Source organism: Panthera onca, chromosome B1, assembly GCF_046562875.1.
Source record: "Panthera onca isolate mPanOnc1 chromosome B1, mPanOnc1 haplotype 2, whole genome shotgun sequence".
Taxonomy (NCBI): Eukaryota; Metazoa; Chordata; class Mammalia; order Carnivora; family Felidae; genus Panthera; species Panthera onca.
The window spans coordinates 167235387-167300768 of NC_138342.1; the positions used below are offsets into that span (position 1 = coordinate 167235387).

A 65382-nucleotide genomic window follows, 5' to 3' on the forward strand; every position below is an offset into this window, starting at 1 on the left:
TTGCCTAACTAACTTCGTGGTTATTTTTGCCTAAACTATCTTCCTTCTCTCTACAGGTCCAAATCGTCCAAATTCTACCCTTCTTCATAGTCAATCTTAAATAGCTCCTTCTTTTCCACAGTATTCCATGACTCAGTAGCTGGAGCTTCTCCCACTTTCAAACTTCCTGAATTCTGTGCCTTAATCCATGGTGCTAACTACATCTTATCTTGTAATAGAATGAATAGTTTTGGTATGATAATCATCTGTGCATACACACAAGGGTGGATTGAAATATTCAGAGATATTAAAACTAAACATATAATTCAAATTAAAGAGACAAACCTAAATCATAAAATACACATAAAGAAGTCCAATAAGCCCTTTGGCCCAAAAATTCCACCTCTAGAAATTTATTCTATAGATTACTTCCAATGTAATAAAATGTATATACATAAAGTTATTAATTGTAGCACTATTTATAATTGCAAAGTACTAGAAACTACCTAAATGTTCAAATCTATGAGATTGAATAAAATATGGTACATGCACAATGGCATTTCATACAGCCAGAAAAATAATAATTGAATTTTTTGCATATCTGTAACATTACCATCTAAGTCAAAATTATTGAAAAAGATATTAGAAAATAATTTCTCCTCTCACAACACTTTTGACACTGAATGTGGGAACTTTCACCAAGCAATTCTTCAGTTCTTTGTGGGCACCAATCGGTTGTCCTAGAATGTAATTCAATTCTGACACTAAGTACTTGGAGTTAGCACACACCCCACAGATTAACAACTTGGTCCCGCAAGACTGCCCCCACTTCAGATCCCAATTGCAAGTAGTGTGTTCCCATATTACCCACACTTCTGTCTGATGTGGCTATAAAATCAAGGTTTTTAGATCAAACTTTCCCACATTTTCTGTACTTACTTGTCTTTTATTCTATGTGGTTTAATATGAATTTCTCAGAGCCATCTTTGGCTTGGGGTCAGACAAATACCAACTCTGATATTTAATTTTTTTTTAACATTTATTTTTGAGACAGAGAGAGACAGAGCATGAACAGGGGAGGGTCATAGAGAGAGGGAGACACAGAATTGGAAGCAGGCTCCAGGCTCCGAGCTGTCAGCACAGAGCCCGACGCGGGGCTCGGACTCACGGACCGTGAGATCATGACCTGAGCCGAAGTCGGCCGCTTAACCGACTGAGCCACCCAGGCGCCCCCCAACTCTGATATTTAATCGTGATAGGATGATAGTGTGCAAAGATGCTCTTGGTGGAGAGATTGAACAGCATCTAAAGTCTTCTCTAGCTCTGAGGTGTTATAACCATGAATTCACAGGTCCCAATGTCATTCCCTCTTGTTCTGAGTTCATATATATAAATTCTGTAATGTTTCTTTAATTTTTCATAAGGTCCTTCCTCCATCTTTGTCCAACATCAAACCAGACTCCCTCACCATCCCCAACATTACCCTAAATATGGACCTATCTTGGAATCCAGATATAGTTCTCACTTTCCATCACTCCACTCTTCTTCACCTTTCTTCTTATGGTTTGACAGGGATGATCTAGGGGAGACTGGGTCTTAGCACTTAACCATTCTATATATCCCTTGGCAATGGAGCTTGGTGCCCTCTTACCTCAGGAGAGACTTTGGAAGGCTGTAGGATACACAGCTGGAGTGCTAAGAAAGAAAGAGGCAGAGAAAGAGACAGTTTAGTTTGTCCACTGATTATTTGGAAACTCCAGTAACAGCCATAATTCTATTGCTATTATCACCCTATCATGTAGAGATCTAACTCTCTGAATTTCTTCCTTCTTTCCAAGAATGGGGCAGTCCTTGATTTTTCAAGTATGTCAAGACTGACACCATAGCAGAGTACATTGCCAACCTGATTTAAGCTATCATCTGTCTGGTGATCTCTTATGGTGACTTACCTCCATTTAGTAGCGCCAGAAAGGCCAATATAAGGAAGGGTGAAGACCGCCCAACAAACACATACATCACACTTCCAAAAGGAGCTCCCACTGGAAAAGAAAAACAGATTTCAGAGGTAAGGGTCAATTCCTAGTTGGTGTGATTTGTCCACATATATCCAATGAGATTTACCAAAGCTCTACGAGGCACTGAGCTCCACATGAGGTTCTGGGGATTCAGAGATGAAGAAGACCTGGTTCCCAGGGGCTTACTTTCAAATAGAGAAAATGCATGTGATTGGGGTGGGGTGGGATGACCCAAATAATTAGAACATGGTGAAAAGTAAAGTTCAACAGGAAAGTTTCAATCTACAAAGTGCTGTGTAAACACAGTGCAGTGAGTTCAGGTGGCCACAAGGGCTTTGTCAAGTGGATAATACAGGTGGGGAAGAAGCATAAGTGAAGAACATTGAGGTGTCATAAAAGAGACTGTAGTTGGAGAAGAAATAGAATGAAGTCAGTTCAGTGTTCAGTCACTAGAATGTGAGTATTTGGGAGAGAAAGAGTAGAGGTGGGGAATGTTGATGCCAAATAGTCAAGTGCCCCGTATATCCAGATAAAGCATGTATTTGGCCTTGTGAGCTATGGAGAAACATGTTTTTTTAGCAGGGGAGAAATGCCACCAGCTCTGGGCATAGGACATTTTTTCTGGTGGCAACTTGGGGGAAGAAAGGAAGGTGAACGAGATCAGGCAGTAGGCTGGTTCCAACTGAGATGTGATGAGGAACCAACCTTGAGGAAGTAGCTATACAGAATATACTGGGCTTATCCATTTGAGAGTGAGAAGTGATAAAGGAGACCAAGATGAACCAAAATTTTAGCTTGGGTGGGAAAATGGATATTAACAAAGAACAGGGTTTTTGTTCCCTCTTCTCCCATGGTTGTGGTGGGAGGTGGGGTATGGACCAGGGAACAGACCTTTGGTGTTTTTCCCTCAATGAGATTGCAAGGAGGGGAGAAACCATGTGTGAGGCTTCTTACCCATATCCCCTCTGTCCTAACATTGTGCTTGGCATGAAATAAGTGCTCCGTAAAATATTTGACTTGTTGGACTAGTCAAATGAATCATATGAGAGATGAACCTCAAAGGAAGTATGTTACAGCTTGGGTTTTTAGGCCAGAAAATGTGAGTCTATATCCTGGCTCTGGCATTTTCTGTATGTGTAATCTTGGATGGTTGCTTAAACTTTTTAGTTCTCATCTGTATAATGAAGACAATAATTCCTCCTTTATAGTGGTGTGATGACTAAGAGAGATTATGTCTGCAATATATTTAGCACAAAATCTGTCAAGGAGCTCCTTTCATTTTGAGAGCACTAGCCATGTGTGGAAATTGAGGTGAGACAGTGGCTGCTAACATGGGTTTCTGGACCATTCCCAGGCCCTCATGGGCTATTAAGCTTCTTAAGGGGAAAGAGACTTTGCCTTTTTTGGGAAACATTTCAGAAGGACTCCACATGTAATTGGAAAGAAAAGGGAAAAAAAAATACTGTCTTCCTTGAACTTAGAAACACCTGCCTCCTGGATCCATCTTCAAAGAGTATGCACTACCCTACCCTCTGAACCTAGATTTGGGTCCAGGTTATGCTTACTCAGCACTCCCAAAGCCAGGCCCCCCAAGGCAATTCCCATGGCATGCCCTCTCTCATAGTCATCAGTGTAGACACTTGCCAGCATCCCAAGACCTGAAAGAAGAGTTACATAATGGAGTTAGCATACAGGAGCCCTCTGTCTGCCTCTTTCACTGAATTCTTGGTCTATTAGTTCTTAGTCTTCTATCCCTATTATATCTTCAGGGATCATCTTACCTAGAGTTCCAGTTTGAGGGTTTTTATAAAACTTAATGCATAGTACTTTATAAATACTGCCCTCACTGGTCCCCCAAACTCTCACATTGCTGTCTCCTTCTGCTCACAATATTGTTGGAAGTGTAAAAGTCTCTGGGAAGGGTAATACAGAATACCACTGTCCATTGATTCTGCATTTCATTGCATTTTATCATTCCCTATCTTATTTTCCTGAAGGAATGTATATGAGGTAGGTCAAAAAAGGAAAAAAATCTATAAACACAGAACACTATTCTATTCAATGGAGGTGCTAAAGGAAGACATAAACAGAGTATCTGGAAGACAGCATGGGTTGGGCTTTCATGTCAGTTGTTCATGTGAAAAATGGCATAAAATATCTACTTCATAGGATTACATTAAATGTTGTATTTGATGATACTTTTCAAAGTGTGATAGGGTTACTGGTAGTATTCACATTATTCTTCCTATAAAATGTTAAGAGGGGGACAGAGAAAAGACCATAGAGTAGCATTAAATACAAACCTGGCCTACTGCATGGTCTTACTGAACTTACTTGGACCTAAGATGGCTATATCCAAATATTATCAGAGGAAGTTGTGTCAGGCTTAAGTATTTATAACACTGCCAATAACTACAATTATATTGTTTTTGTTTATTCTTTTAATGTTTATTTATTTTATTTTTGAGAGGAGGGGGAGGTGGGGGGGGCGGGTTGGGAATAGAGAATCCCAAGAAGGCTCCACGTTGTCAGCATGGAACCTGATGCAGGGCTTGATACTACAACTGTGAGATCATGACCTGAGCCAGAATCAAGAGTTGGACACTTAACTAATTGAGTCACCCAGATGCCCCCAATTGTCTTGTTTTTGAATCATAATTTCTTCCTACTAGGATACTTTCTTATCTATTCATATAAATCTTATAGGGTCTGAAGATGGTAAGAGATGTATGGGTGTGTGTGTTGGGTGTGTGTGTGTGTGTGTGCATAAGATGTCAGTATTACCTGCAACAGAAGAAAATGAGGATCCAATGCCTTGAAGGGTTCGAGCCACAAAAAGTAGGGTATAGGTACCAGAAAAAGCAAACACTGAGTAAAGAGAACAGCAAGAATGCTCCAGTTAGCAAATTGTCTTTATCCCTGGCCACCAGAAAATATGCCCATGATATTATAGATATAAGCCACTAGATATATGTTTTAATAAAGCATGATCACTGCTTTCTGTTTTTGGATTTGTCTTTCTAATCTCCCATGCCTTATTTAGGATTTAATTTTCATTGACATGAAAACTGAGAAACCACAGAAACATAAACCAATTCACCACACAGTGGATGGAAGGCTGGATTTCCACATTTCCTGTCCAAAGCTCAACATCCTGTCCATTGGAATCATGGCTGCCCAAAAACTTTAATGCCTTTAGATCCTACTTCTCAATCCTTTATATTCAACACCCACATTTGACCTTTGCCATTGTTGGGCTCCATTGGGTCATCTAAAGTGAGAGGACAAAAGCTATGTGTAATTGAAGGACCATTGGCATTGGGTAGAAAATAATATCTTGTGATCCAATCAGGTATTTCCTCTTATTTTACCTGGAAGATCTTTTAACCAAATCAAATCAGTGAGTATGTGTTAAGTAATACCAAACACACAGCTATCATATACAGACTCTGTAGCAGATGTGAAATAAAGAAAACATCCAGTTCATGCCCTTTAAGAGGTTCAGCCTACTCAAGACTAGCATACAAAAAACTGAGTACCAAATAGAAATACATTATCAAAAACTAAATTACAGGGTGTTGGTAGTAAGCTTGGTAAATCTAGACATGTCTCACCTTCATTTCAGGACAATGTCCCTGAAAGAAAGAAGACTCTCTCCCAAAGTATTTGAATCAGCAGAATTTGAATCCATTTACCCTTTCATTACAGATGTGTTTGGTTGTTTGCTGTCTTATAATTTTCTCCCATTACTTCCTGACATGATCATAGTCTCTCAAACATGCATGGACTTGGTTTCTCTTTGCTGGCTTTCTAATGCCTTCTCCTAAGCTTTCTGATTTTCAGTCTGTTCAAGGTTGGCTATTCCTATTTTCTTTGAGAATGGAGTTACCAACTTGTTACAGTTTGCCAAAGACTTTGCATTCTGGAAGGCCCCTGAATCTCAGGCAAAATAGAATGGTTGATAACCCTATGTAGGAAAACCAAAACAATTTCTTTCTCACTTTGCCCCCAAACACGGTCTGCCATTTCACTCCTAATTACATTAAGCATAGGTCTCAGCTGGAGGCCCTTAAGGGTAATAATGGGCATCAGCAACCTCTTTTCAGTATTTAAAAAACCCTAAAGAGATGCCACATAAAATTCTGTAAAGAGCAAACATTTGCTAGAATTAGGCCAATTCAGTATAGCAACACTGGTTATAGCATGGAAACAATAATTATTATTTAATTGCAGAGAATCAAGCAAGGACCTTATACTAAAGAGTTTGGGATACTATAGCATTATCTTATTTTGCAGGGTGCTTGTTTTATCTCCCCAGACACACATCATAAACCTCTGGACTGGAACCATGTCATTTCATTCTTTAACTCCCCTCAATGGCTTTTGCCATCAAGACATAATATGTGTGCTCTACAAAGTTTTTTGGTGAGAATTATGGTCTCATTTGATAAAACAGAATCCTATTCATTTTTAATCTATTATGTGGCATGGACTGAGATTCTACAAGTTCAATAAACATTTCTAACTTGAATTTCCTCACTTTCTTTTATTTAGCTAGAATTTTCACAAGTAAGCTGCAGTTCTCAGAACTTCACACATCAAGCTTCTGCTCTTTGCAGCTTTCCAACCCTGAATGCAACAAATTCCTGTTAAGCATTGGTTGATAAGAGTTAAGCCCTATGCTGAAAGGGAAGAAAACTTGAAGAAAGGCAATAGAAAAAGCAGAAAAGTAACAAAAAGGTGATAAGAAAAACAGGAGAGAGAAGGAAATAATGTTACTGGAAGCAGAGTAAGCAGAGGCAAGCTACCTTCTCCTGTATTAACCTCCCACCCCCCTTCATTCCTTCTTATTTTAATTCTCAGGGTCAATTTCCAGACATAATTTGTTCACTTACTATTTTTATTCCATCTCTATTTTATTAGAACATTTATATTATACTGGATAGACTGTCTTTATTTTTCTTTTTTTTTAAACAAAATTATTTCTCTAAACTATAACCTTTAATGTCTTTACTTGAAGGCAGTAGACTCTTTGGTATTATCCAGTTGCTATTGTCCAATTTAGATTCTTTGCTGGTGGCCCTTTACCTTTGTGTATCAAAATAATACAAACTTTCTCCAAATATGGGAGGTTTGTACTAAACTCATTCAAGGGACTACTGATACACACACACACACACACACACACACACACACACACACACTATAGCCCACCTATTTAAAAAGTATTTACAATTTTCCCCAGCTGATGGAAGCAAAGTGTCTTTTCTTCTATAGCAGAATATACAAATTCCAAGTAGAATGATTTGCCACTACTGCTCTAGTCCCTATATCAAAAGCAGCAAAGTATTTAAATCAGTGTCAGGCTATTTAGATACTACCTAGCTAGCTTGACCCTACTCTCTTTATTGTAGTGGATGTGATAAAATCAAAGGTAATCAATGAATAAAATAAAAGATGAAGCAAATTACTTACTAACTGTGGAGAGAAACAGGATAACAAAGCCAACAAACATGGGGATGTGATATCCAATCCTAAAAGAGAATTAAAAAGAAAAAGATACAGTCCCAATAGGCATCCATATACTTGGACTATATATTTTTTTCTTATAATTGGGAATATAAATGCAGTTATTGAGTACATGGAAAACATGTCTCTGAATGCAAGTTTAGAGATGAATATGACATATGAATGTGTATAAGCAAATAAACAAATATGCAAATTTACCCAGAGACCAGGGCCAAAATCTTTTTTTCCAGGAAGGATGCCCTAGTCAGAGTATATATCCCTTTGAAACATCAGGGTAATCCCAAACACTTCTAACAAACCAGTGTTCTAGATTGCAGTAGTCCTGCCTTTGAGATATGTTCCAGAGCACTGAAATAACATCAACAGTATACTTCTGACCATTGGTTCTTTTCTTGGTACTCAATAGTCAGTACATCATTAAGAAAATTTGAGCTCCGTGGCATTTCATCAATACCATGTTATCCTTTGGGTAAACAGCTGACTCCGCAGAGATAGACAAGTGAGTTCTTTTCTTCCTCTAACTACCTTTATGATACCACAGCCCATCCTCTTGCTTCTGAGCCAGTGAGTACCATGTAGAGCACTGAACTTATTGAGATACCTGTTGATGAAAGGTCCCACGAATGGGTTGACCAGAAGTTGCATCAGAGCCTTTGAAGCAAACAGAACCCCAACCCGTATGTTCTCTTCCTCCAAAAACTCTGTGCCTTGCAAGCAGTTGTTTTGTTGTGCTGGGATGGCTTCAGTGACTAGAGGAGGGATGGTACCAGAAGTGCGATCTGTCCATGCTGTGCCACTGGGTGCACTTTCTTTAATAGCCATGGTGTCATTTCCAAAGAAGGAGAAGATTGTGGAAAAGGCACGAGGAGTAAGGACATGCTGGGAAACTGTGGTGGTGCCAAGGTGCAGAGGAGTGTTGATTTCTTTGAACTCTGTGGCATATAGGAAGTTGGGTACAATGGGCACTGAAAGTCAAGAAGGACAAGTGATGAGGGCTAAGGATACTTTTTAATGCTAATTGGTTCAAAGGCATTACTATAGGCTCTATATCATGCTCAGTGTGACATGATTTGAAGCCTACTAAAAGACTGCGCCATCCAAATTATCCTTTTAGATTAAGTAAATTCCAACTAACATAAAATTGGTCGCATTACTCCTGGATTCTGTATGGGCCAATCACCTACTCACTAACATTTATTTTTAATCACAAAATCATTACTTATGGAGTTTTCACAATTTTTCTCAAACATACATACAGAGAGTGGGGAAATTTTCAACTCACCAGATGCTCACTTTCATAGCTGAGGTTGAACAAGGCAAGCTTTGTCTTAGTGTTTCAGCTTTCATACAGAGATGGCAAAGAATGGAGATGGTAGGGTCAGGGAAGTATAGTGCAAGAAGGTCTAGCTCTGGGATCAGTTGGACAGAGCTTGAACCCCAACTTAGCATCTATTAGTAGGGAAGTCACAGAACACTTCTGAACCTCATTTACCTTTTGTGTTTTTCAAGTCCACTCACTGCTAAATTTTAGCAGGGTGTGTGCTCCCTGCTGGAGCCCAGACCAAATTAACCCCCAGGGCAGAGACATCCAAACATACCCACTACAGTAAGTAGCATGTTGTCCAGGAGCAGAGCAACAAACACCACCACCAGTACCAGCTTCCGGGACTCTCTCCTCTCCTTTAGCAACTGCTGAGGAGCATCCCAAACTATCCTGAGCATGGTGAGAGCTGGGCTGAAGGTGTCTTCTCCAGTTTCTTATGGAAGGTCCTCTTACAGCTATAGGTCTTCTGCAGCCTTTACAGAAGAGGGGAGAAATCCTGCCCAGACAAGTGGAACTCACTATTAAAATAAAAAAGTGCAAATAGTTGCAGATACTAGAATGGTATTTGAACCATTTCCATGCCTGTGTCTCTGTTCACTTATACATCTCAACAATTCTACTGGGTTCCTGGAATGCCTTATAAGAAAGCACTGCTTACCACCTTTTTATATCTGGAATTCTACCTAGCATATTTTTTTTCTTTTTTTCAAATTTTTATTTAAATTTCTATTTGAATTCTTTATATATATACATATATATACATATTTAAATATATAATATATTAAAAATATAAATATTATTTTATTTAAATTCTACTTAGTTGCACTAACTACAGTGCAATGTTGGTTTCAGGAGTACAATCCAGTGGTTCATCACTTACATACAACACCCAGTGCTCATCATAACAAGTGCCCTTCTTAATACCCATCATCCTTCTAGCTCATCCCCCACCCACCTCCTTCCATCAACTCTCAGTTTGTTCTCTATGAGAAAGAATCTGTTATGGTTCACCCCCCCTCCCTTTTTCCCCTTTCCCGTATGTTCATCTTTTTTGTTTCTTAAATTCCACGGATGAGTGAAATCACGGTATTTGTCTTTCTCTGACTGACTTATTTCACTTAGCATAATACTTTCTAGCCCTATCCATGTTGTTGCAAATGGCAAGATTTAATTCTTTTTAAAAAATTTTTTAGGTTTATTTATTTATTTTGAGGGAGAGACCACAAGCAGAGGAGAGACAGAGAGAGATGGAGAGAGAGAATCCCCAGCAGTCTCTGCACTACCAGTGCAACACCAGGGCAGAGCCTGATGCAGGGCTCGAACTCACAAACTGTGAGATCATGACCTGAGCCAAAGTCAAACGCTTAACCAAATGTCAAACTGAGCCACCCAGGTGCCCCAAGATTTCATTCTCTTTGAATTCTGTGTAATAATCCAGTGTGTGTGTGTGTGTGTGTGTGTGTGTGTGTGTGTGTGTGTAAGCGTGTGTGTATCACATCTTCTTTATCCATTTATCAGTTTATGGACATTTGGGCTCTTTCCATAGTTTGGCTACTATTGATAATGCTGCTATAAACATCAGGGTGCATGTGCCCCCTTTGAATCTGTATTTTTATATCCTTTGGATAAATACCTAGTACTGCAATTGCTGGATCATAGGGTAGTTCTGTTTTTAAATTTTGAGGAACTTCCATACTGTTTTCCAGAATGGCTGCACCAGTTTGCATTCCTGCCAAAAATGCAAGAGGGTTCCTCTTTCCCGATAGCCTCACAAACACCTATTGCTTCTTGTGTTATTAATTTTAGGCATTCTGATAGGTGTGAGGTGGTATCTCATCATGGTTTTGATTTGCATTTCCCTGATGATGAGTGACATTGAACATCTTTTCATGTGTCTGTTAGCTATCTGGATATCTTCTATGGAAAAATGTCTATTTATGTCTCTGCCCAATTTCTAATTGGATTTTTGTTTTTTGGGTGTTGAGTTTGAGAAGTTCTTTATAGATTTTGGATACTAACCCTTTATCACATATGTCATTTGCAAATATCCTCTCTCATTCCATAGGCTACCTTTTAGTTTTGTTGATTATTTCTTTTTGCTTTGCAGAAGCTTTTTATCTTAAGTTCCAGCAATTCATTTTTGCTTTTGTTTCCCTTGTCTCTGGAGACATGTCTAGTAAGCAGTTGCCATGGCTGAGGTCAGAGAGGTTGTTGCCTGTGCTCTTCTCTAGGATTTTGATGGTTTCCTGTCTCACATTTAGGTCGTTCATCCATTTTGAATTTACTTTTGTGTATGCTGTAAGAAAGTGGTCCAGTGTCATTCTTCTGCACTTCACCGTCCAGTTTTTCCAACATCATTTGTCGAAGAGACTGACTTTTTTCCATTGGATATTCTTTCCTACCTGTTGAATATTAGTTGACCATGTGGTTGTGGGTCTATTTCTGGGTTTTCTTATGTTGCATTGATCTATGTGTTTTTGTGCCAGTACCATGTTATCTTGATGACTACAGCTTTGTAACATAACTAGAAATCCAGAATCACGATGCCTCCAGCTTTGCTTTTCTTTTTCAGCGTTGCTTTGGCTAGTCAGAGTCTTGTTTCCACATAAATTTTAGGATAGGAATTTCATTAAATAGATTACTTGGAGTAGTATATACATTTTAACGTGTTTGTCCTTCCAATCCATGAGCTCAGAATTTGTTCCATTTCTTTGTATCCGCTTCAACTTCTTTCATAAGTGTTCTATAGTTTTCAGAGTACAAATCTTTTCCTTCTTCAGATAGGTTTATTCCTAGGTATCTTATGGTTTGGGGTGCAATTGTTAATGGTATCAATTACTTGATTTCTTTTTTTTGTTGCTTCATTTGTTTGGAATTTTACCTAGCACATTAAGCAGACTCTAGCTCTATTCACCTAACTCTCTTTGTCACATGTCAGACATTTGCCTATCACTTCAATGGTTTATGTTAATATCTGAGGACTACTTGTATTATCACTTGTTTAATCTTTTTCTCTAAATCAACTCTTTTTAAAAATCAAAATACTGTTGTTTTAATAAATAAATATGCCATACAAAAGAAAAGAAAAAAGTATGGTGGGGTTCCTGGGTGGCTCAGTCAGTTAAGCATCAGACTTCGACTCAGGTCATAATCTCACTGTTTGTGGGTTTGAGCTCCACATAGGGCTTTCTGCTGGCAGGACAGAGCCCACTTTGGATCCTCTATCCTTCTCTCTCTCTCTCTCTCTCTCTCTTTCTCTCTCAAAAATAAACATTTGAAAAAAAATATAGTTTATGCCTATGTACCAACCCAAAATTATAGCCTATGGTCTGTACCACCCCAAAATATCTCATGTGCCTCAACCTGACCTAGACCAACACTGTCATCTCACAGATGAGATATCTGAGACTCAGGAAGTTAGGACATCTGTCTCAGGTGACACAATTAGTATTAAACTGTAATAATGCTCCAAGCTTTTTAACTTGCAGGATTATATTCCACCATCTTCCCTTGCTCTGTGGTACTTGAAGCACTTCTATTTTGTCTGCTCAGAAAGGTGTGTTACTATGTGTAAATAAAATACTGTCATGGCTAGTTCTCTCCTTAGGATTTCATATCATTAATCAGCATTAAGTCACAGTATTTTTTTTAAACTTCAGGTAATAACAGTTTCTGGGAATACTTTTATTTTTGTGTGTGTGGCTTCTGTTGTGGTATCAACAATGACAATTATATAAATTTTAAAATATATTACTGTCATGAAATATATCAGGCTCTAAAATTATGTAACCTTTGATTTGGTAACCCCACTTCTAAGAGCCAATCTTAAAGAAAAGATCAAAAGTGCACCCAAAGATTTATGTTTAAAATTATTAATTGCCAAATTATTGATATCAGTGAAAAAATAAAACATTTTAATGGTGGAATATAAACAGCTCTTAAAATCATTTTTTTTCAAATGATTTTAATGACTTAGAAATACAGTTAAAAAACAAACTGTATTTGCAGCTTGATCTTAAGCACATAAAAAATAAAAAATGTGCATATTTTGAAAGATTAGAAAGATATACACCCAGTGTCAGCTATTATAATCACTGCTTAAATCATTTTGTTTTTGCTTTTCTATAATTTCTAAATATTTTAAACTATTTTCATAATATAAGAAGTAAATAATTTAAATGATTATCACTGGAGTTCAACAGTGGGCCTCCAATGTTGGGAGTATCCTAAGTACTGAGCTACTCTGTTCTGTTCTAAGACCAGAGCTGAGAGAAAAACATCATCCATATGACAGTTCTAATTGACCAAGAGGTTCCCCCACTGAACCAAATTCCCAGATAAGTTTTAACCAGAAAATGCATGCAATCATTTAAGATCCTTCATTTCTCTATATAAATAAGGTATTTCTAAATACAAATTTAACCTGGGATACATAAGGAAGAAAATAAGAGACTAAGAAAAAAAAGCAATAGAAAACTACATGTAAAATGGAATAAGTACTATATAGACAGATCAAAAAATATATAACAAAACCAACAAAACCAAATCAAGAATTTGCCAACCAATCGTAGTAAACTTAGTTTACTAGGGAATTTTAGTCAAAATTCTTTGTTGAGGACCCAAATTATAAGGAAGGATTAAATGTGTTCAGGAAGAGAAACATCTTACCTTAAAGCCCATCTTTTGTGAGGTACTCAATGAGTTATTGACAGCTGTTTGCTGTTCAGCAGGGACTCTGTTCTCTGAGTAGATGTGCTGATGTATTTATTGCCACCTGTTATCTGAGGATGTCATGTGAGCCCTTTGTCCACAAAGATTTAATTGGAACCTCCAACAGGTTTCATTCAGACCCTTTGTTCCCTGCAGTCAGAAGCAGGAAGGCAGGACTAGAGAGGATAAAGTGAAGGGGAAATTATCCTATGCGAAGATGGACTGGGCTGTGTTGTTTTTCCTCTGTGCTTATCTATCATTGAACTAATTAACTCTTGCCTGGATCTGAATGTAAATTGGAAGATAGAATGAAGCCACAGTACAGCTCCTGTCCCTTGCTACCTAGTCAAAGAGACTCCATATACCCCAATTGCTTTCTGGAAAGAAACAAATCCTGGAACACCCACAGGATCAAAACAAACAAACAAAAAAAACTATGCAAGTTGTTCTCAAATCATAAAAATCCAACTTCTATGGCTTCTGTAAAGACATAGTTCATGCTGCCATTTTTTGCATAAAGGTGCTAGCTGATTGCCAAGCACATATTGGCCTTCAGTAAATATTTCTTGGATGGATGACTGAATGAATGGCTACATGAGAGAGTGTGACTCACTGTGGGGTCTTGGAGTGGCACTACAGATTTATATTTTTCTGACACTGAGTCATCAGTGGGTCAAAGAACATTAACAGTTTACAAAAGAGCAAGAGTAGCAACAGTAGTTTCCACCTTATGGTTTCTCCTAATTGTTTTAAATAACTTGAAGACTTTCAATTTAGGGGAAAAAAAATAAGGAAAGAGCTTTAAAGGAAATCTAGAAAGAGAAATAAGGTGAAGAGGCAAGGATATTTAAGGGAGCATATGAGTTTCCTGTTGCTGCTATAACAAATAACCACAAATTTAATGACTTAAAACAACACATATTTATTATCTTAGAGATATAAAGGTCAAAACTTCAAAACAGGCTTTATTGGGTTAAAAATCGAGGTGTTGGCAGAAATGCATTTCTTCTTGAAGCTTTAGGAGAAGCTCTGTTCCTTTGACTTTTTTAGCTTCTAGAGATGGCCTGAGTTTCTTGGCTTGCAGCTCCTTTCCACCTTCAAAGTCAGCAACAAGGCACTAACTCATTTAACTCTCTCTCTCTCTCTCTCTCTCAATTCTTAGCTTCTGTCTATTCCCTTAACTTTTAAGAACTCATGTAATTGCACTAAGCCCATCCAGATAATCCAAAATAATTTCCTCCATCTGGAGATCCTGAATTCAATCACATCCATAAAGGCTCTTTACCATGTAAGGTAACATATTCACAAGTTCCAGGATTAGAATGTGGACATCTCCGGAGGCATTATTCTGCCTACTGCAGGGAGCATGATGTACTTCCCCCCTTACATACCCTGTGACCTGAGCCTTTGTGAAGAGAGGGGGTTGGGGCCAAAAGATGGAGGAGCCTTATTAATATAGACACTCATAAGGTGATGTCCTATTTGAAGCCCAGGTGACACTTCTGTCATCATGCTGTCTACCCTTAGTGTGGTTCTGGAACTCTGGGAGCTTAGGGAAACCACCAGCAAAGCAAAGCTATGACTAGTAGTGAGCACCAACAGCAGAGGGCTCAGATGAAGCATCTTTGCAGGAAGAAAAAGCTGTTCTGAGATACTTTAGAACTGGGAATGCCCCACATAACCAGAAAACTATGGTTTACAGGAGCTGAGGGCCTGAGAGACCAGATACAGACTGAAAATCATCATACTTGGGGCATTAATAGAAACAACAGCGACAATAATAATAGCTACCATTTATTGAGCACCCATTATGTAAGTCATGTTTCTAATACATATATATGTTTATATTTATATAGATTGACTGTGACCATATTAGCATTTACAGGCTAGCCAAATCTGGGGTATTTTCACAAAGACTCATCACTGTTAACAGTCAGAGTTTTGTCTAGTAAATAGGAATGAGCTTTTATCTTCCTCCTGTTTAATTTTATTCATTTTAATTCCAATGTAGATAACATACAGTGTTATATTAGTTTCATGTGTACATATAGTGATTCAAAAATTCCATACATTACTCAGTGCTCATCAAGACAATATACTCTTAATCCCCTTTAACTTATTTCACCCATTCCCCACCCATCTGCCCTTTGGTAACCATCATTTTGTTCTCTATACTTAAGAGTCTATTTTTCTTTTCTTTTTCTTTCTTTTTTTTTTTTGGTTTGTGTCATTTTTTTTCTTTGTTCATTTTTTTGTTTCTTAAATTCCCCATTTAACTGAAATCATGTGGTGTTTGTCTGTCTCTGACTTGCAAATATTTTCCCCCATCCAGTATGTTCCCTTTTAATTTTAATGATTGTTTTCTTCACTGTGCAGAAGTTTTTTATTTTAATGTAGTCCCAATAGTGTGTTTTTGCTTTTGTTTCCCCTGCCTCAAGAGACATATCTAGAAGGATGTTGCTACAACCAATGTCAGAGAATTTACTGCCTATGCTCTCTTCTAGAATTTTTGTGGTTTCAGGTCTCACATTTTAGGTCCTCAACCCATTTTGAGTTTATTTTTGTGTATGGAATAAAAAGTGGTCCAGGTTCACTCTTTTACATGTAGCTGTCCAGTTTTCCACTACCATTTGTTGAAGAGACTGTCTTTTTCCTATTGCATATTCTTGCCTCCTTTGTCAAAGATTAATTGACCTTATAATTGTAGGTTTATTTTGGGGTTTTCTATTTTGTTCTATTTATCTAGGTCTCTGTTTTTGTGATTGTACCATACTGTTTTGATCACTATAGCTTTGTAATGTAACTTGAAGTCTGGAATTGTTTTACCTCTAGGTTTTATTTGTTTTGTTTTGTTTTCAAGATTGCTTTGACTATTCAGAGTCTTTTGTGGTTCCATACAAATTTTAGGATTGTTTGTTTTAGTACTGTGTAAAAAGCTGTTGGTAATTTGATAAGAATTACGTTAAATGTGTAGATTGCTTTGGGTAGTATAGACATTTTAACAATACTTGTTTTTCTGATCCATGAGCATGGAATGTCTTTCTTTTTCTTTGTGTCATCTTCAATTTTTTTCACCAGTGTTTCATAGTTTTCAAAGTACAGGTCTTTCACCTCTTTGGTTAAGTTTATTTCTAGATATATTATTTTTGGTGCAATTGTAAATGGAATTATTCACTTAATTTCTCTTTCTGTTGCTACATTATTAGTGTATAGAAATTAAATGGATTTCTGTACATTGATTTTGTATCCTATGACTTTACTGAATTAATTTATCACTTCAAGTATTTTTTAATTCTCCTGTTTAATTTCTTAATGTAAAAAAAATAAAGCTGATGTGTGTATAATGAAATAGAAATTCATATATACTATTAGAAGCTATGCAAACAGATACAGTTCTTTAGAAAGCAATGTGGGTTTCTAACTTTTGTCATTTAAGTCATAAAATATTCATATCTTTTGACCCAAAATTTCACTTCTAAGAAATCTATTCTAAAAAACATAAGCTAAAATATGGAAAGAACATGATAACTACAAAACTTTTACCATAGCATTTAGGGGAAAATTGGGCATGTCAAACATCAAATATTCAACTATAAAAAATGCTTAAGGGCCATCTGGGTAGCTCAGTTGGTTAAACATCCAGCTTTGGCTCAGGTCATGATCTCACAGCTGGTGGGTTTGAGCCCCGTTTTGGGCTCTGGGCTGGCTGGAGCTGGCTTCAGGGTCTGTGTCTCCCTCCCTCTCTCTCTGCCTGTACCCCACTAGCACTCTGTCTCTGTCTCTCAAAAATAAATAAATGTTAAAAAAAAAATTTAGATGTTTAAGTACATGGGATTGAAGAACTATCATGTTGCTATTAAAACAGAGAAGAAAAGATTATTATGAAAACTATATATATCAATCTAGAAAAATTTATCTATGTTTATACCTAGATATAATGGGAAGTGAAAGGTAGGACATAACACTTTATGTAAATTCATAACAGAATTATGCACAATTTCCAAAAGGTAGGCGTAACCCCAATATTCACTGATGTGTGAATGGATAAACATATATGGTATATCTATATAGTGGGCTATTATTCACCCTTTAAAAGGAAGACAATTCTGACACACGTTAATCTTAAGGGTGAATCTTGAGGACCTTATGCTAACAAGTAAAATAAGCCAGTCACAAAAAGACATATACTGTATGACTCCACTTATAGGAGGTATCTAGAGTGTGAAAATTCATAAAAACAGAAAGTAGAATGGTAGTTTCCAGGGTCTGGGGAAGAGGAGGAAATGAGGAATTGGTGTTTAATTTATATATAGAGTTTCAGTTTTACAAGATGAAGAATAAGATTGGTTGCACAACAATGTGAGTATACTTAATACTACTGAACTGCATGTCCAAAAAATGTTAAGATAATAAATTTTATGCATATTTTGCCATGACCAAAAGGTGTTCAAAATTTTATGTATATTGTAATTATATACCTATAAAAACTCCATATCATAGGATAAATATATTTAAATTATATTAGTGGTTATGCTAAGTGGCAAATTATGGGTGATTATTTATTATCTAAATTATAATAGAAAATGTAAAGATAAAAAGTCACCAGTCTATATGCATTTGAGCTGGTGAACTCTGAATCCTTGATACAAACTAATGATTTCTAGCCAGAGCAGGTTATTGAGAGCAATTTGGGATGGAAATGAACGTTTGAGGCTCTTTGAGAGTGGTTATCACTCCAGTTAAAGTGGCTAGCACACAGCAGCATCAGAAAAGACAGCTCTTTCTCCAGACAAATAACATGCATAACCTAATTATACTTACCTTTAATTGTGACTGACATGGCCTGCCAGAGCAGATAGTCCTCTAGCTCAGACCTAGAGGGTGCTTTTGTTTTTCATTGCTTCCTGTTTTTCTTGCTGTTGAAATACTTAACAATCAGTTCAGACTTCCTTTTATACCAAGTATATGTCAGAGTTCCAGCCTCAAACTAGAAGCTTTTGGTTTCGGTCATAGGCTTCTGAAAAGAAGGCCAGGAAGATGTTACTTTATGGCTATGATCTACCTGGCATTGTAGACCCTGTAGGGGTGGATTTGTGTCCAAAACTATAGGGAATTGCTATGCCTGGTAAAGTGAGGAAAGAGTTTGTTTCAGATCAAGGGACATAAGGTGGTTTAAAACCAAACCTAAAACAACCTGGAACTTCATTGAATAACTGTATTGTAGGGACCCTGGTGACAAACTGGATAGTAAATAAATAAGTACACTGGAGCTAGGGAAATGCAGCACTCCCCCACTCCCAACCAACATCTCTTGATCCCTAGTGCTCTTGAGAAGATAGCCTTGCCTGTAGAGATAGCAGACTTAGAAATGTTTAAAACCAAAGAAGGTATAAAATCTGCCTCTGTGAAACCAGCCTTCTCATCTTTAGAGCCAGGTGCCTTCAAACTCAGTCTGGATTTCCTTTAGACAGGGCTACCAGGAGAAGCCTGCATCTGTCCCATTACAAGGCAAAACTAAGTGGTAGATTGTCTTCGTAGAATTTGTCCTTAAGAGGCTTTTCTGGCTGTTGCTTCTCACCTGCTACCTCAGTCCTTTGTTTCCTTGGTAGAGACCTAAGCCTCTTTTATCTACATGACTGTCTATCTTATACTTTCTGCATTCTTCTAACTTAACCTGGTGAAGTCCCTCCCTTCTTTCTAGTTTTTTATTGCCTCTCAGTATGTCACTTCAAAAATCCTCCCTTGTTATCAAGTTTCAGCCTGGGTGTTTCCCCCAAATTATCAGTGTGTATCATCTCTGCCCAGTGTGACTCAAGCCCAGTGTGACCCACCATGCTTAGGAAATGAAGCCCCAGTACAGTTACCAGTGAGCACTTTTCCATCTCCTTTTCTTTAGTGCCCACTGCCATGCAAGAATTGGTTAAGAACAAGACTGGCCAAAAGCCAGAAGCAGAGATATAATACTTTATTCCACTTGTGGCATTTTTCTTTGCATTGCAATTATCTGCTCCTAGAACGTATACTACTTAAGGGCAGGGGTTTATCTTCCTTATCTTTGCATTCTACATAGCATTTGGCATATTCCCCAGTTGAAGTACTCAATATAACTCTGTGTTGTTGCTGTTGGTGATAATGATGATGAGATGCTGATGAACTTTTTTGCTTCACTGAGCATCACATAAGACTGGCAAGGTATTAGATACCCTGAAGGACACTTGCACTTCCCAGAGCCTCGTTGCTTAAGAATGGGAATAAGGAGGGGTGCCTGGGTGTCTCTGTTGGTTAAGCTGTTAAGCATCTGACTCTTGGTTTCCACTCCAGTCATGATCTCAAGGTTCATGAGTTCAATCTCCATGTGTGATTCTGTGCTGACACCTGCTGGGGATTTCTCTTTTCCTTTCTGCCTCTCCCCAGCTTTCTCTCAAAAAAAAAAAAAAAGAAAAAGAAAAAGAAAAAAGAAAAAAATATATGTGTGTGTGTGTGTGTGTGTGTGTGTGTGTGTGTGTAAACATAATAAGAAAATTCCACCTTCTATATGGAATTCAGCTCCCACCCATCTTGACTGTGTGAGCAGAATTCAGCAAGCAGAGGTGAGAGTTTTGAAATCCACCATTGACCCTTGGGATCTTGGCCTTAGCATTGGTTCCTTATTAACTTTAATTCATAGACCAGAGATGGAAAATCTATTATCTCATGCACCATTGCACTGGATCAGAGAGTCTGTAGAAATATCCATGACTTCAGAAGGGTATGAAAGGCCAGTGGTACTATCTTAAAAACAAGGGCCATATTTTCTGTAAATATCTTTCTATAAACACCAGGAAGTCTAAAAGAATCACCTGTGGGGCACCTGGGTGGCTTACTCAGTTAAGCATCTGATTTTAGCTCAGGTTATGATCTCACGGTTTGTGAGTTCGACCCCCACATCGGGCTCTGTGCTGACAGCTCAGAGCCTGGAACCTGCTTCAGATTCTGTGTCTCCCTCTCTCTGCCCCCTCTCCAGTTTGTGCTCTGTCTGTCCTTCTCTCTCTCAAAAATAAATAAAAACATTAAAAAAATTAAAAAGAAAAGAAAAGAAAAGAAAAGAAAAGAAAAGAAAAGAAGCACCTGAATTAGCAAGGTTTGGGTCCTGGTTCTGCTATTCACTAGCTATGAGACTTTGCACAAACTACCTGTTTTTTTTTTTGTTTTTTTTTTTGTTTTTTGTGCCTTGGTTTGCCAACTTATAGAGTTTGTGGTGGAGGTTCAATGAGTAGATTAGCAATAAGTGCCTGTAAGAGTGCCTGTCACATAGTAGACACATAATATTAGATTCCATGAATTTATTTATCAAAGAAACAGTAAAACATTGACTTTGCTTCAACTAAACTCTGTTTTGGGATGGAATTTACAAACATTAAGTTCCCTAAAATAAATGTCTGTTCTAAATTGAATATCTACCATGAACTGCTTCAGAGCTATTACTTCTTGCTTACCATGAGAATTTATGTGCCTTGCTCAAGACTCACATCAGACACCTGATTAACATTCTTCTAATCCAAATCCTCTCAAAGATCTGCCTTTCTGTGGAGACCACCCTAACCTAAGCAAATCTTAGCTGACTTTTCTCTTACTAGTTAGACAATCAGCATGACATTTCATGCTGTTTTGCATGTTGTTTTTGTTGGATCAAGTGTGTTAATCTTGTCTCCACAATTTAACCTTTAGATTCTTATAAATAACATTTCACAAATATGTCACCTTTGCTTTAACAATTTGTTACAGGATTAGAGAAACTGTTTGGCTAAAAGCACAAAGCTCAGTCCAATACACTTACCACTTGGGAGCAGAAACATGTCCTTCAGTGTTTCCAAGATTTCCCAGTGCCTAGAACCATGCTGAGTTCATTATCAGTATTCACTTATGCACTTGTTGATAGAAAATATCATTCAAGTTTTAACCGTACTTCTCTAATAAGTATGTTGCAAGTAAGCTGGGACATAAGGCCTTCCTAGTGATGGTCAGATTCAGACATTGAGATAGTACAGGCACACTGCCATGACAACTATTGGTAAATTAGAGTTGATCCAGAGCAGAATAAGTCCCTAGGTTTTTTCCTGAGAATCCCAGATGTTCTAAGTGTAGCTTGTCCCCAGGTCATCTTTGCAACCAGAGTAGAGGTTTCAGACAGACACCAGGTCAGTGCCTGGGCCTTGGATTCTTATTTCAAAGAATCAGAAACCCCCACCTCTCTTAGAATTAATTTGGTCTTCCAAAAGTCTCCTAAATAGGGATAGAACAGACCCTATATTTGCCCTGCATCAGAAGGAATCTGCCAGACTTAAAAGAAATGTATACACAGGTGATAGAGCCAGAACTGGGAAGCTATGGAAGCTATGGAGCAAAAACAAACAAACAAACCAAAAAGGATGACCTAAGGTCTAGGAAGTTCTAAGATCTAAAGTCTAGTGAAGTAGAAGGTCTTAGCCCTTCTACAACCTTGCTTCTGGAACTTGGAAAAATCACTTTACTTCCCTGAGTTTCTTAGCCTGTAAATTAGAGAGTTAAGTCTGGTTGATTTGTAAGGTCTATCCCAAGACCTCTAGTCTTTGAGGTGAAACAATGAGTTCTCATCAAATGCTGACTCTGTGTCATCTGTCACTACTTTCTTTGACCCAGCTTCCTCTCAAATCTCTATAATATAAAACTTTTCATTTGCCTGATTGTATGCTTATTTACCACTAGTCAAATCTGCCTGTTAAAACAAAAACTGTACCATTTTAAACAGAAGCATCTTAACATTCTTAATTTTATTGCAGATTAAAAAATGCAATGGAGGCTTATGCTATATATATATATACTGTATATATATATGTATATATGTGTATATATATACACATATATGTGTATATATATACAGTATATATATAGTATATACTATATATATAGTATATATAGTATATACATATAGTATATATATGTATATATATACCGTATATTGACAGAATACAGAACCTTCCATAACTCAGAGATTGTCACTGTTAATATGTGTATGTATTCCTTTCCAATATTTTCTCTGAGGGTATGTATTCACATACAGATAATAGACATTATACTGTATATGCCATTTCATATAGAATTTTGACTTAATACTGTATTGTGAAAAATTTCCCATGCTTAAAATATTTTTCTATCTGCCTTGGTGTCTGAATAATACTCCATCAAATAGACACATCAGCATTTATCCAACTGATGGATAAACGTATGGATACATTTGGGATGAGAAAAGGCCGTTTTGATCTGGCAACAAAAGAAAGGCTTTGACAAAAGTTACCTGGAGTTTCAAACCTCTTCCCATTTCACACTGCTAAGCAATGATACAAGGAGCACCTGATAAAGGAACTTCCAACCATTGTCTCTGCCTCGGATTTGTAAGTTTAAATATTTGCACCATTTGCTCATTAGTCATTATTCTGATTGTAGGGGGCCCTCTATTGTTCCCTCTCTTTCCACAACACATCAGTGATCTTAGTGACAATGAAAATAATATAGAATAGAACCAGAGATCTGTTTTCAGGAAGTCAATACAGTTTTCAGCCTATAAAGCTCACTTTGCATCTGACGGTCAGAATTACAAAATAACCAACATTAACAACAAGAAAGAGAAAATACACACACACATGCAGGAATTAATTTCCCATCTGATGCCCAAAATTCTATATTGATGATCTTATGCTAGTTTTTGCCTTGTTGCCTGGAAATGTACAGCTCTGTTTTATACTCTGTTGTGGTTTGTCTTTATAATGCTTTCCTTGATCAAAATTTTCCAGCAAATGAAAAGAGAAACACCTTCTATGGGGAAAATTAGGTCACTAGCATGAGCTTTTTTTTTTTTTTTTTACTTCCCTTCTCTGATTTTCTTCCACAATAATCTTTTGTAATAAAAGAATAAGCTTTTGCCTTTTTTTCTGAGATGTTGATTTCTAAAAGCTCTCTTTTTAAATCCTTGAGAACTATCACATAAAATCTTCCCAACTGACATATGGAGACTCAGAGACAAAAGGAATTGAGGATCAGCCCACAGTTACACTGTGCGTTAAGAGATAGTCCACACTGAATCTGGGGCTGGTGACTCTGAGTCTCATGTTCTGACCACATTCCCTACTGCTAGGGCCAGTTGGTCTTGCATTCCTTGTGGGTAAAGTCAGGACAGGATTTCAACAAATAAGAAAAGGACAATAACCAGCATAAGGGTGAGTATTTATTAGGAAGGTAGTATTATGATTCTCAGTTTGCAAATGAGACCTAGAAAGAATAAATAAACAAATTTTTGTTCAAGGTTATAGAAATAATAAAATCAGGATTTAAATTAAATCTGTCTAGCTCCAGAGCCTCTTAACCCTAATACTGAATTTCACCCCTTTCCTCAGGTCAAGCTGTCTGTGTGAGTGTATGTGAGTTTGGATTATTAATGTCCATTTAAAAAGAAAATAATGATACCTCCTAAAAAATTGCAATATCAATTATTTATATCACTGCACAATGTCTCCTGATTTTTATAAACGTACAAAGGTGTTTTATGTTATTACAATTGGTCTATATCTATGTTTAGCTCATTTTACTCACTATTATTTTGTACAAATAGTTCCATATACTTAAAATCCACTAGCTAGGGGCCCCTGGATAACTCAGTTGGTTAAGCATCAGACTGTTGATTTTGGCTCAGATCCTGATCTCATGGTTTGTGAGATTGAACCCTGTGTCATGCTCCACATTGACAGCATGGAACCTTACTTGGGATTCTCTCCCTCTCTTTCAGCCCCTACCTTACTCTCTCTCTCTCTCTAAAAATAAAGAAATAAACTTTAAAAAAGTCTACTAGCTATATATTATATGCATACCAATATCCATTAAATGTAGAATCCTTCTACCAAAAATCTATTAGAAGTAATAAATGGATTCACTAAATTTAGAACATAAAATTAGTATATAGAAATCTGTTGCATTTCTATATACTAATAATGAAGTAGCAGAAAGAGAATTTAAGAAAACAATTCTATTTACAACTGTACCCAGGAATAAACTTAGCCACAGAGGTCAAAGACCTGTACTTTAAAAACTATAAGAGGGGTGCCTGGGTGGCTCAGTCAGTAAAGCGGCCGACTTTGGCTCAGGTCATGATCTCGCGGTCCGTGAGTTCGAGCCCCGCGTCGGGCTCTGTGCTGACAGCTCAGAGCCTGGAGCCTGTTTCAGATGCTGTGTCTCCCTCTCTCTGACCCTCCCCCGTTCATGTTCTGTCTCTCTCTGTCTCAAAAATAAATAAACGTTAAAAAAAATTATAAAAAAAAATAAAATAAAAACTATAAGACACTGATGAAAAAAATTGAAAATAACACAAACAAATGAAAAGATATCCTATGCTCATAGATTGGAAGAATTAATGTTGTTAAAATGTCCATACCACCCAAAGCAATCTACAGATTCAATGCAATCCTATAAAAATACCAATAACATTTTTCACAGAACTAGAACAAATAATACTAAAATTTGTAGGGAGGTACAAAGACCCAAATAACCAAAGCAGTCTTGAGAAAGAAGAACAAAGATGGCAGTATCACAATCCCAGATTTCAAGATATACTACAAAACTATAGTAATCAAAATAGTATGGTGCTGACACAAAAATAGACACATAGATCAATAGAACAAAATAGAGAGTGCAAAAACAAACCCACACTTATGAGATCAATTAATCTACAACAAGGAAAGCAAGAATATCCAATGGGGGAAAGACAGTGTTTTCAATAAACGGTGCTGGGAAAACTGAACAGCTATATGCAAAAGAATGAAACTGGATCACTTTCTTACACCATGCAGAAAAATAAACTTGAAAGGATTAAAGATCTAAATGTGAAAGTTGGAACCATTAAATTCCTAGAAGAAAACATAGGCCGTCATCTCTTTGACAGCAGCTTTAGCAGCATATTCATGGATCTGTCTCTTGAGGTAAGGGAAACAAAAGCAAAAATAAACTATTAGGACTACATGAAAACAAAAAGCTTTTGCACAGCAAAGGAAGCCATCAAGAAAACAAAAGACAACCTACTAACTTGGGAGAAGATATTTGCAAATGGTATATCCAACAAAGGGTTAATATCCAAACTATACAAAGAAATTATACAACTCAACACCAAAAAACCCCCAAATAATCCAATTAAAAATGGGCAGAGGACCTGAATAGATACTTTCTCAAAGAATGCATACAGATGGTCAACAGACACATGAAAAGATACTCAACATTACTGATCATCAGGGAAATGCAAATCAAAGCCATAATGAGGTATCACCTCACACCAGTCAGAATAGCTAGTATCAAGAAGAAAAGAAATAACAAAGTGTTGGTAAGGATATGGAGAAAAACTAAACCTTATGCATTCTTGGTAGGAATATAAATGGTACAGCTACTGTGGAAAACAATATGTAAGTTCTTAAAAAAATTAAAACTAGAAATACCATACAATCTGGTAATTCTACTACTGGCTATTTTATTTACCCAAAGAAAACAAAACCACTAATTCAAAAAGATACATGCATCTCTATGGTTATTGCAGCATTGTATATGATAGCCAAGATATGGAAGCAGGCTAAGTGTCCATTAGTAATGAATGGATATAGAGATGTGATGATGTGATGTGATGTGATGTGATGTGATGTGATGTGATGTGATGTGGTATGTGTGTGATGGAATATTACTCGACCATAAAAAAGAATGAGATCCACTTGCAATATGGGTGGACCTAGAGGGTATTATGCTAAGTGAACTAAGTCAGGCTAAGAAAACAAATATCATATGATTTCATTTATATGTGGAATCTAAAACAAAACAAGACAAAACAGACAAACAAAAAAAACCAGAAACCCCTCTGGTGGTTGCCAGAGGCAAAGGGGGTTCAAGGATGATCAAAATGGGTGAAAGGGAGTGAGAGGTACAGGTTTCCAGTTATGGGAAGAATAAATGATGGTGATGAAAGCTACAGCATAGAGAATATAGTCAATGGTACTGTAATAGCATTGTATGGTGACAGATGGTAGCTACACTTGTGGTGAACATAGCATAATGTACAAAATTGTCAAATCTCAATGTTGTACACCTGAAACTAATGTAACACTGTGTGTCAACTATACTTCAGTTTTTAAAAATTAAGTTAAAAATAAAATTGTTAAAAGCCGTATATAGATACAGATACAAACTCCTTGTCCAGTTCACTACTATTATTTAGGTTATTACTTCATTTTTGTTATGATGAATAGTAGTATTGTTATAACAAGCTATAAACATATTCCTTTGGTTAATAATCCTGTTCTTGAGATTACCAAGACAAATTATTGGATCACACACTATGAACAGTTTTGTGATCCCTAACCCATAGGACTGGTAAATTTACAAAGCTAGGAGAAATGTTTTGGTGCACTTCTTAGTCCCTAATCCTGCCAATACTTAAAAAAAAATCATTTGGTTAGTTTTCTTAATTTTAACAGATGCAATAGAACTTTATGGTTTTCTCAGTTAGAATTTTTTCATTATTAGGAAAACTAAAATTTTTCCATAATTTCCTACTTTCATTTTTCTATACATAAAATATTTGTTTAACCTTTGTCTTTTTATATATTAAAAAATTATTCTGCTCCTGAAACCAATACTACACTGTGTGTTAACTAACTTGAATTTAAAGAAGTAAATTTTTAAAAAGAAAATATTTTAAAAATATTTTTAAAACATGTTTAAAGTGTTTAAATATTAATGCTCTAAGCAACTGAGAAACTCTCATGTTCAATTTCGATCGAGTCATATTTTGAGATATCATCATAAAACCTTAATAAATTATAAAATAAAAATAATTATAATTGTCCAAGACATTAGAGAAGATGCCAAGTAATACTATCTGACACTACCATATGGAAATTTGATTTAACACCTATGATTCTATAAATGGATATACCACTTATCCAATTACTCAGTTATGCTTACTTATTTATTTTCTTTAAGAGTTTTGGTTTTCTGGAGTTCCTGGGTAGTTCAGTCCATTGAGTGTCCAACTTCTGATTTTGGTTCAGGTCATGATCTCACAGTTTGTAAGATCAAGCCCCTCATCAGGCTCTGCACTGACAGCATGGAGTGTGCTTAGAATTCTCTCTCCTCTCTCTCTGCTCCTTCCCCTGCTCATGCTCTTTCTCTTCTCTCAAAATAAATAAATAAATAAATAAATAATTATAAACAAGAGTTTTAGTTTTCTTTAAGAATCAGATAAAATTCTATTGGTCATCTCCCTGGAAACTGCCCATATGCATAATATTCTTTTTGCATAAGGATTCACAGATTTCCATGTATTCCCAGATAATGACACCTGTTTTACAATAGTCTTAGACTTATCTCTATCATTTTTCCCTTCAAAATATTCCTAACTGTGCTCTTATCTACATCCTCCTGCCAATCCCCTTGTTCTGTATGAGGTTACAGAGAGGAACGGTAGAGGAGAAAAATATAAATGGACACTTGTCAGTGTTGTCATTACAGCACTGAGTTCTGTGACAGAGATAAGGCCAGAGAACTGTGGAGGTGTTGGAGGAGAGCCACAAGCTATCATTGCTCACCCAATTACAACAGCACCCTAACTGATCTCTCAATTTCTCTCTTGCTTTCTGTCTCAGTTCATTTTTTGCTCTTGCCTTCTGTTTCAGTTCATTTTTTGCTCTTGCCTTCTGTTTTAGTTCATTTTTTGCCTGGTAGAACAAGATGTCTTTTTAAAGCATAACCAGATCACATTATTCCTTCAAAAACCTCTCTACTCACACTAATAAAATTCAAACCCCCTATTCATATCTTCAAGGCTCTATCTGATCTGGCCCAGCCCTTTCTCCTACTGCTGTCTGCTTAGCTTAATTCATTCTAGCTCCACTTTAATTCTGCCTCAGGACTTTCCACTTAACTTTTGTCTCTGCCTGTATCACACATCTTCTGACCATGACTATCTTTCTCTCTTTATTTAGGCCTCAGGTGGCTGAGATCCTGACCACACTACTTCAAATCTGTCCTTCACCCTGTTTTGCTATTTTTTCATCACACTTGTTACTAAGCACTTCATTAATGTGTTGTTTGTTTTCTGATTTTCTCACTCTTATAAGTGCCATGAAGACAGAGACTTTGCTTATTCACTGGTGTATCTCTAGAGCTTAGAACAGTATCCAGTACAGATGATAAATTGTTCAAATATTTGTTAAATAAGTGTTTAGGTTAATACTTTGTTCATGCACTGTAGACCATAATTGAGTCTTGCACATAAACAATAAAAGAAAACTTTTTAAAAAGTAAAAATCTGAGGAGTGCCTGGGTGGCTCAGTCGGTTAAGTGTCCAACTCTTGATCTCAGCTCAGGTCATATCTCACGGTTTGTGAGTTTGAGCCCCATGTCAGGTTCTGCACTGACAGCACAGAGCCTGTTTGGGATTCTCTCTCCCTTTTCTCTCTGCCCCTACTCTACTTGCTCTGTCTCTCTCTCGAAATAAATGAATAAACTGGAAAAAAAAAGTAAAAATTTTAAACTACTCCTAAGATAAAAAGAAAAAAAAAAGTGTAATTATATTAATTCACATGTATTTTTTTTGTTATTCAAAATGTAGAGTCAGCCTAAATGTCCATTAATAGGAGATGCTAAATCAACTACTGTAGATTCTACTATGGAAATATTGTGTAAAGTTTCAAAACAATGAAATAAAGTTTTATTTATTGATATAGAATGATGCCCAGGATTTATTATTAAATGAAAAGAGCAAGTTACAGAACACAGAATGGTATGCACAACATGATCTTATTCATATTAAATACACACACACTTGCCCCAAATCTAGACAGATACCTATCAAATTGACAAAAGTGGCTCCCCCTGGGTGGAACTGGGTGGGAATCAAGAGGAACTTTTGACATATTTGTATTGTGCACATTAAAAAAACAAAACAGGAAAAAACATGAAACGAGAATAAATTACTGTATTACTTGTTTGATTGAAAATAAATTTTAGAAAACAAGAAAAACAGGTATGGCAATAGCTAATAGTCTGATATTCATATTTGAAACGTACCTACTATTGTGAAAAATTAGCATGAGAAGACCTAATTGTAATTTTTATTAAAAAAAGAAGCTGTCATACATTGTATTTTGAAAAAAAAAAATCAGTGCAAACACCTAATAAAGGATTGAAATCACACAGAAAGATTAAATTAAAAGTAGAATTTTCTCACACATATGTGCATACATTTTATATATGTATTTATGCATATATACGGAGATATACACATATATACATACATCTATACTTATATAAATATATACATATATACTTAAAATACTATATATTTGTATACTTAAAATGTATACAAATTAATCCACTCTACATACCATTTTGTAATTGCTTTTAAAAATCTTACAATTTATTTTGAAGGATTTCTTAACACTTAAGGCTATACTGAATTCTTCAAAGGTTAAGGAATACCTTTGACTGGGTAGGCTGTAATTTAGGAATGGGCATCTAGATTATTTCTAGATTTTTCCTATTTCAAAATGTTTCAATGAATATGTCTGTATATATCCATGTACATACATATAGATCAATATAGATTACATATCATATAATAATATACATGATGTATATATGCAATTTAAAATATTTATCACATATACTGAGATAGATAGATGATAGATAGATAGATATACAGAAAGATAAATAGATGAGTCTGACACCACCAAATTGCTTTTCTAGATATCATACCAATTATGCTTTTAGCAATAGGATACGAAAATTCTTGTTTCCTTATGCTCTTACCAACTTTGGACATTAGTTCAAAATTGCTGTCATTCTCACAAATTAAAACAAAATGGTGTCTCATATTGTTTTCCCTTTCTTTTCTTTAATTATTAAGACATACTAAATGATACTCAATCTCACTCAAAATTAAGGAATGTTTGCTTCAGTGTTATAGTTCGAAAGAGCTGTGGGTATTTATACCAAAGGCATGGAAATGATTCACCTAAAATAGACTAAATAACCAAGTAATGTTCACTTAATTTGTAATATATGATCAGGTATGTAGTTCAAACTCTAAAATTTTCACATATGTGAGAAAGTTTATTGTTCTCCGTTAAGTATCTATCTCTCATTATATCACAATGGTTTTCTAGAGGCTACATACAATGTATATTTGTAGTACTTCTATCCTTTGCCTTCTCTTCAGTTTTTGGTATTATACAATAATCCTTCCTAAAGATTTTCTCTTCCTTTTCCTTCTAAGACATGTGCTTTATGTTTTCTCCAACTCTAATATCATTCCAAATTTGATTGCAAGATATTCTTTGTTTGTTCATCCCCTAATCTTAGTGAACCCTTAAAGTTGGTCTTTAGCATCTCCCCACAGTACACACACTGACTTACTTCTTTTATTTCCATATTACCTACATGGTGATGCCACAAATTTTTATCTCAATTCAGCCTGTATATATTCTTGTGGGATATTTACCTATGCAATTCAATAGAAATCTCATTCCGAATATTCCACTGGAAACAACTAAACAGATCCCCAAATTAGCTTTTATCTTTTCCTTCACCACCGTCTGCAAAGTTCCACACTTCCTTCTCTATTCTCTGAACTATAAACAGCACCACAATCAATTCAATCGCTCAGACCCTAGGCCTCAACGGTCACCTCCTACAACTAGCTAGTCGTTCTTGTATCAGTTCTATCTTTTAATTTTTAAAAAAATGTTTACTGATTTTTGAGAGAGAGATCGGGGTGGGGGTGGGGGTCGGAGAGAGAGAGAGGGAGACACAGAATTCAAAGTAGCCTCCAGGCTCTGAGGTCTCAGCACAGAGCTAGACACAGGACTGGAACTCAGGAATTGTGAGATCATGACCCAAGCCAAAGTATAACTTTTAACCAACCGAGTCAGGGGACCTTCTATTTCTGAAATAGTACTGGAATATGTTACACGTGTCTCACACTGCTATCACCACCCTAAACATTCCACCAAATGTTTTTTTAAATAGATACATGAGGGAATAAATCGGACAGGAAGACAGTAAAGTGCAATAAATAATGGCACATAGTGCCCTATGTTAATCATAGAATAGGTTTAATATCTTTTCCGTTTTTCAAAGTGCTTTTTCAGAACTTGAGTTTTCCTCATTCAGTGTCATGAAAATGGGTGACCTTTTCTTGTACATGCTCGCCTCTCTTCCCCCTCCTTCCCTTCATGTGGATCCCTTTCGTCTTCATTTCTTCTCTCTCTCTTAAATCTAGCCTTTCTTTCTGGGACCCACTTCCGCTTCTCCTTCCCTCTCCCTGGCCCGGCGCCTTCCCTCACAGCACGCTGGTCAGCTCCTCTCGCTGGTAGGCGGACTCACACCCGCCCACACGGAGCCGGAGTCACGAGTCTGCCGGCGGTGAGCTACGAAGCAGGAGGCTTAGCGGGCGGGGCGAGGCCGGGGCGAAGCCGGGGCGAGGCCCCGGCTCCGCAGCGCGCGTGGGCGGAGCCAGGCACACCGTCCGCCCTTGCTATATGTGCGCCTGCGCTGGGCAGCTGCGGGGCCAGTAGGGACGGAGAAGACAAGATGGCGCTGCGGGCGATGCGGGGAATCGTGAACGGGGCCGCACCCGAGCTACCCATGCCCACCAGCAGGCCGGTGGTGGGATCTCGGGAGCAAGCGCTGGCAGTTAGCCGGAACTACCTTTCCCAGCCTCGCCTCAGTGAGTATCAGAGAATAAGACGAATCTTGTTTTTGCTCCTTACCCAGTCCCGTGCTCTCATTCACCTGCTTAGCGGGGGAGGGGGGATTTATTTTTTCCTCTCTCACCGCCCCTACCCTGACCCAAAAGTCTGTTCTTAGAAGGAGATATGAGTGTACCTAACGTTTTCGTAACATAGGTAGGCCAAGGGCAAGAGAACCGCCAGGAACTTTTTCCTGGGGGTGGTGGGCTACGGGCTATTTGCCCCGCCCTCTCCAACTTCCCTAGACTGGAGCTTAATCAGGCACTTGCTTCCTGTTTCTGAGGCAAGGCCGCTTCTTGTGACTTCAGTCTTCAGCTGCCCCTGCCCCATATCATTTGGATATGTACCCTCTCCTCCCTCTGGTATAGACCTTTAGGGGTAGTCTGGAGTTCCTGCCTAGGGAGACTCTGTAATGCCATCGCTGACGTGGTCTGGCTTTTACTTGATGGAGGTCAGGCCCACAGCCAGAGGGAGATGTTTTGTGGAAGGGCTGCTCCACGGGAGGACACCTTGATATCAGAGAATGCTACAGCTGAAAAGTATTCTGCAGGTCATCTAGTCTAACGCTCTCATTTTACAGTGTGAAGCTTACAGTCTGGGAAGTACACGACTTCCAGACTTTAAATGCTTAAATGATTGGCAAAGCAGGAATTAAAATTCCGTTTCTTAATTTTCTCTGGGCCCTTTTCTACCATTGTCTTTTCATTTACTGATGAGTTAAACCTAACACGATTGAGTGCAAGGATATCCTGGGGAAGCCAAGCAGCTTTGCCCGTATTATATAGTCTATGTGCAAAGCATATCATACATATGCATGTTTAAGTGTTGTTGTGACTGTAAAAAAAACCTGCCTTAATAAACCATGTTTTAAGTGGACTACCAAAAGAAATGTTTATTTATTTATTTATTTTTATTACTAAACAGTACAGTTGTGTAGCATCAGATGTCTTCACAGCTTCCTTAGGAATTAGGGATCAGCCCTGGAAATTGACTTTTTTTAAAACCTGGGGAAGCACCTGATGTTTCCCCAGGTGGTGAGACAATGTTTGCACTGGTTAATTGCCAGAATGCCTGTTTGTGGGTGGCTCTTTGGTTAAAAAAAATTTCAAATGAAGGGTTCCAGTCTAGGGCTCTCCAGTCTGACTAATCCTATCCTGATCTATCACTAGGTCATATGACAGCACTGCAGTGAGTGGAAGAGGAAAACACAGTTGATTCCATGGTTTACTAAAATGTGCTTTTTACATTGAGAATTATCTGAATTAGAAAATGCCTGTTGGAGATTTATATAAATTAATGTTTCAAGAAATTGACAGATATTGCATTCTTATATAGATTTTGACAATAAATTTATACCCAACAATTACACATTTTATTTTATGAATTGCATTTGCATGCTTTGCTTTTCTGGGTAGAGCAGGTAAACATTAGTGACTTGTAGGAAAAGATTATAAGGGTGCAATAGTTTCCATATAATTTTTCTTTCAGTGTTAATTCAGAGAGTATCAAGTGAAATAATAAAATTGTTTAAAACATGGTTGTTAATCCTTAAGAGAGATGAGTATGGTTTTTCACTATTCTTTGTGTGCTTAGCCAGCGCTAAAGAACTCCAGAGGAGGGGCGCCTGGGTGGCGCAGTCGGTTAAGCGTCCGACTTCAGCCAGGTCACGATCTCGCGGTCCGTGAGTTCGAGCCCCGCGTCAGGCTCTGGGCTGATGGCTCGGAGCCTGGAGCCTGTTTCCGATTCTGTGTCTCCCTCTCTCTCTGCCCCTCCCCCGTTCATGCTCTGTCTCTCTCTGTCCCAAAAATAAATAAAAAACCTTGAAAAAAAAAATTAAAAAAAAAAAAAAAGAACTCCAGAGGAGATGCCTCCTGACAGAATTGTTACAATATAATGCTTAAAACTGAACCTCAGGAATCCTTTTTGTATCCTCAGTGTAGCAAGGTGCTTGACACATAGAAGGTGTCTTGTAATTGTTTGATAACCTGCATTTAAACCCCTTGTTTTAATAGTTTAGGAGATTCTTAATGTGGGTGGAATCAGAGTAGGGAGTTGGGACACTTATTTGAGTTGCCCTTCTGTGTCTGGGTTATTCTGAAAAGCATAAATGATACTGAATTTAGGCTAACAGTTAACTATATTTGAATATCATCCTTTTCTTATATTGCCATATTCTTGATTCTAGTCCCACAGTTTTAATTGCTTCTGAGTAAATATTGATTAACTTCTTAATTTTTCTAAAGATTGATTATACCACCTTAGGTGATATGTTATTATAGTAATTTAATGTGTGCTTTTTGAATAAAGGAGTGGAACTAATTCGGCAGTTCCACTGTAAAAATTCGATCCTGTTTTAAAACAGCATCACAATTATGGGTCTGTTAACGAGAAATGGAAAATGAGATATACAGCCTTGAAGTAATCATGAGCATTTTAGTTGAATTTCTAATCACAAGGAAAGAAAACTTAATTTTCTTTTAAATTGTGAGCAAAATTCAGTAATACATATAGAACTTTTATACACTGAACATTTTGAATTAGATAATCTCTATTGTTCTTAAGACCTTACTTAGATCAGAGCTAACCTTAAGTTTATTATTTCATGGTGCAGAGTTAGCCTCAGAACTAACCTTATGTTTCCTATTTCATAGAGCAGAGTTAGCCTCAGTGAAAAGTCAAGTAAAGGAATTATCAGTTTGCCTTTTTTTAGAACCTCTCAGTACCCACCTGTCAGGGTGTGGGTCTCTACTATTCTTGCATAATAGAAGATGATTGCTTAGGGTTTTTGTTTTGCTAATAAAGTGTAGGCTAGAGCACTGGATCTGGTATTATGCAATGACTGTCTAATTTTCTCTGAAAATTTCACAATCATTAAGTGGTGTTACTAGTGTTGAACAATATCCTATCCTGCAGGAGGAAGAGGATGTCATCTGACAAAATAAGTGCTTCTTAAAACCTTTGTAAATTTTGATTTTAAAATATTACTCCATAAATATTACTTGATAGTACTTGCTTGATAGTTAAGGATCAAAGATGTAATGTGTTCAACATGTAATGTAAACATGTATCTATGTTGTCAGAAGTTCTGAATATCCCCTGCAGACTCAACTTACTCATCTGGGAATTTTCATAAGAGTGGTCATTATTTTGGTAAATACAAATGTTTATATAATTTGTGAATAGGTTTTGACTTTTCGTAGAGCAGCTTGATGTCTTTGGCAGCCTTACTCTAAACTTTTCTCTCTGCTTTGGGCTGTTAATAGTAATTGTGAGGAAGGCTGGGTAAACACTGTTGAGAGGTAAAAAGTAGTGTTTGGTATCATTTTCTCTGCTTGTATTTTTTTAAAATAGTTTTATTATGGAAAAGAGCTATAGTTGGTATATATAAACTGTCTTATAGTACCTGTTTGTAGTCAAAATGCTAGGAATTGTGTCACCTCTATATTTATTAAATTATATAGGAGACTAAGTTCAGAAATACAGGGTCATAGAATACCAACCTTAGAATTAGGGGGAGAAAAAGCCAAACAAACCAAAAATCCAATTCTAAGTCCGGTTCTTACATTTAGTAACAAATTTGTCAGAGCCTTAGTTTAAGTGTAGAGTGGCTTTATCAGCCTTGCTGATCTCCCAGCATTTTGTGAATCTGAAATGAGGTAACTTCTCTGACGACACACTGTATAGTGTGAAACACTCTCTAAATGTAAAGTTTGGTAATATTTTTATTTAGTTTGGGTTATAGCTTTTATTTGTTCGGTTTGTATATGTCAGTTTAATTTAAATCAAGATGTTGCTTAAGCTCTGATTTGTATCTGAAGTAGTCTCCTTGCATTTTTTAAGCTTTCCAGTGAGGGGAAAGAAGTAAGCATCTCCGTTAGATTCTCCCACTCTGCCAGTGGCTATATGCCATTGTAGAAAGACTGTGTAGCAGTAGTGACAAAATTTAGACACAAGACAAGTATTGTCCAGTGCATTAAATAGCAACAATAACTTACTTTTTCATAGCTAAAGTTGCAGACTTGTGAAATTGTTTTGAGTGGTATAGCTACTTAAGTCTTACTAATAATTACAAGAGTGTACCAGACCACGGAAAACAACCAGTTCAGTTTTGGAATTTGAGCTGCAGTACAGAGTTAAAAGAACAAGTGGCTCTGGGTCCAGGCTATATATAAGTTCAGATTCTTGGGGCACCTGGGTGGCTCAGTCAGTTAAGCATCCAACTCTTGATTTCGTGTCAGCTCATGATCTCAGGGATCCTGGGTTCGAGCTCTGAACTGTTAGCATAGAGCCTGATTAGGATTTAATCTCTCTCTCTCCCCCTCTCTCAAACTAAATACACTTTAAAAAAAAAAAAAAAAAAAGTTCAGATCCTTGTCAAGTTACTTGACTACTTATCTGAGAGTCCTTTTTCTCTTCTAAAACTTGGAATAATATTCGTTAACTCTGATCTGTTAATGGAGATTAAGTGAGAATTCCTGACAATTACTTATTAACTGTATATTGGTGGTGTTGGTATTAAACAATTAATTTGAATGGTTATTTATAGACTTTTTAAAGTATGTACATTGTTGCAAATTTAGAGACTGCTTTTGATGAAATAGAATTTTCTGTAACAGAAGTCAACTTGATTCATTGTTTCCAGCAAAAACAATGACTAGTGTTTCTTTTTCTTGGTCAGGCTTTTGCTTGTGACTGGCAAAACTTCATAATTTGAAATGAGCTTGAATTTAAACGTGAGATTCTGAAGGATCTGGTTGCGGAGGCTAAAAGTTCAGAGAAGATGCCAATCTTGGTGAAAAAGTAGAGAGAATTTTCAGAATCTGAAGAATTTTGTTGGTTACATTTTATTCAAAACAGTTGCCTCTAGGAGCACCTGGATGGCCCAGTTGGTTAAGCTTCTTTCTGACTTTGGCTCAGGTCATGATCTCACAGTTGTTGGGTTCTAGCCTTGCGTTGGGGCTCTGCGCTGACAGCACGGAGCCTGAGCCTGCTTTGGATTCTGTGTCTCCGACTCTCTGCCCCTGCCCTGCTTGTGTGCTCACTTGCTTGCTCTCTGTCTGTCTCTCTCTCTCTCTGTCTCTCTCTCTCTCTCTCTGTCTCTCTCTCTCTCTCTCTCAAATAAACATTAAAAAAATAAAGTTAAAACATAGTTGCCTATAAATCTCAAAACTAGATCCTCACCCCCAGCCCACCAGCTGAGACCCTCCTCTTATCCCTGACTAAGTGAAGGTTTTGAAAATGTGTTGTTCCTATATTTTTTTTTTTTAATTTTTTTTTTTTTAACATTTATTTATCTTTGAGACAGAGAGAGACAGAGCATGAACGGGGGAGGGTCAGAGAGAGGGAGACACAGAATCCGAAACAGGCTCCAGGCTCTGAGCTGTCAGCACAGAGCCCGACGCGGGACTTGAACTCACGGACCGTGAGATCATGACCTGAGCCGAAGTAGGCCGCTCAACCGACTGAGCCACCCAGGCGCCCCGTTCCTATATTTTTAAAAGCTGTGTTCTAGGAAAACATGTTTCAGATGTAGCTCCCTTTGCATTTCTACATAGCAGTTTTAGAAAGTCATTGAAAAACTGAATGTTCAAGTTCACTCAAAATGAGAAAAATTAATTTTTTTTAGGAGTAGGAATTATTTTTAAGAGTATCAGATTATTTTCATATAGTGGGGAGGATTTTCATAAAAAGCCTCTTTTTTTCTGTTTCTGTAATTTGAAGGGAATTGGATTAATTGTTTTACATTACCATCCATTCAAGTAACTTAGCTTTTTAAATTTGTGACTTGGTTTTTATTATCCAAGGTTAAAAAAGTCATTTGGGGCCCTCTGTTGAGATAATTACAATTACAGATATTCAAGCAAATATTTGGTATCAGGTTTAAATGTCCTATGAGCATGAAAGACAAATGCCCCTGATAGTGCTTTCCTGCTTCCAGCATTTGTCCCAGGGTGCTTGCTTTCTGGTTGAAGAAATTGTTTTCAAGTTTTTAACCCCCTTGAGTGGACAGACTAGTTATATTAAATGGTTTCCTCATTCTTGGAAGTCTATATTTGTGCCAAAAATCTCCATCCCAAGACCTCACAAGAAATGAAGCAAATGAAAAATTCTCAGATGACAATTTCTTAAAATGTATTTAAAGCCTTGTATTAAGTTTTCTTCATTTATTTCATTTTTTCAGCTGTTCTGATTATGAAATTTAGTTAATTCTGAGATTAGAATTATTGTCTCCTGAGTGTTCTGTTTTATACCTAAATAGCGTTACATTTGACATGTTTGTCGGTGTAGGATAGCTGGCTCCTTTCTGAAATGAAGGATTTGGGTAGTACCTTATTGGCTGGTAGTTTATTCCTAGAGAATAATTTGCAGTAGAAAAATACAGGCCTCTAAACTGACAGTAACATTTTACTTTTTCTAAGAAAAAAAAAAAAAAGATCTTATTTGACCTCTTCCATTGCCTACTCCCCACTTCCTAAAGTTCTTTTCCCTGTAATTTTTATGACATCATTTAATTATGGCTTTTTACCTCACAGATTACATTTTCTCAGATTTCCTTTGTGAGTTTTGTCATTTGTGTTTAAAGTTGTTGAGGACTTCCTTTCCCTTCCTTATCTACTTTGTTAAGTGCCACCTCTTATTTAAAGCATTATCTTTTCTCTTTGAAGTAAGAACTGCTAGGTTTTTCCTGTGCTCCCACAAACCCTCTATGTCTGTTATAGCCCTTAACTCTCCCCACTTCTCCATATAAAACTGGGAACTTGTGAAAGAGCTCTGCCCCTCTATGCCATCTTTGTTTTTGTGTCCTGGGTCCATAAAATAAAGTGACTTACAGTAAGAACACAAAATGTTTTTGGTTGGATGAGGATGGATTATGAAAAGTTGTACAGGCACAGGCATATTTCACAAATTCAATGAAAAGTTTTTAACTGTTTCACTGCTCCATATTATAATAGGTGCAGTAGAGAGAGGAGCTTTTTGGTAATACTACAGAGACAATTGTGGGTTGTTGTCCTCTTTGACTAAAGCTGACTCTTCTGTGTTTCTTTCCAGCGTACAAGACAGTATCAGGAGTCAATGGTCCACTAGTGATCTTAGATCATGTTAAGGTAATACCACTATGATTATCATTTAAACATTTATGTAATTAAAGACATGGCATTAAGTCCTGTTCAGCACACTTTAAATTTTGTGTTACTGTTTTTAAGCCATTCTTTGGTCTGAATGTCAGTGCTATCTAGGAGACTAGTTTTAAAATCAAAAGACAGAATATTGGATTCCAGTAGTGGATCTACTGTGGATTCTGTTTATGGCCTAGAATTCCTCATTTGCAAAATTAAAAAAAAAAGAAGAAAGAGAAAATTGGGGAGCGGTGTCAATCCTACCTCATAGGTTTATTGAGGAAAAACAACAGTAATCTATGAATGTGTTTTATAACCTATAGATCATTATTAGCTTTGTGATATCTTTTGGCTGTTGTCATAGACTGCCATGTGTTATACTTATTTGTTAATAGTATTTGTCTTCTTTACTAAATTTTAAGGTCTTTGAGTGAATAAACAAAGTTACTTTTATCTTTGAGGGCCTGACACTGGTTTTCAAGTAATGATAAACAAGAACAGGTTATCTCAGCAGTGACTGAAACTCTAAAGAACAGTTTTTACTTACTCAGTCTGTTGTAAGGATCTTTAGTTACATATTGGTTATTTAGCTACACCTATGCTTAAGAATTAAAAACACTATTACTGTTATTATAGAAAAAGAGGCATAGGATATAGACTATAATTGAATATCCTAGGGAAAGCCTCCTACCTGAGCTGTATGATCAAAATATTTTCCAAGAAAATAATTTATGTAGTATACTCTCTAGAACAATAATTCTGTATTGGTTGGTGTTGGGGTGGATTAGGGGAGAAGCACACAATTATTAGTTTGTTGGGAGAAGTAATGGTGGAAATATGTTTGACATGTGACCTCTCTGGAAGCAGAAAATAAATCGGAAAACATTTCCTCAAAGAAAGGGCAAAGTGCATTGTCTCTTCAGCTTTATCACTAAGATTATATTTTTATGCATGACAAGGTTCCTTTACAAATTTTAACCTTAAGATTAAGCATAACAAACGCATCTTCTGGCCACAGTCTCATGCTAGTCTGCAATTTGATTTAAAGCCTTAATTTATTGCACTCAGTTTGTGCAGGGTGTAGGCAGGTGCCCATTAATGTTTTGTGAAGTGGAGCCTACACTTTTATTTTTGAGGAAAAGATTGGATGCTTTCTTTTTTTTTTTTTTTAATCCTTTATTTCTCCTTTTTTTTTCTATGTTAGATAATATTTTTGACTCATTATAAATGTTATTGAAAACAATTAAAAATATTCACATTTCAATTATGTTAAGCGCTGAGCTCAGAACAGAAGATATGATGGTGAACAATGGGCCCTCCCCCGTGGAGCATCATGTAGTGGAGAAGCAAATATAATACATATATATATAAATATCTAGTTAGTATTGCTATGAAGGCTAAGTGTGGGATGCTATAAGAGTCGGTAACAAAAAGGATTTTTATTTTTAAGTGTATTTATTTTGAGAGAGAGCACATGTACGTACACAAGCTGAGGAGAGGCAGAGACAGATGGAGAGAGAAAATCCCAAGCAGACGCCACTGTCAGCATAGAGCCTGACTTGGGATTCGATCTCACGAACTGTGAGATAGGACCTGAGTCGAAATTGAGTCAGATGCTTAAGTGACTGAGCCACCCAGGTGCCCCGAGAAGGACTTCAGAAAATATCTTTCAGGAAGTAATTTTAAGAGTGATCAAAAAGTTTCATTGATGTTTGCTCCAGCTGAGGAAAAACTGGTAAATATATGTAGTTGTAGAAATGGCTTTATAACACCACATTTAGAGTAGCTTTTAGAATTTAAAGGTTAAAGAACAGATAATTTTATGCAAATTGTGTCAGAAAAGAAGAAGATGGAGACTGCTCAATTCATTTTATGAAACTGGCACATCTTTGGCTTCCATACCAGACAAAGGGTAGTAGTGGAAAAGAAAAAAAGACAACTATCCTCGCTTATAAATACGGATTCCAAAATTTTTAATAAATTTTTAATAGTCATGTATTGGAGATTAGCAAAAATGAGTATGTAAAAAATCCATAGAATTGTGACAAAGTAGAGTTTGTCCCATTAATACAAAGATAATTTAATGTTAGGAAATATATCAGTCATTTAGCTTAATTCAGCTCATTTATGGATCAAACTAGAAAGTGCTTGTGCTCCTCTAAATTAATAAGGAAAAGGTGATAAAATTACTCATTTCTACAAAAACAAAAGGTTTTAACCTCTTAAAGGATATTTACCATAACCTACAGCAAACAACATACTTAAGGAGAGACTCGAATAACATTCCCATTTAAATCAGGAAAAAGCTGAGGATGCCTAGTTGTCACCACCATTTTCTATCTTTGTACTTGGAACCTGACCAGTGCTGTGGCTAAAAGAAAGAAGAGTATAAAGGTATTAGAGGAAAGGCACAGGTGTCATTATTTCTTGATAATACCATTAACTAAAACCCAAGTCATTCAGTAGGCAAACTACTAGAAACAATGGTGTAACACAGAGTTGCTGGATACAAGAATCAGTCTATAGAAATCAGGAGTGTTGTATGTGGCAGAACTCCTTATTTACAGAAAACCTTAAAACTTTGTTGGAAGACAAAAAGGAAGACTTAAAATAAGTGGAGATTCCATGTTCATTAATGAAAAGACTCAGAATAGGCAAGATACTGATTCTTCTCAGGCAACAGAATCAGAGAGAAATTACAAATAAAAATTTGGTGCAGGCATAAGCAATTGTTATCAATGGAGCAAAATTAAGCTCCCTCAAACCAACTCTTGTCACAGTGCAGATTGTGACTTGGTAAATGATAAAAGCAGCATTGCAAGTCAATGGGGGACATTTTGTGCTGCATAAATATTTTTGGGGTAATTGGCTTTCTATGTGCAAAAAGAATAAAAATGAGAAAAAAAATGGATACCACAAACAAAGGCAATTGGATTAAAGTTAGCCTAAACCTGAAAAACTTACTAGAAGACAAAATTGAAGACTATTTGTACGACTTAGATTAGATGATTTTCTTTCCTAAACCAGACACAAAAGGCACCAACATAAAGGAAGACAAGTTATTTTCTTACATAAAAAGTTTTGATATGATACCATAAAGAAAATTAAAAGACAAGAAACAGTAGAACCACATACTTACAGAAGGATTAATATCCAGTACCTATAAGACTCCTACAAATCAAAGAAAAAACAGATCCATTTGAAAAGTGAAGAAGAGATATAAGCCAATCATAGGTAATGAAGTCTTAATTGTCAATGGAAATGAAAAGCTGTTCCATATTAGGAGAATCTGGAAAATACATATTGAAAAGATGCTATTTTTTACTTCATTAAAATGGCAAAAATTAAAGTTCAAATAATAAAAGATTGGCACAAATACAGGGAAAAGATAGTTTTGTATACTGCTAGGGAGATCTTAAAAAAATACAGTTCCTTTGTAGAGTAGTATGAAAATTTAGAGAAAATGGGCACAGCCTCTAGCCCATCACTTGGTAACCAAATACCTTATGGAAAACCCACTTGCATGAGGAGCTGCGTGCAAGAATGCTCTTGTAGCATATTTGTAATAGTGTAAATTTGGAATAACCTTGAATAAAATGTGGTGTCATTTGATTTTAACTACATTTGTTTTGTTTTAACATTAATTTTGGGATGCCCATTTATTCACATGTTAGCATCCCCAGGTGTCTTATGGGTACCTGCGTGGCTCAGTCAGTTAAGTGTCTAAGTTGGGCTCAGGTCATAATCTCATGGGTTGTGAGTTCAAGCCCCATATCAGGCTCTGCTCTCAGCGCAGAGCTCGCTTCAGATCCTCTGCCTCCTTCTCTCTCTGTCCCCCCACTCGCATGTGCTCTCTCTTCTCTCTCAAAAATAAAAACATTAAAATAAATAAAATTTTTAAAAGAGTGTTTTAAAATCAGTGATGCACCATTGTTTAATGGAGAGATGTTTTCCTTCACATCACACAGGGAGCGATGCACTTTGCAATAGATTGTGTTGATAAAAGAGGTAAGTATTACCATGACAGATCTAAAACATAAGATCAAGTGAAGAAAAAGAAAAGCTTCAGGATGATATATATAATACGTTGCCATTTATGTAAACAAAACACTAAAATATATTTCTGGGAAATCTGCATTTTAAAATATTAAAAGTGGTGGGGGGTGCCTGGGTGACTCAGTTGGTTAAGCATCTGACTCTTCGTTTTGGTTCAGGTTATGATCTCAGTTCATGAGTTGGAGTCCTTTAGCAGGCTCTGTGGCTCTATGCTGACAATGCGGAGCCTGCTTGGGATTGTCTCTCTCCCTCTCTCTATGCCCCCTACTCATGCATGCATTCTTTCTATCTCTCAAAAATTAACTTAAAAAAAATAAAATATTAAAAACGGAAGAGGCATACATACTTGGTTAGGAGAGTTTGAGGGGGAACATTTATCTTCTTATTTTCAGTTGGCATTTTTATCCCCTCCCCACAAAGTATAAGGGTGAGTACACACACAACCCAGAAATAAACGTCAGTTCTGAGTACTGGGAATGTGGTCATTTGTAAGTTTTGTGCCTTTCTTTAGTTTCAAAGTTTAAGACATATACACAGAGAAGAAAAATTTAATTGCTGTGTTTTTATGGATTTAAGACCTTTCTCTGTACCTTATGCTGTGTTTACCAGTATATGTACCAGGTGCTAAGTGTTTAAAGAATGTAAACTACCTGACGATGTTATAAACTCTCAGTATATACCTTTGGGGGAGATTTTACATGCATACATGCTATGATGGAGATAGAGCATACAGAGGAATTTGGGGAACTTTTAAAAGTTGGTTATTGATCTTTTATTTTTTCTTATACAGTTTCCCAGATACGCTGAGATTGTCCACTTGACATTACCGGATGGCACGAAGAGAAGTGGGCAAGTTCTAGAAGTTAGTGGTTCCAAAGCAGTGGTTCAGGTAAGCATCATTTTCAAAACCTGGCCAGTTGAACAAAAACATTAAAGGACACGTCTTGTCTTTTCTAGCAATTATTGAGTAAGTATATTTTGATTACTGGCTATTGGTAGAAAAAATTTTTTCTTGTTGTCTTGCCAAATGTCAGCATCTATATTCGTTCTAGCCCAATAGCTCCACTGATAAATGGCTTTTTTTTTTTTTTTTTTAAATCAAAGCAGATAATCACATGGAAAGAGAAAGATGAAAAGACAGAATTTATAGCTTATGGGATGAAACCAAAACAAGATCTGAGTTTGTTTATTTCATTGTCTTGTATAATACCTAGTTTTTAATGTTACCAATTATGAGAAATGCCAGTTTTCTCAAATAACATGTTCCTCTAAAAAGTACTATAGAGCAAGGATCAGCAAAATTTTTGTAAAGGACTACATAGTAAATTTTTAGGCTTTGTGGGGCCACCTAAGGTCTGTGATGCATATTCTTACTCTTCCTTTCTTTTCCTTTTTTTTGTTTTTAAACACTTTAAAAATGTAAACAACATTCTTAGCTTGATGGAGTTGGCCTAGAGGCACAATCCTTGGTTTAGAGGTTGGCAGTTTGGTTCATCACCAGGGACATTTCTCTGTTTATTATGAAAATACTATGCATTGATGTATTTTACTTTATATAGGCTGTTTAACAGACAAAAATAATATTTAAGTACTTATGATCTAAATCCCTTTTACTCTTCTGATTACTTTTTCTTTCTCAATAGGTATTTGAAGGGACTTCAGGTATAGATGCCAAAAAAACATCTTGTGAGTTTACTGGGGATATTCTCCGAACACCAGTGTCCGAGGATATGCTTGGTAAATGGATGTTATGCGTTGTGAGCAGAGATCTGTTTTCTTTTAAACATATTTCCATGGAGTCTTTCTTAAAAATTATGACTGTTTGAGTCATAGTCCACTCTGTACTGTCTTGTTACTGTTTTACAGGTAGGGTATTCAATGGATCAGGAAAACCTATCGATAGAGGTCCTGTTGTACTGGCTGAAGACTTCCTTGACATCATGGGTAGGAGCAATAAATGGATTTCTGTGTTTTGAAGAAAATAGCCTCTATTTTATAATATCTTTGTCAGAGAGTGATTTTTTTTTGATATTTTAAGTAGACAATGTGATACATATTAATTGTATTATTTAATTTTTTTCTAGAAATCTTAAAATTTTATATAAAATATTTTAAGATATTATAAAATATCACTAGGGTATATCTGAAATATAAATAGCTTTGAAATGTAAAGGATTTTGAAATTAGGATTTCTCTCTTATTTATTTTGTTTTAGGAACTTGAGTTCTGCTACCATATATTTTGTGTCTACAAAAGACTGGAAATGTTACTTAATGGAAAAGTTACTTAAACAATTTCAGATTTTTAAAAATAACTGATTCTTTAAGAGTAGAAAGAAATTATTTATATGGTTATAGTCTTAATGTATTAAATGTTATCTTTTGGAACTACTTTAGGCCAGCCTATCAATCCTCAGTGTCGAATCTACCCAGAGGAGATGATTCAAACTGGCATTTCAGCCATAGATGGCATGAACAGTATTGCTAGGGGGCAGAAAATTCCAATCTTCTCTGCTGCTGGCTTACCACACAATGAGGTGAGAACTAGGATCTGTTTTGTGTGAAATTTAACAAGGGAGATTTTTTTTTTTAATGTTTTATTTATTTTGAGAGCTTGTTATTGCGAGTGGGGGGAACAGCAGAGGGGAAGAAAGAGAATTGCAAACAGGATCTATCCACACTGTCAGTGCAGAGCCCAATGCGGGGCTCGATCCTACAAACTATGAGATCATGACCCGAACTGAACACTCAACCAACTGAGCTACCCAGGCACTTCATCACAAGGGAGAATTTCCAAATGCTTCACTGTTAGTAGGAAACCAAATAAAGGGTTTTCAGCAATACTCACTTGTACCCATTGCCCATTTCAACAGTATTGTGTTTTTCATGCATGAGGTTTATCTTGCTTACTCTTACAAATCTTTGCAAAAAGTACAAAAACTTTTTTGGGTAAAGTCCTTTAGAACATCGTTTCATTTATAATTCCAATTTCAAAAAGTTTAGGATAAAAACGATTTTGTTGTAAAAATTTTAGATTTCAACTCAGTTCGTTTATACTTGTCATCAGATTGCAGCTCAAATCTGTCGCCAGGCTGGTTTGGTAAAGAAATCCAAAGATGTAGTGGACTACAGTGAGGAAAATTTTGCAATTGTATTTGCTGCTATGGGTGTAAGTATAATTTTTTTGTTTTAATATGACATATAAAATTAATTGTTTATGTTATTAAAACAGTGCAGAAACAACACATACATTGTTGGATTTATTTCTAGGTAGAGAAGTTGCAATTTGGCATTTTGGGGTAAACTCAGGATTAAAATTTAGCACTTGACTGCAAAATTTAAGAATAATTTTCTCTATACCCAAAGCAGGCTGTTTTTACTCTGTTGGCTTTTGTGAAATTTTGGGGAGTACTTGAAACTTTAAAAGAAGGAACAGTGTAGATCCATAGCTTAGCCTTCATCAGAAATAAATACTGAGAATTTTTCTTCTCCCTGCACTGATGAAGTCATTGTTATTTAGGTAAACATGGAAACTGCACGGTTCTTCAAATCTGACTTTGAAGAAAATGGCTCAATGGACAATGTCTGCCTCTTTTTGAACTTGGCTAATGACCCAACGTAAGTAAATAGAGCTATTTCTTTCTGCTCATTCAGGCTTTAGATCAAAAATGTTACTAAGCCAAGGGAAGTAAAACGTTACAGTGAAAGCAACATGGGGATAGGAATGGCAGAGCTGTGTTTAATTAAATTCAGCTCTTCTTGCTGGCTAATTGGCTTTGGGCTAATCACCTTGGCTCTGAAGTTCAGTTGTCTCTCTCATAAAATGTGACAAATAATACTTGTCTCATACTGTTGTGCATTTTAAGTGAGATAATACATATAAATTACCTAGTACCTAGTAAGTGATCTTTTCCTCTTACTTGAGAAACCTAGCCCTTGCCTATTTCTTCCCTCCCTGTTTCTCTCTGTTTTAAGAACAATGTAGTTCTGAGAAATTAGGGGCCCGTTTCTAAAATAATCTAACTTTGTAGCATTAAGTAATTCTTACTATAAAAATATATAAAATAACTGCTTACTTTAGAACTTTTAAAGTAATAATTGCTTTATCCTCTGCAATCTATTTAAAACTTTGAAGGGAAACTGTACTGTTATTTCCAGAATCATGTTGTTTAGTCTTTGGCCTTTTAATTTGAGTAACAAAGGACTTAATGTTCCATTTCAGTATTGAGCGAATTATCACTCCTCGCTTGGCTCTAACCACAGCCGAATTTCTGGCCTATCAATGTGAAAAACATGTATTGGTTATCCTAACAGATATGAGTTCTTATGCTGAAGCACTTCGAGAGGTAACTTTTTTCTAAAAATGGATTATTTTTCAGAGTTATCTTGTCTCTTTACAAGTTTTTATTTTTCTTTAATCATTTTTTTTAAGCTTCATCACTCACATATTAGTAAAATACCTTAATTGGAAAGGAAAACACAACTTTTTTTTTTGTTAACCTAGTTGAAATTATTATAGGATAAGATTTAAATTATTAGCCTAGTTATCGTACTGTAACCAGCTCCATGCATTTAAGACTTGATTCTAAAAGAGAGCAAATGATGCAAGTTGTTTATTCAGTTATTCTCCTAGGATGTTCTTTGTCCAGATTGTCAATTTTTAACCCTTTTCAGAATTTCATTCTTAATAATGTTAGTATTTAAATAAAACAGCATACTCTGATAGCACCCTCTTTAGAACTTTTTCCTTCAGAAAACTCAGTGTTTTTTTAGGAACAATGTTAAGATTTTCGTAGTTACCACCCAGAAGTTTGGGGTGTTTGTTCTAATACAAGTTACTGAAATTTTGAGTAAGTTACTCTTTTAAACATGTAAAAAGGGAAAAAGGACTTCTGAAGAGACATGCTGTATAAATACCCAGCTTCTTAAAACTCCCTATGATCCATCACCATATCTCATTCTATTGCAGTGCTTTTTCAGCATAGGAGTTTTTTTTTTCCACCCATCACAGACCAGTACTTTTTTAAAGCACAGTTAAAATGAGTTATTAGCAAATTTTAAAGAAGGTATAAACTTACAAGCCTGGAATTTTACTTTTACTAGATTCAACAGATGTCAGATTGCCATCAGTTTTTTAAATACTTATTCTACTTTCTGTGTTATCTCATTACACATTGATAAAAGCTGGTCTGCAGACCATGCTTTGAGTACCACTACTGTAGCACACTCTTTTGGAGGTGCCAAAGTAACACCTAAAAGTTGGGCTTAATACTTTAGAATTCTTGGTGGTTGTAGGTTAATATATATGCCTATATTGTAGTGTGCATGTCTCTAAGAGAAAGACTATAACTATTCTTATTTTGTGTAATGAATGGACTCCTGGCTCTGTTATCTTGGGAAATTATTTAGCCAACCCTTGATTCCAACTGTAAGCTGGAGTTAACAGCATTACCTTCCTCACAGGATTGTTGTGAGGATTAAATTAAATATGTAAGCTGCATCAAATGATCCCTGGTATGTATTTCCTTTCCTTTTGACCTTTTCAGCATTAGTTAGCTTACATAAATATGGCAAGATCCGTGGCATGAAATAAATCTTGTGAACTAAGAATGTTCTCTTAGTTTTAAAATAACTTCCTTTGATTTATAGAATTTATAGATTGATTTATAGATTTTTTCTAGCAACATATTTGAAGATTTGCATTATGGTGATATGATTGTAGCAAGAAAAAAGAAAAACTTCTGCCCCCCCCCCCCCAACATATTTGTTACAGAATAATCTGAACTTGTGTTGCTAGGTTTTTAAGTCATCTTCTAGAGACTATTTAAAATTAAAAGAGGATACTTCCCACATTGTAATTGGGCATGTTTAAGAAAACATGTTCTAACTAAGCTTACTTTTCATATTCTGGTATGTGATATTCTCCTTCTTGACTTACTGTCAGGTTTCAGCAGCCAGGGAAGAAGTTCCTGGTCGAAGAGGTTTCCCAGGTTACATGTACACCGATTTAGCCACAATATATGAACGTGCTGGTCGAGTGGAAGGTAGAAATGGCTCCATTACTCAAATCCCTATTCTCACCATGCCTAATGATGGTAAGCTTTTGGTCTTTGAATTATAGCACACCTAATCACTGTAAGAACTTGATTCTAAGACAGAAGAACATTTACCTTTTTGAGTTGAAATTCTGCCCCCCCCCCCCCCCCCAAAAAAAGTTTTTATTTAAATTCCAGCTAGTTAACATACAGTGCAATATTACTTTCAGGTGTAGAATTTACCCATTTCCCCCCACTCCCCACCTCCCCTCCCATAACCATCAGTTTGTTTTCTATAGTTAAGAGTTTGTTTCTTGGTTAGCCTTTTTCCCCTGTGTTCATTTGTTTTGGAGTTGAAATCCTTTTGAGAGTTTATCCTTCAAGAGTTTAGTGATTTGTTTCTAAATAAAATTTTTCATTTGATAACTGCCTATAATAATCATCCTTTTGTGGAAGAAGAAAAACAATTTTCTTTATAATTAAAATTTTCAATTTTCATTTATTAAATTACTACTGGGTGACTGCTATTATTGGGGACACAGATCTAGATATAAGGAATTCCTTTTGTGTTTTTAATTCAGTCTCTCTTTAATGTAAGTTACTTGACCTAGTTGGATATTTTTTATGTATGTGTACTAGTAAGGTAGCTTAAGTGCCAAATGAAGAGCACAAATAAGAAATGCCACAAGACTTTAGAGACAGAGTGATCACCAAAGGCTGCTTAAAAATGACTCTGTTTTAGAGGGGGAGGCAAACCATAGGAGACTCTTAATGGAAGGGAGGTGGGTGAGGGGACAGAGTAGATGGGTGATGGACATTAAAGAGGGCACTTGTTGGGATGAACACTGGGTGTTATATGTAAGTGATAAATCACTAAATTCTACTCCTGAAACCAATACCACACTATATGTTAACTAACTAGAATTTAAATATTAAAAAAAGGACTCTTATTTTGTGAAAGTACACAGTGCAATGCCTGTGTGAGTGTATGCTCGGGAGTGAAACCATTCAGTAGTCCTCTTCTGTTACTGCCTTTTTGTCCTTACCTCCATGCTTAAAAAGCACTTTTACAAAATATTTTCAGAATCAGTAATAACTCACTGTAAGCACTGTTTTCAGTGTTTTATAAGTATTACCTCATTTGATCCTCATAGCAGTTTTGAGGTAAATGTTCTACTCTGAGGCACAGGGAGGTAAAGTAACCTATTAAAGTTAAGAAGTGATAGCTTTAGAACCTAGACAGTCTGAATTTATAATTCACACTATACTGCCTCTCACATGAAAATACTTGTTCCAAGAAAGTACCTACAAAATTACTTTATGCATTTAACCAACTTAAAAACGTCTTGCTTTGTGGAACTTTATTGGTGCTGCCTGCATAGTGGTGGTTTGCTTGTCTAACATTCCTATACTTTCTGTGTTGAAATGGTGCATATCCACTTGAAATAGCTTATGAACGAAGCATGTTCTCTCAGTATATATTAAATTGGTAAACCTCTGCCAGGGAACTTTGTGTTTAAAATGGAATTTTATTTATATTTTGGAGAGAAATAACTAGGAGACATGGTACTTTTTCTGAATGCAGCTAATTGACCTTAAATGCCCAATACATGTCTAACTGTGCTGCAACTCTAAATAACGCCAACCAATATGATAACCTCTAGCTACATTTGGCTGCTTAAACTCTAAAGTTAATTAAAATTAGGTAAAATTTGAAATCAAGTTTTTTGCTTACATTAGCCACAGTTCAAGTGCTCAGTAGCCACATTAGGCTGGTGACTACCATATTGGACAGCACAGATATAGAACTTTTCTATCACAGAAAATTATTCTAAAGAGCACCATTTTATGTAATGCTATAGGTAATGTACTCTCACTTCTTGTGGGTTTGTTCATATGATATGGACACTTTAATGTCAGATGTTTTCCTCTGGTAGATATCACTCACCCCATCCCTGACTTGACTGGATATATTACAGAGGGACAGATCTATGTGGACAGACAGCTGCACAATAGACAGGTATTTGACATTTGAGCAGTGCTGTCAATCTTACAAATCTATTCTTCAGTTTCTCTTTAGTGACTTTGACTTTGCTTTTAGGAATTATTTTGTCAGAAAATGTCAACTTGAATTGTTTATAATACAGCTATAAAATTGTCATTTTTCTATACTTAAGTCCTATTGTGGACAAGAATGCCAATACTAAGAATGAAGTTTCCACTTTTAAAATGGAGTCAGAGTTCTCAAAGAACTTTCTTGGGTATTCTATTCCATAATAGTATAATCTACCAGTCTTATTATTAATACAAAAAAATATATTTTTCTATTTTTTATTGCAGTATCAGTGACAGTACATTTTATTAGTTTTAGGTGTGCCAAGTAATGACTTGATACTTACATGTATTGCAGGGTGATGACAGTAAATCCAGTTACCATCCATCAATACATATAGTTACAAAACACTTTTTCTTTATGATGAGAACTTTCAAATCCACCCACCTGGCTACTTTCAAATATGCAATGCAGTATTATACACACTGTAGTCACCACGCTCTGGATTACATCTTTATGACTTACTTGTTTTATAACTGGAAATTTGTACCTTTTGACTCCCTTCACCCAGCGCCCATCTCAGGCAGCCACCAGTCTCCTTTCTATATCTGTAAGCTCACAGTTTTTTGGGTTTGGATTTTTTAGGTTCCACATATAAGTGAGAACATAAAAGTATTTATCTTTTTCTGCCTGACTTATTTCACTTAGCATAATGCCTTCAAGGCCCATCCATGTTGTAAATGGCAAGATTTTTTTTTAATGGCTGAATAATCAAAAAAAGATTGATGGTTTTGTAATAGATGTGGCTTCTAATACCAGCTTTTGGGTGGAATTACTTACTGTTAGTTAATCTTTTTATTTCATATGTGATTATATGAATCACATAGAGCTCAGAAGGCTATTTAGATTTGATACTGTAGGCAGATGTTGAAAATTCTAGTTTTTCAATATGCTCTTGTACTTTTTTTTGTAGGTTTCATTTTGAGTTTGATTCTCAAAAGAAATACTATGCCGTAAAGTCTCACTTCCTTTTCTTGCTAGGAAAAGATATTAGAAATTAACTAGGAAACAAATAATGCAGTTTTATATAATTTAAGGGATAATAATGAGTTTCAAAATGCTTCTTTACTACCAGTAAATCTTGAATTTTGTATTTAAATGTACTTTTTTTCCTCATGTTCTGTGCAAGATTTACCCGCCTATTAATGTGCTGCCCTCTTTATCACGGTTAATGAAGTCTGCTATTGGAGAAGGTATGACCAGAAAGGATCATGCTGATGTATCTAACCAGCTGGTATGTATGTCATCTTAAGGATGGGGTTTAAAGAAATGAATACCTTTCTTAGTCCATTTGCTGTCTTACGCCTCTTGTCTTTCTCCCATATCACTGTACTTATCTCCCAATCCAAGTAGAACTTTAATAAAGGTTGCATGTGTAGAATATATAATCATTCATTAGAACCAAGTCTTTTTTTTTTCCCCCAGAGTATTCCTGAATGATACTGTAATTTCTTACTTAAGATCTTAAGCAATCACCAGAACACTAAGGGATACAGCTTTGTATATTCTGTGAAGTCCTTGGTTTTTGTAGTTGTATGAGATTGTACACCAAGCACCATAAAGAAAAATACTTTTGACCTTAAAGTAGAAATGGTAAGCCTAGGAGCACCTGGGTGACTCAGCCAGTTGAGCATCTGATTCTTGATTTTGGCTCAGGTCATGATCTCATGGTTTGTGGGTTCGGGCCCCACATTGGGCTCTGTGCTGACAGCATGGATCCTGCTTGGACTTCTCTCTCTCTTCCTTTCCTCTGATCACACTTTCTCTCTCAAAATAAATAAGTGAACTTTAAAAAAAAAAAGCAAACCTCATACCGCAAATAGTTTTTCTGAACTTTGAGATGGATTTCTTTGTGGTATGAGTTCTGACTTCACATGCTATTAAAATGTAAGCTCATTGAATGTTGAGGAAGTGTATGTTTTAGAGAATATTAGTAGTGCCTATGGACTGCATGCCAGAAGACTCCTTTCTCAGTGAGACTATAATAATATTTTTCTTATACTTTCATATGAACTTTATGTGAATTATGTTTGTAAATAATGTGAAATTCCTTCTGTGGTCTCTTACATGAAGATAGGTATAGAAATACTCCTAAATATATAGCCCAGATTACTGTTAACATTTATAAAATCTTATCCCTATTCATATAAGCATTTCTTCTCTTTAGTATGCATGTTATGCTATTGGTAAGGATGTACAAGCCATGAAAGCCGTAGTTGGAGAAGAAGCCCTTACCTCAGATGATCTTCTTTACTTGGAATTTCTGCAGAAGTTTGAGAGGAACTTTATTGCTCAGGGTAAGATGACTGTTTTCTCACAAATATAAAAACCTCATATATAGTTTTGAAGACTTCTTTCCCAGTCTGGACAATTTACATTGGTCTCTACATGATTTTCCTTCTGAGTAGACAAGAGGTTCTTCCAATTGTCTATCATGTCTTTTTGCACTTAGCCCTCAAGCTCCTTCCCCTTTGCCTTCAACTCCATTATCCATTCAGCTCCCATCTGAATTTTTTCTTCTCTTTCACCTGGCTTTCTGCTCTGCTGCCTCCACTGCTGGTTCTCCTTCCTCTTAACCCCTCTGCAATGATCTCCTCTTGCTTTGGGGGTTTGGGGCTTTTCTGATTCACTTATTTTCATCTCCTTTTCTGATATCTTATCTTCCTCTTCCTTCTCAGAGGCTTAGCTTCCTGTTTTTTCTGAGCTTTTTTTTCCCTCTAGATTTAACTTTTTTCTTATGCTGTTGACTAAATTGCTATGTAGGATCCTCATCCTCTTTCTAAAGCTCTAATCCCACATCACCAACTAGGATACTTTTGTTTATGCTGCCATCTCCTCAGGCTTAGCATGGTCAGAACCCAGAGTTTTTTGGGGTTTTTGTTTTTTTGCTGAACACCTGCCTAGCAGTTCTCTTTTCAGTTTATCTATCTCTTGCATGAGCATTGTCCTACTGAGCCCAAGCTCAGTAATTGGGCATTATTCTTCACTTTTATTCATTTATTCTCCAGTGACCAAATATTTATTAATTTGTGGTGTTCTTATTTAAAATATCCTAAGCACGGAGCCTGCTTGGAGTTCTCTCTCTCTCCCTTTCTCTCTGCCCCTCCCCTGCTTGTGCATGTTCTTTCAAAATAAATGGAAATAAACAATAAATAAGATATCCTATTCTGGTTTCATTTCCATTACAGTACATTAGTCCAGTGTTTCTCAAATTTTAATACACTTTTGAATCAACTGGGATCTTGTTAAATTAGACATTCTGATTCAGTAGTTCTAGATGGAGCTAGAGATTCTGTATCTGGACAACTTCTTGGGTAATGTGGATGCTACTGATCTCTGACCACACTTTGCATCTTAAGGCCTAGTCCATACCCGTTTCCCATCATCCTAGTCATCAGTGCCAGCTTTTTCATCACTTTTCCTGACTCTCTACGTCTCATTGCTAGAATAAATTTATTACTAATTTTATTGATTGTCCCTCTAGTAAAAAAGGCTCTATAATGGTTTTCATCAAATAGCACATGTAGGGTTTTCAAGCTGTTTTGATTGGTCTCTCCTTTGCCACCTGCTAATGCTGCTAATACTCTATATTTGACCTCAGTGGTACTTACAACAAATGTGTTTTCTTTGGAATAATGCATCACGCTATACACTTAGGACCTGTGCACTCTTCTATGTATGTGATGCATTTTTTATTAACATTAAACCCAAAAAAATGTGGATAATTTTTTAATGCAGAATCGTAGTACCTTAAAAAGATTAAAATGAAGTTCTTTTAGTAGAGAAAAGAACCCAGAATTTCAGCCACTCTGATTCTTCAGGCAAGAAATGAAATTTATTTGAGGATAAGAGTGATTCTGCTATTAAAAATAATTAGTAACAACTTTGAAAATGACTGACCTATTCAGGGTATTTAGTTGACATTTAGGGTTTCTCAGTGTGTACAACCCTCCCTCAAATTCATCCTCTGTTTCTAGAAAAGGGCCTTTCTTGTAATCTCTGGACAGAATACTGGGTCTAGTTTCCATTGCTCCAGGTATTTAGGATCCTACCCAGTTATCCAAAAAGTTGTCCCCCCACACACCAGACTGCCCTCTCTGACCTGCAGGCCTCTCTCCCTTTTCTCTGATTCCTGATGGTACTTAACTGTATCCTCATTTACACATTCGGTTGCTTTCAGTCTTAGGAGACCTAACTGCTTTGTTTCTGTTTTTTTTGTTTGTTTGTTTGTTTATACTCGATGCTCACAGCCCTACTGTGCCATAAATAATGAATAACACTGATAAGTGGTAAGTAGTTTACCGTTACTCATTCAATCTCATTTTTTTCTAAGGACCTTATGAAAACCGCACTGTCTATGAGACTTTGGACATTGGCTGGCAACTGCTCCGAATCTTCCCCAAAGAAATGCTGAAGAGAATCCCTCAGAGCACCCTGAGTGAATTTTATCCTCGAGATTCTGCAAAGCATTAGCTGCTACTTTATCGCTGGCTCGATACACTTGTGAAATAGTGTTCTGTTTTCTTTATTCCTTTTGCACTCCCTAATCCCCCATCTCTGTGTTGGAGTTTGCCTTGTTACCCTGTAATTAAAAACAAAGAATAGTAACATGCTGTGCCAGTGTTGCAATGTTTTAAACTTCTAACAGACTTTAAAATATCCCCTGTTGAGAAAACCCAGGTCATCAGTGCTCTTTTTAAAGTAGCTTCAGGGATGGAGGTGAATTTTTCTTACTGATGTGTGTTTGTACATAGTGGTACAGTTAGTTGCCTAATAACGTCTTCATTATTTGGGTCTCCTCTACCTTATCTCTCAGCCCCCTCAAGAGTATCACTGTCTGAAATTATAACGCTTTGATCTCCAAGTTAGGGCCAGGATCAGGTCTAAAAGAAGCCTCCTGTCTGAAGAGCCAAGAGCCTTTTCCCTGAGCATTTGTTTTTGGATTGTTGCTGTGCTCGTAGGTATGTGCTGCTGCTCTAAGCAGATGGTTTAACTTTCCACCTGCTTTTTCCTACTTAATGACTAGATTAGAAAAGGAGTTTCCCTTTTCTCTTTAGTCCATATGAGTTGGGAATCCTGTGTTCTACTGTTCTCCCTCCCTCTGAGTGACACAGAATCCTGCAGCTTTTGCACAGCTGGCATCACTCTGATAGTAGTGAGATGCCTTGTCTTAATGATCCTTACTGGGTTTCCCTGCAGAGGAATCATAATTAAAATAACTAATAGAACTGTTGCTTGGAAAGAGTCGGGGTATAATAAAAGAAGAAGGAAAAACCCATATTCATTCTACATTCTGACATGCTGACAGTGGCTTAAGTTTCTAAAGTGTTTACCAGACGCTGAGGGCAAGGTGGGGAAGAGAAAGCTTTTCTGTGTATGGATATTTTAAACTCTGTTGACAGCAGCCTTTGGAAGACCCCCTATTTGGTCCTGTTTTCTGACCCATCTCTGCCTTTTCAGGTTAATCTTGTGATACAAGTGATAGCATTTAAAAGCTTTCGCCTTTTAATTCTCGCTCCTTCCTATTGTGAGCCCTGAGCTGTCTTCTATGCACTTTTGCCATGTCTACTGTTTAGTCTCTTTGTGTTCTTTGTTACTTGGGTGCAATAGCAACTTCTCTGTGCATTCCATCTTTCAAGTTGTGTAAAGTTCTTTTTTCTCTGAGGGTGTAGGGGTGGGGGGAGTCAGCATGATTATATTTTAATGTAGAAAATGTGACATGTGGATATAAAATGAAAATAAATGTTAAATTAAATGGAAGTTACCTAGAGTGACTCTGTATCTTCTAATCAGAAAAACAATAATAACAAGTGGATATATAATATATAATCACCTCTCTGATTTAGTTTTGAACATCATAACTAGTGTTGTGCACCAGCCTCCTGTGTTATAGGGATATGGCCCATGTTTTATATCCTTCTGTCTTCAGGCTGACCTTTCTGCCTTCCAAGCTCTTTCCACAGTAATATATCTTCCAACATACTGTGTTTTGATTCAAGCTTGAGAGTTACTACAAGTGTTTTACAGCATTGTTAAAACATTTTTCAAGACCTCTAGAACCTATCTGCAATGGATGAAAGAGGATGATAAATAGAAAATGAAACACATATTGAAGCATGCCAAAACTTGCTTCAAATAATACCTTAAATAGACATCCAGAACATAAAGAAAACATGGTGGTTAAGGACAAAGGTGTGGCATCATGGAGGCTTCCATTTCTCTCCCTTCTTCAAAGCAGTTGTTAGGAGATAATAGAGGAGGAAGGGACCCAATCATGCAAGAACTAGGTAGACCTGTGTTCTAATTCTGGTTCTGCCAGTATTCATGGGACCTTGTTTAGTCTTTAAAAATTTTGACTCTGTGTTCCTTTTAGGGTTGTTAAAAGGACTATGGCCAGTGCCCGGTCCCTGATAGGCACTCGTTGTAGACCACTTTTATTAACAAACTCTTACTGAGGCAGATTTGACTGAGTATTCTTACATAATACTTAGGAAACATTGACTTAGTACAACTCTTGTTACTTACTTTTTAGTGGAAACATTAATGTACCTTTTTTTAAGTTTAATTAAATAATCACACCCAACACGGGCTTGAACTCGCCACAACATCAAGAGTCGTATGCTTTTCTGACTGAGCCAGTCAGGTGCCCCTTAATGTACCTTTTTGTGCCAGTGATAAGACCTAATTAAAGGACCAGTTAAAAATGAGACTTTAACATGGACCCTTGTGATTATGTAATTTAAAAAAGGAAATATTTCAGTCGACTTCTGGGAAGAGAAAAAGTATTTTCAAAGGCCAGGCTAACTAGATGACTCTAAATTAAACATTTATTGCTTTTAGTTGATTGTCATTTCACTTTGCGAGATTTCATGGAAGTAAAAAGATGTTTTCAGACTAATAAATACCTCACTAAGCTGTTTTATTTTCAAATGTCTGAGGTCAACAAAGCATTGTGTGTTAGGTTTTAAAAATGAAAGTTATGTGACTTACTACCAATTTATTCCACATCCTTTTACCAAGTTGGGGCTGAACCCCTACCTAGTGCTTAAGCGAACTGTGTGGTGTCTTCATCCTCTATATGAAGCCCTGCAACAGTTGAGGAGGTGACTCTGTGTTTAGAAATAATGAGAAATCTCTTTCAGTGACTAATCACTCACAGAGCTTTGTATCCTCAGCAGGAGTGGCCCTGAAGGGCTAGAGTTAGGAATTTCAGGGCTTACACCAAAAGTTAAGCTTTTTGAGGGGAGGTGAGACGGGGTTGTAGGAGCTGACAAGAACCTCAAGTCCATCTTCATTACTTTTGACCAGTTATATTCTTCACTTCCACAAGAGGGCAACAGCTCTTCAACAGCCATGCTCTGGCTAAACACTGAGCCCCAGAAATGGGGACACTTCACCTGCAGCAGCAGGACAATCAATGACTCATTGAATCAAATGGTGTTTTGGGGGCTACACCTAAGCCTGGGGGCTACAAGGAAACATGCTGTAATAAAAATAAACCAAAACCAAAATTGGTGCAAAGAGCAACTTCTGACTGGACTCAGAAGTTCTAGATTAGAAAGATTGCAGAGCCTATATGGTCCAACTCTCTCCTGATAATTGAAGGCCCTTTTAAGCATCGGAAACATGGAAACCCCGGTTCCGGTGAACATGGAACTGTCTCAGGAGGCAGTCTACTTCAAGGATTAGCCTCTCTGATGATTGGGATGCACCCAAGTCAAGGTAAACTGCCTCTGGATAACTTTAACTTTTCTTTTTTTAAATCTTGGCCTGTCCACAGGGCTCTTCCATGTGATAACCCTACACTGCTCTGAAGATAGTTGCCAATTTTAAGTCTTCTTCAGTCAAATTTTTCTAGTTGACCCCTCACTTTATGGGTGATGGAATTTTTCAGTAACTTAATAGGATCCACATCTGATCTTCTAGAACGGGAATCTTTGTACTTCTGTTCTAAGCTTTATGTTGTCCCCAGAATAAGAAGTTTCTTCAAGAGGCTCAGCCCATGAGAGTCAAGTAGTCTCTGGAACTGAAATCATGAAAACACTAAACATGATTTTTGGGACTAACTCCCATTGAGGCTAGGATGCTGATTCAAGCTTAGGCTACTGGAAATCTCAATATGCTCTGAACTAAGACATTCTGTTCTCTGGTTCTATTGTACTTTCCCCCAGGATCTGCTTATTCAGTAGCACTCAGGTGGAACCCAAGCACTAGGGAATTTCATTAATGGTTTACCTAATAGATACTCATTGTACAGATAAGACTCAAAAAGTACAGGTAAGTAAAAAGAAATAAGAATCCTATAATCCTACCACTCAGAAGAAACTATTTACAGTTTGTCATATAGAATCCCTTAACAATTATGGCTTCTTTCCCTAGATACTATGTATACCAGATTATGGAAGTTTAAACTACAAACTCTTAATACATACACTTACAAAACAGCTATGTATTTTAATTGAGTGGTTAAAATAACACGGCACGTAAAACAAAAATAATTTCAAAATAAAGTTCTTTTGTTTAGATTTCTTCAACTACCATGAACACAGTACTTCTTAAAAGCCCCTTCTTATTGGTCCACTACTTCTATCTCCTTCAGTGGCTTTGATCAAGGCCACAGTCAGGTCTGAGGAAACTTTTCCATTATGCTGCTTTCTAAATTTTTTTTTTAATGTTTATTTTTGAGAGACGGAGCATGAGCAGGAGAGGAGCAGAGAGAGAGGGAGACGCCAAATCTGAAGCAGGTTCCAGGCTCTGAGCTCTCAGCACAGAGCCCAACATGGGGCTTGAACCCACAAACCGTGAGATCATGACTTGAGTCAAAGTCAGACACTTAACTGAGCCACCCAGACAGCCCCTCATTATGCTGCTTTCTATGCTCTCTTCCCCTTTCCTATCATGAGACCTCAGAAACCAGGGTGGTCAGGCTGACCCTGTGGGAGGGTGGAGAAGGAAAGCAGGCTGAGGTTCCAGTAAAGCTAGAAGCCCCCACTCTACTTGAAGTCAGGGGTAGGGGCAGGGTAAAACCTGAAAGGTTGTATGCTCATTTCTGGGCCATCCAGAGAGGGACTTGGCCCATGAAATGTACCCCTGAGTACTTCAATAATGCCAGGCAGTTACTTGTATGTTTTGCCAAGGATTCTGAAAGATAAAAAACACAAGTATGAAAGGTGTTTTAAGCCAATAAGGGCTGGTGTGGAGAAATTTAATCACAGGTTCAGGCTGCATGCCATGGTTTATAGGAGAATCTGCTTTGACAGATCATTACCTGAAGCACTCAATGTGCCCTGGACTGTTGCAGGTCATGCGGTTGTAGGTCATGCAGGAGAATGGTTACTTGTGTGTGTGTGTGTGTGTGTGTGTGTGTGTGTGTGTGTGTGTTTTAATAGCAGCTGTACTGAGATAGAGTTTACATACCATACAATTCACATACTTAGAATACTTGCCATTCAGTGTTCTTAAGTATAGTCACAGAGTTGTGCAACCATCACCACAATCAATTTTATAACATTCTGATATTTCCCCCCCCAAAATCCTGTACCAATGAGAAGGCACTCCTTATTTTCCCCAGACCCTATCAGTCTGTATGGATTTGCCTATTCTGGACACTTTACATAAATGGAATTATGTAATATGTAATCTTTTATAACTGCTTCTTTCACTTAACCTAATGTTTTTAAGGTTATCCATGTCTAAGCATGTATCGTGCTTCTTTTTATTACTGAATAATACTCCATTGTATGGATATACTAATTTTGATTTATCCATTCATCGGTTGATAAACATCTGGGTTGTTTCCACTTTGTGACTCTTCTAAATAATACTGCTATGAACATTCATGTACAAGCCTTTATGTAGACATATATGTCATTTCTCTTGAGTATAAACCTAGAAGTAGCATTACTGGGTCACATGGTAATTCTGTTTAATCTTTTGAGGAACTACACAACTGTTTCCGAAGCAACTGCATCAGTTTACATTTCCACCAGCAGTGTGTGAGGGTGGGATTTTTAATACCAAAGAACGTTTTGCTTGAGAAGCGAGTAACTTCTAGAAATCTTACTTGCTGTGCTTTTAAAGATGTATTTAATGCCATTTTTAAAATTAGACCTTTATTTACTATGAGACCAACTGCTTAAATACAGTTGAAATTGAAGATATATGAATGTTGCAGCCTGCCTTTTTACTTAATTGCCTGTGAAGCTGCACTTATCAAGCATTCAGACAGTTTAATGACTGTATAATACTTTATCATAAATAGACCATATTTCCTCTATTGTTTAACACTTGAGATAGTTTTAACTCTCACTTATGCTGTGATGCATTTGTTGGTATATAAATAATTGTATTGTGAGCTATTTACTTAAGAGATTTCCAAAAGTATAGTAAAAAGAGTACAAACACTACTAAAGCTCTTGACTTATACTGGCAAACTGCTTTTAAAACATATTTATGACAACTTATGGTCCCACCATCAGTGTATGAGTGTTCATTTCATTTTGCCCACACTCACCTGAGTGTTTTTCCTTGTTAAATATAATCAAAAACAGCATCTTGATTTTAAGAAAAAAAATTCTATTAAGGTAACATATAGACAATTACATAAATCATTAATGTATAGCTTGATGAATTTTCACAAAGTGAACACACCTATATAACCAGACGCAACTCCATGGACTGGACATTTCTAGCACCTGAGAAATTACCATCATGCTCCTTTCCATGACCCAACCATTCCCCACTCACTCCCCAGGAAAACCACTATCCTAACTTCTAATACCATGGAGAGAGTGTGGGGAAGCTATGCTAATTTAATTCATATAAAATGTATATTATAATAAATCAAGTTACCACAAATCCCTAACCTTTTTAGCCATTTGTGTTTCTTTCAGAAATCTAGGTCCTATACTTTGCAAAGATAGATTTCCTTATTTTCAGTTCAAACCTTGGGTGGGAAACAACGCAGCCATATCATTTCTAAATCCCAGGATCTCAGATTTGACCTGGGTCAGTGTGCCATGCTTCTTAATGTCCCGTATCCCTCCTGGGAATCCACTGGGACTTTCTTATCATCTTGCTTAGGTAATGATGCCCCTCATACATCATCAAGCCAATCTCCAGAGGATACCACTCCAGGATTCTAAGCCAGAAATAGAATTTTCACATGAATGAAACATTTTACCCAAGATAAGACCACCGCTAAACTCATGGATCTACCCCTGATCAACTTTTCTATAAGTGGTGACTCCTTTCTAAAACAGGATGGAGTAAGTATCTTAGGAAGCCATTGCTCTTTCCCCACAGACCTGGGCACAAGCCTGGAATGGGAGAACTATTTTCCCAGGTCTGAGAACATAGGATACTTTTCTCAGAAGATCAGGCATTTTTCTCCAGCCCTGCCTTATCTGTTCTGTTTCCTGGTCTTCCTCTTACACTGACACCCAAGAATTAACATACCACAAATGATGTCACCAAAAATTCAGGAGACTGGAGCATTTCTCTGCTGCTGCCATGTAAAGAGAAGGAATAAGAAATAGGGATTTCCTCAGAAATTCTTGGAAGATCTAAGTATATTGCTGTTTTTAGCACTATCCTTCAAGCCCACTTAAACCCACCATATTATATTGGTCTTTACAACCATCCCAAGATAGGGCAGGATAACATTATTCCCTTTTATCCAGGAAGCAAGCAAGTTAAACAATTACTTGGATTTGCTGGTAGAACAGACACTCATGGATCCTGAAATCTAGTTGAGTGACTTTCTGTCATTCTGTACCTCTGCTATGGTTAGGAGTCCTCAGACTCTGGCAGCCTAGTGTGGATAATCATGGACTTTGGAGAACAACAGGCCTAAGAGGAAATCTATGTTCTACCACAAAATTACAAGAATTTAGGCAAGTCATTTACCATCTTTGACCCTGTTTATCATATAAATGGGGATGATACCTACTCTAAACTATTGGATTAAGTGAAAACACCCCCAAATACCTAGCAGAATATCTAGGTTTGAATCCTGGCTGTGCGCCTTTCTTACTGATTGTTTTATCTCTGTCCCTTCATTTCTATGTCTATAGTAATACATCTTTTATTTAAAAAAGAAAAGAAAAGGGGCACCTGGGTGGCTCAGATGGTTGAGTGTCTGACTCTTGGTTTCAGCTCAGGCCATGATCTCATGGTTCATGGGATTGAGCCCCAAGTCAGATAACAGCCCAGAGCCTGTTTGAGATCCTCTCTCTCCCTCTCTCTCTCTGTCCCCTCCCTACTTACTCGTGTGTGCATGTGCTCTCTCTCTCGCTCTCTCTCTCTGTGTCAAAATAAATAAATAAACTTGAAAAGGAAAGGAAAGGAAAGGAAAGGAAAGAAGGAAAGGAAAGGAAAACATTTTTTTCATGATCAAATGATTCACAGCTATGGAGAAATTGAATGCCCACACCTCAATGACTAAATCAATTACTTTTAGCTTCCTCAACTGTACATCAATCTGAGCAGGGCCATCCCTACAACCATCATGTGGTAATAGAAATCAAAAGTAAATGAAAACTACTTTCTAGTGCATGATCTCAAAACAATGTAGAAATATTAAGACTCCATGTTTCTTAAAAGAATTTGTGATCTTAAGCCTTAAGTGTTCAGGGGAAGCTAATACATCTCTTGTATGGCTGGTGAGATACTTTCCATTTTTATTAATGTCAGCACTGAAGCTAGATATTAAGTAACTTGCCCAAGGTCACATAGATAGTACACAATTGACTGGGTTTAATTCACAGTTTGTTCTCCAAAGACAATGGTTTTTTTGGTAAGAAGGTCATGAATAAGACCTTAAGTCTTATTAGAAAAATGAGACCTATAGCCATAAAGGTGAGTCATGCAAGTTTCTAAGTGGGCTTGTTTAGGATTGCATTCCTAAATAAAACTGTTTAAGGGAAGAGGGGTCAGGACTGGCAACTTTTTGCAAAAGAGGAAAACAAAATAGCAAAGCATAGTGACTCAGTACTGCCTTCTCTCCCCACCCACCACCACAGCAGAGAAACCTCAAGAGAGCTGCCATGGGGGTGGCTGTGTGGGACCAGGGAGGTCCAACTATCCCACTGACCAAGAAAACCTCTCATTTCTGCTAGTGATACCCACTGAGGACCAGGGCTCAGCAGGCAGAGGTGGCAGTGACTAGGGAATCCTCATAACCTCAAGGCAAGACAGGATCCTGTGGCTCCTGAGGGGCTCAGGAAGGCACAGAAGCACGTATCATCAGCTCCAAGAAGGCTTTACACTATAGGCTTCAGAGAGTTTCAGTGACACAGCACTGTCCCTTCCAAGAGAGGGTGCCCTTCCCCAAGAAGAAGTTCTCAGAAGACAGCCTTGGCCCAGCCCTAGGCAGCAGTTGGACAGCCTAAGAGAGGGAGTCCTCTTCCGAGCTCTGGCCGGGTCCTTAGACCACAAGCCCAGCCACTACTGCTCATGGTTTGATCATCAAATATGTAAAATATTGGGTGGGCCCTGCATTTCAGGTAATGCCTGGTTCACCCTCAGGTTGGGAGCTGTTAGGGGACCATGCCCTGTTAGCCAAGACAGATGACCCTGAAAGAGGCAAGTGACCCTGCCATCTGTAGTGGCAGTAGTAAAGTGACCAGGGTAGAGAAAGAACAGATGAAGGGGATGGAAGGAGAAAGAAGGAAGGGAACAATCATGTCTCCTGCATGTCTCAGCACCAAG

At 36.9% G+C, this 65382-nt stretch overlaps 2 protein-coding genes across 6 annotated transcripts in view; one reads left to right on the top strand and one right to left on the bottom strand.

The window, feature by feature from the left end:
- The window catches only part of SLC18A1 (solute carrier family 18 member A1), a 21916-nt gene extending 12582 nt beyond the window's left edge, over positions 1-9334 (bottom strand). For 3 of the 5 annotated variants that reach the window (XM_060655935.2, XM_060655936.2, XM_060655934.2), the window contains exons 1-7: positions 9122-9334; positions 8125-8488; positions 7470-7528; positions 4779-4862; positions 3560-3652; positions 1929-2018; positions 1631-1674 (exon numbers count right to left, since the gene is read on the bottom strand). In XM_060655935.2, coding sequence (XP_060511918.1) covers positions 1631-1674; positions 1929-2018; positions 3560-3652; positions 4779-4862; positions 7470-7528; positions 8125-8488; positions 9122-9245 — 858 coding nt within the window. In that variant the 5' untranslated portion in view covers positions 9246-9334. The remainder of the gene's footprint in view (positions 1-1630; positions 1675-1928; positions 2019-3559; positions 3653-4778; positions 4863-7469; positions 7529-8124; positions 8489-9121) is intronic. The other 2 variants (XM_078445106.2, XM_078445105.2) reach the window with 1 other exon arrangement.
- A 22739-nt stretch (positions 9335-32073) lies between these two features.
- ATP6V1B2 (ATPase H+ transporting V1 subunit B2) lies at positions 32074-57432 on the top strand. Its single transcript, XM_060653359.3, has 14 exons — positions 32074-32329; positions 39402-39457; positions 44316-44414; positions 45169-45262; positions 45392-45469; positions 45922-46061; positions 46592-46693; positions 47045-47142; positions 47747-47870; positions 49469-49619; positions 51497-51579; positions 52802-52906; positions 53840-53969; positions 56006-57432. The coding sequence occupies exons 1-14, from the start codon at positions 32194-32196 to the stop codon at positions 56143-56145; spliced, it is 1536 nt and encodes a 511-aa protein (XP_060509342.1). The 5' UTR covers positions 32074-32193; the 3' UTR covers positions 56146-57432.
- Positions 57433-65382: the final 7950 nt, after the last annotated feature.

What these genes read in the sequence shown, in the direction of transcription:
- ATP6V1B2 (XM_060653359.3), top strand. Translation starts at nt 32,194, where the DNA reads ATGGCGCTGCGGGCGATGCGGGGAATCGTGAACGGGGCCGCACCCGAG. An exon ending in ATGCTGAAGCACTTCGAGAG is followed by an intron (nt 47,871 to 49,468) that starts GTAACTTTTTTC and finishes ACTTACTGTCAG; the next exon opens with GTTTCAGCAGCCAGGGAAGA. An exon ending in GACAGCTGCACAATAGACAG is followed by an intron (nt 51,580 to 52,801) that starts GTATTTGACATT and finishes GTTCTGTGCAAG; the next exon opens with ATTTACCCGCCTATTAATGT.